This window comes from Trachurus japonicus, chromosome 11 (genome assembly GCF_045865225.1).
Source record: "Trachurus japonicus isolate A0001 chromosome 11, Traja_1.0".
NCBI classification, from domain to species: Eukaryota; Metazoa; Chordata; class Actinopteri; order Carangiformes; family Carangidae; genus Trachurus; species Trachurus japonicus.
Window position 1 is genome coordinate 24656443 of NC_140917.1, and position 71089 is coordinate 24727531.

Below are 71089 nucleotides of genomic sequence, written 5' to 3' on the forward strand. Positions count from 1 at the left end.
AGACAACAAGATGAGTAGCACTTGTGTGTCGAAGCTCATAAGAATCAATCATGGAGAAAATGTGCTCGTCCGTGTCTTGGTTTCCGAAAAATCTTGCCTAGATTCTGTCCATCCAGAGTAAAATGAAACTATAATGAGTTTTTAAACAAAAACAGCGTTTCCTAAAGTCTCCCCTTTTAAGTGCTTGACAGCTCTCGAGACAAACAAACCAATACATGTAATATATCATGGTCCTGTAATAAAATGTATATAATTCCCCCATTTGGCCAGATATCAAGGCGGTGTATCGTCCTATGATAACTCCAATATGCTGCTACTGAACAAGTGAACCACAGGCTGGGTGGAGGGAGGTCTTCTGATTTCCATTCCCTAACAAGTATCCTACAACCCAGCATGATGGCTGTATGGATCCATTTTGTGTGTGGTTCAGGGGTTTCCCATATCGGCCTTTTTACAACAAATACAGCTCAGCCAATTAGCCAGATTCACAGCGTCGTCATCTTTGCTTACGTCGTCACTCGGGGTGGGAAGATTCAACGCCGTCACATAACGTTACCGTTAACGTTAGCAGTTGCAGCTAATGCCGGCTAACTTAATTCAAATCAATTTAACCCAAATGTTGTTTTACTTTGAAATATGGCCCGATGTCGCTCCGGACGTTAACAACTCGGATGCCTTCCTTAAATCTGTATCCAGGAAGTGATAAAAGGAAAACATCAAACTAGCTTGCAGCCACTGCCAGGGACACAGCAGTTATACAGTTTGTTGTCCCACCCCAGGAAAGATGGCGACGCTGTGAATATGGTCAATGGTGGCACGGTGGCGGCACTGTGGTTAGCGAGAAGGTTCTGGGTTTGACTCCCGAGCCTGTGGACTTTCTGGGTGGAGTTTTGCATGTTCTCTTTTCCTCCCGCTAGTCCAAGCAGTCCTCCAAAGACATGCACAACTGATTGATTGGTGACTCTAAATCGTTGCGTGAATGTGAGCATATGTGCATATTTTTGTGTGACTGGTGACTTGTGTAGGTTGTACTCTAGCCTGCCTTCACCCCATGTCAGCTGGGATTGGCTCCAGCCCCCTCAGATAAGCGACGGATGGGTGGAAATATGGACTGTTTTATACCTTTTATAACGCTGAAGAGTTACAAGAGATGAAAATATGAAATGAAAACAGGATGGCTGAGCTCCTAAAGCACAGGAACACACGTTACCCATAGTGCAACTGTATTGAATCATCCAATATGAAGATTAAATCATCAGGGTTATCTTGGCAAACTTTGGAAAGCTTCTCTGACTGAATAGCACTCTGTGTGATGGGTGTAAACCGAACTTTGTGAATAAAGTGAATGGCAGGTCTTAACAATATAAAACATATTGAGATGCGATACGGTCTCCACAGTCTCCAAAATATTCCACAAGCACAGTCTCTCTTTTTTTTATTCTGTGGTTCCTGGAAGCCGCCTGCTCTCCATACATCAGGAGATAAGCACAAAAAGTCAAACCGAGCCTAAGATTCTCATATTTTCAGTCAAAACACTGTGCAGAAACCTGATTTTCTCTCTTCCCCTGGTCTTCCCATCCCCCTCACCCCCCCTCCACCCTCCACCCCCCATCCTGCTCCTTCCTTTGACATTCTCTCTCTTCGTCTCGGGATGGAAGGAGGAGGAAAGCGAAGGAGAGAAGAGGAGGCAGGAGAGGAAGAGGAGGGGGTGGATGTGTTGTTCAGTTCTGCTGAATGTGCTCACATGTATGAAAGGAGAAGGATTTATTTTAGGACTCTCGCGTGGGTGTACACAGATTTGAAACAAATACACACACACGTGCACACACACACACACACACACACACTGGGGAAGTGAGAGCTCACAAGCCCAGAGATAGGCCTGACCTACCTTTATATCAATCTTGTTTTGAAAGCTAGTGGAAGGGTGCTTTTCTCCCTAGCTTCAAGACTTTTACATAGGTCTACCTGAATTCTCCAAATGCATTGCACCTTACCCAACAAACACACATACACACAGGCTGGCATATACACAAACAGAAACACACAAAATAGGCCAAATAAAGAAGAGAAAGGCACAGGAAATAGAAAAGTGAGTGGTTGATGTCTCAGCTACACATCGAACAGTGAGTGTCTGCGCTGTTGTGTCATATTGTGTCAGCATTGCCACAGCGTGATTATCCTGTAGAAACTGTTGTCATGGTAATAAGGTCACTGGCATGTTCATATGTCAAAAGGGATTTATACTGGGCTGACACCATTTCCAGTGCTACATGTGCCAGGCGTGTGTGTGTTCCTGTGTGTGTGTGTGTGTGTGTGTGTGTGTGTGTGTGTGTGTGAGTGTGTGTACAGTAGACAAAGACTGACTGGGAGGCTGAGTCTGGTAGTTCCTTCACTGGTGAGTAACAGTGAGGCTGAACTTCCACATTTAGGACAATCTAAGCTTTATTTCTTGAACATAAAAGACCCTTTCAGAGTAAAAGCGTACAATAATAGTCCATAGAAAATATTAGAAATTTCCCCACTGCTTAGAAAATACCTTTAACACCATTCAAAAAAACTCCTGGCCTATCTTGCTTTGAATATAATATTTACACCCAGTTACATCTGAAACACCTACACCAGGGGAATTCCCTGTGGGATTCCCCATCTGAGCATAGATCAAAAAAAGGTTCAGAGGAGATAGTGAAAGTAAAAAAAAAAAAAAAAGAAACACAAGGATGATTAGCATGATGAACCACTGGTCTAAATGGTTCAATTGTAATATTTGAATTGTACTCATGGAAAGTCCCAGACATTCTCAGAGACTGCCTACTGTTTTCACTTTGTCACAGTAAAACTTCTTGTACTACCAAGTCATGCTACGTCTTTGTCACTTCAAACAACATGTTAATGTGACCTACTTAGGGGGTATTTAACAGGACTGGTGTACCACAACACTCCGCCTCCCTACTTCCTTGCCCCATTGTCATTTGCCCCCTAACTCTGACCCCCTTGACCCTAGGCCACGGAGGCAGCCTCAAAGCTAAAGTCATGATTATTTTTTTCTCTGCTCTCTATTTGTTCAGCATGGACATCTGTCAGCTCAAACGCTAAGCCATATGCTATCTATTGTCCCTCTGTGAGGTCCGGGAATCAGTGCTTATACGATTGAGCAAGCACTTAAGAGATATTGACCACAGCTAGGCTGCTTTTGATTAAAATGGCTGATTATAATCCAGGGCAGCAATTGTATGCTTTTCAAAAAAAAATTGACTCAATCATCTAAAAATGTTTATGATGGCAAAAAAAAAGTCAGGGTAAAGAGCCATTGATGAACTTTGAGTGCACTCTCTTCAGTGATCAGCTCAGTTTCTGCTCGTTTAATACCTATAATCCTCCGTCCCCTCAGTCTCTCTGCTGCTTTCCTTCACCCTCTTCACCCACCCACTGCTACTACCTCTTCTCCAACCCTCCAGCTGGACTTGTGATGCTCATCCATAGGATGATGAGGCACAGAACAATGGCGCCTTTGGGAGACAGAGCGCACCCACAGCCCAACGTCGAGGAATACACACACAAAGCTTCATTGACTGCAGCCTGAGAGAGAGAGCGAGAGCGAGAGTAGGGGGTTGGGGGTGGGGTCGGGACCGTACATTACTTAAAAGACATAGCTGACGTGAAAATAAATTATGAGTGCCACAGGATAAAAGGCATGGGGCAGGTAACAGTAACCCAGAGATGAAGTCAGCATTCCTGGGAGCAAAGTGTTTTGGTTGAGGGGTCTGCTGTAGACCAGCCTCAGGCCATGACCCCCCATCATGGGATCAAAGTGTGGTGGTAGGCCAGGTCAAGAGACAGAGACAAATTGGAGTTGTCCCCGAGGCAGAGCTTGGCGTGACAAAGTGACGGCAAGCAGTAGAGAAAATGAAAGGGTATGATTGGTTCAATTAGACTTCCAATGAGGTAACACGGTCCTAATAGTCATTCTGTGGCTCATTCAGGCTGAAAAACTAATCTGACATCTGCCCTTTGAAGCTTTTAGTGGAGTTATTGCCAAGGCCTTTTATTCGTAGGGCAAGATTTGTCTGTTGTTTAAGTGTGGAAGTCATTCTGTGCTGTTTTAAACCAATAAAAATGTCAACTTGGGTCTTTAAAGTCTTAAATGATCCATTTCATATCGGTGCTGGTGTTGACATTTTGAATATGACACAGTACTTTCAGTTCGGTTGGGTTCATTCAGTTTACTTCCACTTTCATATTTACTTTAATTCTGTAATTGGAAAGCACCTTTCTCACACTGACACAATAGTCTAAATCACAGACGAGTTTGTTAGGTGATTCCCTGAAGGTTACACCTCTTACCTGCCAGGACACTGAAAATGCAGGGTGATTGTTGTGTACTTGAAAAAGCAAAGATCAGAAGATCATGCAGTGAAATGTGTGTTTCACATCAGTCCCCTTTCTGATTTCAGTGGCATCCTCATGTTGCTGTATTTTAATCATTAAATGTTCCTTTCTTCTGGTTCCATTAACCTTGGAGCCAGGGACAGAATGATATATTGACTTGAAGATATTACTTGGTTGATTGGACAGTCATCTCATCCAACTTTAAGATGATGGATAATTATGCCAGCACATATTGAAGCAACAATCTATCAATGCTACATCTGTTGTTTATAGGAAGCCACCAATGTGAATTGAACTCAAGATGAATAAATTTGATATCATGTGGCCTAAATATGAGGATGATTAGAAATATGATAATTATTCTTGTAGCTTAGCCTAGCCTGGCTTTAATATGTAAACTTATATGCTACTCTAGATCTTGATGTGTCACCACTAAATATCTAGCCTACACCTCCTATGTTTGCTAACTAACGGAAGCAACTGACAAAGCTAATATTAGCTTGATATGATTTGGAGTCAAGAAAAAGTAGTGGCATGCCAGAAATACTGTCTATTAATGATAGAAACTAGGGCATTTCTCAATTACATTTCAGGGAAATAACACAAATACCAAAACGTTAGGCTAATAACATTAGCCTAACTTGAATGGTCGAATTATATCTGTGACGTCAGCACAATCATAAATTTCCCACTCATTCTCAATTGAATGAATAATACATGTTTTAGCACACAGCACACCTGCACTTTGATAGGATTAACTGCTCTGTTTAAGATCTGGCTTTCCAAGAAAAAAATATTTCAGGAAGTTATGTTATGGCTCTTGAGTGGACAGTAACTTCTTGTTCACAATGGTTTTGCTAGTTCAAGCCAGTCCTGAGGTTTTTCCAGTCACAGTGGCTCTCTTATGGAGGTCTGTGTATGTTGTGCTGGTGGGGTGTTAACTGTTGTTGGACGACTCTTATCACAGCCCCCTGGCTTCACCTAACGGCCGCTATCACTCCTACTATCAACACGTCACTCCTTTCCCCCCATCTGTCTTCCTTTGTCTCTGACCATCCCTTTCGCTCCATCTTAGGCCTCAGCTATCAAAGAAGAGATCAGAAACCCCCCTCCTCCACTTTCTCCTCCACTCTGCATTCCAACGCTCACATCTATATGGACTCTGTCACAGCTGATGCCCTCCTTGCATTCGATGTGTATGTGTGTGTGCGTCTGTGTGTGTGTGTGTTTGTGCATAATGTGTGAAGGATTGCTTCTCTGTGCCTTTCTCCCCCTGACGCTCACTGGTCCCATGACAATGCTTCCCTTATATGCACATAACACACAGACGCACATGTGCAAACACACAGACAGACACGCATTACACAGAGCAAAGTGTCAAGTGTGGTGATGAGGATGAAGGGATGATGAGCCTGCGCCTTGTCATTACCCTCCACACTGTCGTCATTACCGCCACACAGGGACGGGGTTTACATAAAAGAAGAAGAAAGGGGCACTTGATTTAGTCCCATCTGCAAAACTTAACCAAGACGAGGTCTCTCCCCCCGCGGGGCCGAGTTACCTCAGGCAGGCTGAAGAAGTCCATTCACAGGAGAGGATGGCTTGAGGAGACGGGAGGGCCTGCGTGCCAGGCATTCCACAGTACACAGTGGACACATTATTATGACATTTACATGGCCAGGCTAGATAGATACAGCGTGATACATGTGTGAGAAAAGGTTGTCCTCTCATTGTGAGCACAGCGAGGGCAAAAAACCACAGAGGAACACAGACTGAAGGAAACTAAAGCCTCTGTTGAATAGTTTAAGATCGAAACCACTGCAGTTCTTAAACCAAGTCGTTGATGTTTTATCACTAACTCCACAAAAATCCAGACAGGCAAATACAGCAATAAAACCACTCTCCATAATAATCCTGTCTACATTTATGGTACTCATTAAGATCTTACAGTAAAGAGACCCCGAGAAGTTTGCTTTTGGTTATAAAAGAGTATATTAATGTGGATGAATCTACATTACCCACTTGTTAATGGGTCCATTTTCAATAAATATATTGTTTTGTCTTTATAGTTATTTTGATATTATTATTTAGTGGTCGACTCGCCCAGCATTTCCTGGTTTCCCGGACGCTGCTCGGCGGGTCATGGGAATAACGCCGCCGAATCGCAGTTTATGGTCGGAACTACGACGGTGTCAGATCATCTTCGAACCCCGCCTTTCGTTTTTAATTAATGAAAACATTCTTGGCAAATGCGCCTGTCCAAGAATTTCACCATGCGTGCGGAGACTCATGGGAAATGTAGTGTGAAAACACTTTGCTTTCCGAAACTCCTCGTTGTCCCTTTAAGAGAAGATTTTAGATGGGATTTGCTAATATTTTGGAATAATACATTTGTGTTTTGTGTCCTATCACTTTAAGATTTAGATCAGCATTTCAACTATAACATAATCATCCCTATGATTGTGCTATTAACGCGTCCACATCTTCCAAACTCTTTGCTTTGAATCCTGCTGCCATTTTAAACTCAACTTAAATGTGCACAACTTTGCCACAGGTCAAACAAAGTATGTGGACACCTACGTCTGTACTTTGCTCTCTGTAGTTTGTGTTTGTGTGACAATGTCATTGCTTGAGCATAAAATGATATTTCAAGACAACGGTGCTCTTCCAGCTTTGTGGCAATACTTTGGGATTGGCCCTTTCCTGTTTCAAAATGAAGTGTCCCCGTGGACCAAGTGTGGCCCAAAAGGAAATTGTTTTCTGCGTTTTCTGTGGAAAGACCTCCCAGAGGAATGGGTTGTTGCAGCATAGTGAAGTAATAGTTTGATATTTTAAGAGATGTGTTTTTTTTTTTTTCAGATAGATGCAAATCATGGTGGCGGTGGCTGCTGCCTGTGACCTCTAGTTCAATATTGAGAGCAGCATCAGTTACCACTTTCAGCTAGAAAACAAATGGAAAAACATTTAAACAATTCAAATCAAAATGGTTTGTTATGAGAAGTTAATAACAGTGTGACACATGGTTGATATATACCTGCTGTTCCCATGTTCATACAATGGCCTGTTGATGTGAAACAGAGTGAAATCGAAAGAAAGAGCTCTTTGTTGTGAATCACTTCAACTAATACTACATCTGATAACTGATAAGAACTGTAGTCATCTTTAGCCTATTTGGTGGTTATATTGGCTGTAATATGATATAAAGGTTTGCATTTTCTAAATGATATAACATTGTGACTGTTGTTCAGTCACACTGATTTAGATACCAAAGTGTGATTTAAGTTGACATGCAAACCAGAGAGCCGGAGGATTTAGCATAAAGACAGGCTGCTGACACGCATTCCAATGTTCCCAAGTCTTGCAAAATCAATTAGGCTGATTGGCTGCAGTAAAGATTAATTTGTGACATTGAACAGTGAAGTCTTTTCCTCCCATAACTGAAATGTTTAGCTTCAACAGCTGATATAAGGAGGAATGTGTGTGGGAGAAAATGATCAGGTGGAATGTGCATGATCATCACACTGACATATTTTGCTCTTGGTATGTTGTTGACAAGCGGAAGTGAACAACAAATCTAGTCATGGGGCCATGAGGAGACAGCGTGACAGACCATTAGTCCCAACGCTGGTCCTGCTCCCCAGTCGGATCGCCCAAAAAATGTGTCCCAATATCCACAATGAGAGCACAGCATTGAACAACAGATTAAACCCTCATTCACCATTGTATGACGAAAAGTGCACTTACCATTCAGCTGCTTCCCATGGTCGAGACAAACAGACTGGATGCACCTGGAGAACCAGACACAAGAAAACCCTCATGTAACAAACTTTAAAATCGAAATTCTCTATTTCCTCTTCTGCTGAACTTTTCACCTGTGTCGTGTCGCCTTTCATAATACACCGATCATCCATAACAGTAAAGCAGGTAACTGATTGTGTTGGTGTGGATGACTGATGATCAATACAGTACGTGGCCTGCTTTAAGAGTTCTTTCTGATGCATCAATAATTTGACATGAAACCTAATTTGTAGTTTCAATTTCCACATCTTTATGGTTTGACTCGAGAAAAACACACAGGTCAGGCACAGCATCAAAAGTCACCTGTTTCAATGCTATGCTGGATTGGTGTGTTTACACTCTCTTCTGAGAGACCATGGCTGTGAACTCATGACTATCATAATTCATGGCTGTGCGATCATGGCCGTGCAAACTGGACATCTATGCCTCACGAAAAACACCAAGGTGTTCTGTTTGTAAAGAGCTCTGTGTTTCAGTAAAGCAGAAAAAATCAGCATGTTGATCTTTTCAACATCATATGAAAGAGATGAAGATACATGGCGCTCAGATTATTCACTACAAACCGTCTTGTCGTGTCATGACATGACCCTGAATCACAGCTGTACAGATGTCTGACAGGGAAGAAAAAGCTTAAGGCAGCACCTGCTGTGTTATATTTTTCCCGAAAGCGTGACTAAGTGCTGAATCAGACTGTAATCTAAGATGTGCATCTGAGAGCATCTTTTAGACAGACTGAAACCAAAAGAGACACACTCAGAAACTTCCCTGCTTGCTTAAGTAATCCTCACGAGTGAAACTGTTGCATTACTTCATTTCATGAGCTTCCGTCGGTGCAAAACAGAACTGAAAGGATTAGTCAGTCAAGTAGATTAAAATGAATCTGGAACCAGTTTGGCTAATTGATCCATCATTTATAACATTTTCAAGATAAAATATTTAAAATGGCCTGGTTCCAGCTCCTCTTCAACAAACAGTAAACCAAGACAATGATATAGGGTAGATGCATGAATAGTGTTGATAAATTTAGATTTAAAATGAACTCATTCACTCATCTGTAATTACAGATTTGTCTACACCAACTTCTATGTAGCCTAATAATCAGGTTGTGGGCAACAGGTCTTCATGTCACTTGGACACACACATACACACATGCAAAATTGCTGTAACAAACAACTATTAGGCGAGGTAGCCTACTCTTCAACTTATCTTTACTGAACATGTAAATGCTGTAATAATAGAGTAAAGACACACATACAGTAGCATACACACTGACATAAGGTGAGGACACGATTTCATGGTGGAAAAAAAAGTTCATAATTTATCTTGAAGCCATGTCAATATTGTTTTTCTTCACCTCCATGCCTATGAAACACTGGATTCAGAGGGACTGAATTGATTTCAGTGCTGAGGGTCCTCTGGAGGGGGGCGGGGACAATTAGGAAGTCAGAGGTGATTGGCCACAGATGGCTGGACGTGCCCTTATACGCGACGCTGATTGGTCGGAGGCGGGCAGGTCCCGCCCACGGGTGGCGCCTTGAACCTGCTCTATGTTGAAGCGTTGCGTTCAACCAGTGTTGAGTGTAGAGGGTCTCTGTCTGCCGGGGTGTCAAGTCCGAGCACAGGAGCAGCCGCCGGGACGTGAAGAAGCAGAAGAAAAAAGCCTCACTTTTCCTCACTTCACCGCTGGATACGTTACTCGGCCCTGGGGTTGGATTAACTTAAACACACGCTTTTTTTAGTTTTTCTTTTTTGCTTTACATTTGCTTTAGAAGACACCACAACTCACCGAAGACAATGGGATCCCAGTCATCCAAAGGAGAGGTGGCCGCCGAGGCTAACGCCGCCGCCGCTGATGCTGCAGCTGTCAAAACCAACGGACAGGTAATTACACTCAATTGAGCCGCCATTACTGCCCGCGAGTGTTTTTTTTTTTTAATTTTTTTTTAAAATCAGCGCTGGAGATAAGTTTACATTGGTAAAAGTTGATTTTCTCACATGAAAACAGCAGTTTGTGAAACACACTCGACGCTGAATCGATTAAAACATGAATGTGGGGGTAAGTCAGGTGGGGCTGTGAGCATCACTGTCTCCTGCTGAGGGGGCTGTGAGCACAAAGACCCCGTCACTTAAAAGATATTTCTTTGAGTGTTGTTGTCATGTTGTGTGAGTTTAAAGTCGGTATGTGTTTATGTGTGGCGGAGGTCTAACCCAAAATCCGCACAACGTGTTTGATAGTGGCAGGCTGTAAAGGGGGAGGGGGGCGGCTTGAGCGCACGTAGGCAGTCTACTACTCCTCCCTTGTTAAAATACAAGGCTGGCTGTCGTCTGGACGCCTCGTTTACTGACTGCTGGGAATTTACTAAATTCTCATAAGAAGATGTTTTTGACGGGTGATGAGTCACATTTAATCAGTACTTTGATACTTCATGACATTATTGAACCATTATGAGTATAAATTGCCGCCCACACTTAATTAGTGACATAAAGTATGACTCAATTTAAGAATTAATTAATAATTTATATTTTTGGAAACATTTGTGATTCATTTTGGAGGGAAAAAACCATCAGTTAAAGTGTTTTCATTCTTCCATCGATGAGCTCCAGCCTGGTCTTTGTTGAGCCGATGTCTGTCTGGTTCCTCTGGCGGTGTGTGAGCAGCTACCGCCGCCTGTCGCCTGATTAGGGTACTGCAAGGCGTCGCCTCAGAGCAGGCGACACAGTGGTTAATTGATGAGCACGACGATGCACGGAAAAGAAACGACAAATCCTCAAAATAAATCGATCCTCGTCGTGTTTTATGCATGAGAATTGATGTTTCTTTCAAAAAAAACAAAAAAAAACATGATTTATTTTTCTAACATCTCCATTTTTCAACCTCTTTCCAGGAGAATGGACATGTGAAAACCAATGGCGATGTCTCCACAAAGCCTGATGGGGATGCTGCCGCCACCAACGGCTCAGCCGAGGCAGCCAAGGAGACCGAGGCCGGTGCGGGAGGCGACGCCATCGAGCCGGCTCCTGCTGCAGATGGAGAGGCTGCCAAACCTGAGGGCGAGGCTGCAGCCAAGGAGACCCCCAAGAAGAAGAAGAAGAAGTTCTCCCTGAAGAAATCCTTCAACTTCAAACTGAATCTGAAGAAGAGCAAGAAGAGCGAGGCCGTCAAAGAGGAAGCGGCGGCCGCCGCCGCCCCCTCTGAGGAGAAGCCCGCCGAGAACGGAGATGCCGCTCCAGCAGAGGAGAAGAAGGAGGAGGTGAAAGAGGAGGCTGCTGCCCCTGCCCCTGCTGCTGCTGCTGCTGCGGCCACTACTCCTGCTGCGGCTGAGGCCCCAAAGGCAGAGGAGGCTCCGGCTAAAGAGGAGGCCCCCAAGGAGGAGGCCAAGGAGGCAGCTGCTCCGGCCCCCGAGGCCACAAAACCAACAGAGGAGAGCAGCTCGACCCCCGCCCCCTCTGAAAAGAAAGAGTGATTGTACCTTTAGCTCACAATGAACTGGGTGAACTGTTTTTCAAGAGAGAGAGAGAAAATTTAAGAGTATATATATATATATATTTATATATATATGTGTATATGTATACATATGTATATGGATATATGTATATGTAAATATATACACATGTATGTGAGAGACTCCTTCGACGTGCCACTTTTCGTCATGATAACAAGACGACAGACTAGATTCACTAGATCACTTCCCTGGTTACTGCTCGACATCTGGACCTGGACTGAGTTTGAGGCTGTGGGTTGGTCGCTATGTGGAAAAAAAAAAAGGATTTTGGTGGCTAGAGGGCGAGCTAATGATACCATGAAGTATAGATGGATGAAGGATGGATGGATGGATGGATGGATGGAGAATCTTTTCCCTAAAAATCTACAAGTGAAGATGCCTCCTTGGCGAAGGAATGAAGCTAGATGACATACTAGGACACCACCACCACTTGAAATGACTGTTAAATAGAGAAAAAAAAAGAAATCAGAAAATTAAGAGACTTGCCAACTTTTTACATTCCTATATTTTAACCCAAATTTGAAGTATTTTGTGGTGTATTATAGAGAACCATCTTAAAAATTCAGAGAAGCTATGTCTTGTTTGTTTAAAGAAAAAAAATAGACAATTTTGATTTTTACCTTACTATGAAAAAAAGAACACTTAAGCTTGCTATGTTCACTGTTGCGGTTTGATATGAAGCAGAGTTGTTTATCTGTCGTGTGTGAGCCTGAATCTGCTTTGTCTCTGTAAATACATTGGATTGATTTCTGTTCTTTATTTTGCTAATGTTGACAGATGTTCCTGGTTTTATTGTAAAGTTGATAATGGTAAATAAATGTTGGTTACCTGCCAGCTTATGTGTCTTTAACGCTTTTTTGAATCATGCATCACATTTTGTTACCACAAAGTAGTGTATCTTGATCCTGCCTGGCATATTAAAAAGTTTTATGGGACTGTAGTATCAACTAAAAGCCTCTTCCAGTGGTCTAACAGCAGCACGGTGAGCATAAAGAGAGTTTACATTCATCCAATTACTCTCAAAGTGTTGAAACTGAAGAGACTGTTAAAGGCTAATGCTCCATTGACTTTGACATCTTACATTGTTTTGGTATCTACATATTAGATTAATGAAAGTACAAAGGACAAATTCAGTTGGAGCAGCTACACTATTGACCCTAAAGCCTGTTCAGAAGCTACACTATCTAATTATTGAACGATTAAACAACACATGCAGCCTTCTAGAAATCAAAAGTGAAACTCACAGGCTATAAAACTCACCCTCAGTTTAATATTACGACTCTGCTCTGGTGTGACCTTTACAGCTGACTGGCCCTGTCAGTATTTGTCCTAAATTGACTACTATACGTGCCACAGCCATACTGGTTGTTATTCAGCACAGGTGACGTGGTTTTGTTATATGCCAGTCATTTTCATAAGTAAAGGCCCTTTTTTTTCAGGAACTGGGATTAATAAATGTCGTTGTAACCGCAGGCAGTTACAGACCAGAATTATAGTGCATTACAGTAGGGGTGATAATGTTTATTAGCCCTATATTTATATCAGTTGCAAGCCAGAAAAGGGCAAAATGACAAAGTTTTATTCTCCTCATTCATATAATTATGAGTCATTATTGAACTGGCACTCCAGCTTTAAACAAACACAAAAAGTGTAATGATAAAAACAACGAAAAAACAATCCAGCATTTACTATAGATTAAAAGCCCAGTATTTCAATTTATATAGGATTGGTAATGAAATTCATGACACGTGGCAGTCCCTCTACATGTCACATTGGCCATAATCTGTAATTTTCTGTGAAACAGGAAACACCCACATGCTTCCAGGTGATTGGTCTGGAGATAATTGAACACACCAACACTACAACGTTAGCTCCACTGACCCCCCCGGCCCTCTATTAGACTTACGGCCCTGAGATCAGCACCATTACGCCCTCCCCCCACCCCCTCCACATGTACAGTATATTCCTTCCATTGGAAGGCGAGCAGCCTCCTGAACATGGCTAAGTGAACACAGCAGTCGTGCTCTGAGGGAACTGACCTAGTTCACATGGTGATATGATGAATTGAGATCTGAGCTACATTTGGACCCGGCCTTCAAACAATTCTGAATTATTTAAACAAAGCTAGAGCTCCCAGTGCATACAGCCCTTTCCTCTTGTTGCAGATGCATTTGTTAAGCTCTAATAGATTTTTCCCCCCCTCCTGTAACAGTCTTTAAATTGAAGGAAAAATCATCACAAGGCAAACAGATTTGTGTAAATCTTTCATAAAACCTTACACCGTACCAAGAAAGTAGGAGCAGGAAGCTGTAAATTATTCAGGGCTGCTCCACAAGGAGCGTGTCGTGTTTATTTCCTACATCACTGTTTTGTTAGCGCTGCATACTATACATGAGATTCTGTGACTGATTGCTTCAGAGGTACTGCATTTCTCATTTAGCAGCGACGAGGTCTGCAGAGATTTGGAAGTTGCATCAAACACAACTGATCTTACACCGTCACCTAGTGGATGTTACAAGCAGTGCCGCAGAGCTGATCACCTATTGTCTGATTTTCTAATCTGCTCTCAGTCTGCGTTAATCTGCATAATCAGTCTAACCGTACACCACCGCTTAAAAGAGAACAATGTGGGAAAACATATGTCATATACTTTTCAGATTATGTTTATAGATGTGTTTTTAAAAACGTGGACAAACTGGCAATAACATGAATTAGTCTATTTGCAGAATTGGAATGAATGACCATGGTTGTGCCTTTTCAATCTAAAAAAGAAAAACAAAAAGGGGGAGATTAATGTAAGGGTCATTATGTTGTTTTCTATCAAAATTACATTCATTACAAACACTGTGGTAAAGTAGACCTACTTGTTAGTTGTTGTTCTTTAAGATTCACACCTAAACAATGAATGCAACAGTAGAGGTATATGATTTTTTTTTTTGTTATAGATTTCAGGTACCATATGAAGAGGAACTCCATTTTATCAGCCTTTGTAGAATTATGTGTAGGGTTATGACATGAAATGTGTATAAGGTATGAGAGGCTGCAGTGAGTTGAGGTTGGATAAACAATCTATTAATTATTAAATTAAATACAATGAAATCAAATGTGACAAACATAACAATAAAACTGCAACCAAATAAAATAGGCTGCTGTGTGTCTCTGGTGGAGTATCCCCCCATTGAGTGATTTTCAGAGACTGATGAGGAGATTGAGACAAAAGATGCTCCTTATGCATGTCATTAACTAATTGATATAATTAACTATTATTTAATTACCTGTTTATTTGTTATAATGCACCTTAAACTGTTTTATTTACGTCTAAACCGGTGAATGAATCAGAAAACACTAGTGATCTGTGGACAATAAGTTACAGTCTAGACAGTGTCTGGTGGAAGCTGCATTCTCGGCGGTCCTCGGTTTGTAAAACCAGCGCCTCCCAGTCGGGCGGGTGAACAGCTGTGATTGGCTGACAGCAGCTCAGCGCCAGCTCCCCAGAGCAGTCAGGAGCCGGTGGGCACGAATCAGTGGGGTAATTGGTGTAAAATGGCGCTGTCTCAAGGAACAAAGAAAAAAGTTTGCTATTACTATGACGGTAAATATCAGGCTTTTGCATCTTGGGTTGTCTGATGATTGAAGCGGCCTCGGCGGCGCGGAAATGTTCAGGAAATTTGACTCGTATCCGTGTTTTAAAAAGTGTGCCGCACCAGCTAGCTAGCTAGCCGGCATAGCGAGCTAACGCTAGCTTCCTCCATTGAAGCAGCCCGTTGTAGCTACATGTTAGCTAAACTAGCTGTTAGCTCAGTGCACGCAGCATATCAGCCGGTGGTATCTCACTTCCTCGTTAAGGAGCGAAAAGACCAGTTTCCTCAATTTATTGCAGCGTTATATCGGATTGTGAAGCGTGCATGTGAAGGAATTGAATCCTTCTGTTATCATAGCTGAACCATCCAGCTGTCCGGCTCTGAGCACATCAGTCCCCATCCTCAACTTGCTAACAACTTCCAAGAAGTGGGGGGCGATGCTCGGGTTGCCTGTTTGGTTTTTTAATGAAAAGTTTCCTTGCAAATAATAATGAAATGCAGTAGCTCTGCATTTAACTTCATTGTTATGCGTTATTATTTTCATTTCTAAATGCCATGTGGATATTATATAGGATGAACTAGCTCCGCCATCGCTCAGTTCCTACCTTTTTGTATTTCCATAGAACAGGTTGTATGAGAGATTAAAGGAAAAGTCCTGACATAGTGCGCTTATCTTTTAGTATTTATTCTTACATTTTTGTTATCTGGTCATATCTGCGCTCAGAGTGCATTGTGCAGAGTAAGGCTGTGGGTATAACAGGTGAACTGCTCAGGGAAGTGTTAGGTGGACTGGATGTGAGCAAATATTAACACTGATTAGTTTTGATTTGTAGAATTCCGCTCAAGTCAATTTTATAATGTAACAATCAATGTTTAATAATTCTCTCCAAGGTGATGTGGGTAACTACTACTATGGCCAGGGCCATCCCATGAAACCCCACAGGATCCGCATGACACACAACCTCCTACTCAACTATGGCCTGTACAGGAAAATGGAGATCTATGTGAGTTGGTCCACCCCACACAAACCTCAGACAGATTTAGATAGATGCATACATTAAGCTTCTCATGCATGAATTACACCAAACTGCATCATGTTGAGGGATAAACTGGTCTATGGGACTATGATGAGTTTGCTTAACCACTGAATTGAAACAAGCAAGTGTTAACAGAGCTTTCCAATGTAGTACTCCTTATCACACAAACCTCAATTCTCTGTCTCTTGTTACATGGCAGGTCAGGGTTTGATACTGCATATTACTCCATATCCAAGATTAATTTTAGACCCTGATTTTTGCATAATAAATAATGTATAATATCTGAAGAAATCTTAGCATGCAGGTTTAATAGATTTTTCACTATTTTGCTGTAATGCATCACTGACTTCTATAAAAATAATGCAACTGACCCTGTTTTTAAAGCACTACTCGGTCATAAATGGGAATAAAAATGATCAGCATTTCAGATCAGTGCATCACTTCCCATATTTGATACATAGCTTCCAGTTTCCTAAACCTGAATAACCACATATGAAACTTTAGGAGGAGACAAAGTCAGTCATATTTTTTTTTGGAGACTGGAAGCTGCTTTAACAACAGGGAAGGACCTTAAAGCAAACCGTAATGAGGCTTGTTAGAGGAACATAAATTTAAAGTGTGAATGTCGCCCTGATATTTTTGACACTTATCGACAGAGATAGCTTGTGGGTGTGTTCAGTTCATTGGCAACCGCAGATATTAAAAAAACTAACACAAAAAAACGTCTTCTTTGCCTCTCTGTCCCTCCAGAGACCACACAAAGCCAGTGGTGAAGAGATGACAAAATACCACAGTGACGACTACATCAAGTTCCTGAGGTCCATCCGACCAGACAACATGTCTGAGTACAGCAAACAGATGCAGAGATGTGAGTGTCTGTTTTTTCCTTCAAAAAACCCTCAGATGTCCCCTCAGTGTCCAAGAGTGATAAACCTGTCTGTCCTCTTCTTTGTCTCACAGTCAATGTCGGAGAGGACTGTCCAGTGTTTGATGGTCTGTTTGAGTTTTGCCAGCTATCAACAGGGGGCTCTGTCGGTACGTAAACACGACTACTACTACTTTTCTGATAGTCATTCTGACTGGTATATTTGCGTGTATGTTCACACAGCAATGTCAAGAGAGCGCTCAGAAAAGCTGTAACTGACTCCTGTTTTTATTTTAATTTTTCCAGCTGGAGCCGTGAAGCTGAACAAGCAGCAGACAGATATCGCCATCAACTGGGCCGGCGGACTCCACCACGCCAAGAAGTCTGAGGCCTCTGGTTTCTGCTACGTCAATGACATCGTCCTGGCCATCCTCGAGTTGCTCAAGTAAGCTGAGCCTCACTGCTGCACATAACCGTCCTGTTTTATCCTGTCTTGACTGTTTTTGTTCTTCATCTGCACCACAAAAGAAATCAGGCATTTACATTTGTAATCATGTAATTATGTACCTGTACCTGCCTATGGAGTTTAGTGTGTGGCACACACAGTCAAACAATTGGTCTTTCCATACTAAATACCAGATTGCTGCCCTGGTTTCTTTCTTTAAGTGCCCTGTTGGCTGATTCTCCATTCATCAACAGAATTTTTGCAGTGTGTCTGAACTTTGGACTTGTTTCATTCACATACGAATTAATATGGTTATAGTTAAACCACACAACATCTTCACTTTACTGTCGAGGTGCCTGAATGGCATGAATGAGATGTTTGCAATAGCAGAATAACCTGGACTCCTCCTGCAGATCAGATCAGATGTTTTACACTGAAGATACAAACTATGTTAACATTTACCGTAAATTCTCCAATCGAAGTCCAGGCTTTTATTTGCCTCACCTTCCTAACTGACCTGGCTTACCGTATATATGAGACAGGTGTCAAATTGTTCTATTCTTACTGTTTAAAAGTGTATAGATAAAGATAAGAATAGAAGGAAAGAGTCGGATTTTAATCGGCTTAATTGTTTAATCGGCAACAATTAAACTTATAAATAAATGCGTGCTCCAGCTACAGTCTATAGCAGGGGTACTCAAATACATTTTTCAGACAGAAAAACAGACACCTTGGGGGCCGCACATTCAAATAGGCCTAGATTGAAATTAAATTCACCTTTTTCGTCTAATAATTTAAATATTTTTTATTTTACTTGTAAGCACATCATTTTTATTTATACACTTCATGGTGTTTTGTATGATATAAATTGAAAAATCTTGACATTATCATATCATCATTTACATATCATGCTGGAGCTTTACACTGCTGACTTGTATCCTCAGACATGCCCTGTGATTTTCAACTTAAATATGAAAGGAGGCTGACCATCACAGGACATGTCTGACTCTGTTCTGAGGATACAAGTCATTGGTCCTGAAATGTGTGTTTCTCTTCTATAATACACATTCTACATCTCGGAGGCGACACACGGGCTTCCTTCACCTTTCAAACGAGGCAGAGCTCAGTGGGAAACAGTAGGAGAGACACAGGCCGAGGGCACCGGGACACAACACCGGGGGGGGGGCTGGGGGGAGCAGGTCGTGCAGCTGTGCGCCGCTGACGTGCACGAAAAAACAATTGCGTCTCATCAAATGCACGCGGCTACGGCTCTTGAGTTGTGAGCGTGCATGACGCGCGGCTACATTGAATGGGTTTGAGCGCGCGCAAAAGACGCCTCATCTGAACGGCCCCCATGCATGATGCACACACAGTTGAACCAAGACGGCGGTGAAAATCACCCACGGTCTCTGCAGACAGACAGGGAAAACCCTGCAGTCCAGCCCGCTCCCCAAACACTCGCGCATGGTGATTTGGGTTCGTCTGCGTTTCTGTATCCCAGTGCAGGGCCTCACAGGCACACACAAACGCTCCACACATGTTTCCATGTCCCAGCGCTTTGACTTGTAGGCGCACGGAGCCCGAGAAATACAGTATACAGTAATATGTAAACTAGTAGAACTCAGTCGCGGGCCTGATTGGAAGGTTCGGCGGGCCGGATGCGGCCCGCGGGCCGCCTATTGAGTACCGCTGGTCTATAGCCTATAGTCTCTGGCTCTTTCATTGGGTCAGTCGAAGTTCTCAATGGGCCAAAAACAGGATCAGACATGCCGGGTTCGGGTTGAGAACATATCTTGGGTTGGCTAGGGCCTTGGGCTTCCATTTTTTTTTGCTGTGTTTGGTTCGAGAGTTAATGCTTGTGAGTCTGGCCGCATCGTGTCCGAGCTTTAACACAAACCTGTAGTCAGAACTAGCCAGTATAGGAGACCGGTGTCTATTTGAGACTCACAGGGATGCAAACAGCGCGCCGAAAAGCGAAATTCGCTTTTTTCATGACCAATTAGGTGACTCGTGTGAATCGTTCAGATCCGAAGAGTTTTTGTTTTGGGGGGGGGTCTCAGCGTCTCAGCTCAGGTCAGTAAAATTCTAACAGGCTGACAGTGAAACTGAGGCGAACTCATTCATGGTTGCCTCTGATTATACTGATAACAGCCGACCTCCAATGTAGACGTGCGACATGCGCGCTCGTTACCTAAAGCGGCGCGTACCCGCGTGCATTCGATGCGACGGCGATGGCGTTTTTTCCCCCGTGCATGTCCGTGGAGCCGTGCGCCGCGCACAAGCACGGTTCCCTACATTGCTGTGTCAGGCAGGTGTTTCCCACGGAGCTCTGCCCCGTTTCAGAGGTGAAGGAAGCCCTGAGTGGAAAGACATCGCCTCTGCGATGTAGAATGTGTTCAATTGAAAAAGTGAAACTAACACATTATATACAGTATATGTCCATTACACACTGAATGAAACATCCCATGTCTTTATTTATTGAGTTTATTTTAATAGTAATAATTATGACTAACATTCAGTGAAGACCTAAAATTCAGTATCTCCAAAATTGAAATATTGCAAAGGAATTTTTTTTTAAGCATTTTTAAAATGTCTATCTATCTATATACACTCAATACTTGGTTGGGGTTGAACTACTGGAAATTGACTTTTCCATGATATTGTAATGTAATCATTTGTTAATGGTGAGCACCCCCCACACACACACACACACACACACACACGCCAGACAATTCCTCTCTTTTTTGGTCCTGACCCGTTTGCATCCCTGGACTCAGCTTTTATTTGAGAATTTACAGTATGTATCACCGTGTGGCTTGTGTGTTTTACTTTGTCACTCTTACTCTATTGAACTTAAATCCATGTTTAGACGTCATTAACTGAGGACTCTGCCCTGTCTAGGTACCACCAGAGAGTGTTATACATAGACATTGACATCCACCACGGTGACGGCGTGGAGGAGGCCTTCTACACCACAGACAGGGTCATGACCGTCTCTTTTCACAAGTATGGGGAGTACTTCCCTGGCACCGGAGACCTGAGGGTAAGTTGAGCTTGAACTTATTTTGTTTTTATTTTTTCATCACTTGTACACATGTGGGCCGTAATTCAGTGATGTGTTCAATGTGCGCAGGACATTGGAGCTGGAAAGGGCAAGTACTATGCAGTGAACTACCCACTCAGAGACGGCATCGATGACGAGTCCTATGAAGCCATCTTCAAGCCAGTGCGTCTATTTTCTTTATGTATTATGTAATCACCATGATCAGACTGTTTGTCTGAGCACAAGTTTTAATTAGTGTGTGTGTTTGTTTTAGATCATGGCTAAAGTCATGGAGATGTACCAGCCAAGTGCTGTGGTGCTGCAGTGTGGAGCTGATTCTCTCTCAGGAGACAGACTGGGCTGCTTCAACCTCACCATCAAAGGTACAAACAGGGTTTACATGTTTTGAAAAAAACTGGGAAAGTCATGGAATTTGAAAATGTCATGTCTGGGAAAAGTCTTGGAAACTTAAGTACACTCCAAAAGTTTAGGAAAAGTCCTGGAATTGTTCTCTTGCAGCCTCTGTGGTTGATTTAAAATTGATAAATAAAAATTTCGTATGGACAAATCAAGGCATTGATCTGATCAGTCAGCCACCGTTCTCGCCAGGTCAAGTGCGATGTGCATTGCAAAGTGCAGTAGACTATAAAGACTTTAAGGTCGGATCGAAAGCTAAATGTGTGTTATGCAGTGAAATCTTTTACATATCTAATATTTGGGAGGCAGCGGGCACAAACTCATTACTGTCGATGTAGACGCACGTCATGCACGCTCACAACCCAAAGTGACGCCGTAGCGTGGCGTATTCAGTACCTGACAGGCTCAGCTGTCAGGCATTATCCCACCCCCTGCTGTAAATGGTAGGCGAAATATAATAGACAGAAGGCTGAAAATCAGAGCACATGTCTGTTCTGATGATACAAGTCAGGGGTGTAAAACTCGAGCCTGTGGAAGCCTCCTTTTTTATTTAATAGAGGGTGGGACAATATGTGAAATTACAGGTATCAAGATGATGTTTTTTTTTTTTTTTTTACATTATTTTATTCCTATATTTCATGCATACATTGACAGTTTAGGTGTCATGCATAGTCATGGAAACTTGCTGCCAAGTCATGGAAATTTACAAAACAACAGCTCTGTACCTTTAGTGTTGAGAGTTTAACACGTGTTGACTCTTCTAGGCCACGCCAAGTGTGTGGAGTACATCAAAAGTTTCAACCTGCCTCTGCTGATGCTGGGCGGCGGCGGCTACACCATCCGTAACGTGGCGCGCTGCTGGACCTACGAGACGGCCGTGGCCCTGGACTCCTCCATCCCCAACGAGCTGCCCTACAATGACTACTTCGAGTACTTCGGGCCCGACTTCAAGCTGCACATCAGCCCGTCCAACATGACCAACCAGAACACCAACGAGTACCTGGAGAAGATCAAGCAGCGCCTGTTCGAGAACCTCCGCATGCTGCCTCACGCCCCCGGCGTCCAGATGCAGGCGATCCCAGAGGACGCCCCCCACCCGGACAGCGGAGACGAGGACGAGGAGGACCCCGACAAGCGCGTCTCCAGTAAGAGAAACAAACTCACAAAGAGAGTGAAAGGATGGTTCACTGTTGTCTAGTTCTGTTCTGTTAACGGCGCCTGTTGTGTTGTTTTTCAGTCCGGGCCCACGACAAGAGGATAGCCTGTGAGGAGGAGTTCTCCGACTCAGAGGACGAGGCGGAGGGGCAGGGAGGGGGCCGCAGGAACGCAGCCAACCACAAGAAGGCAAAACGAGTCAAGAAGGAGGAAGAGAAGGAAGGCGAGGAAAAGAAGGGTAAGACTGATTCATAAGATAACTGTGTATTTGTAGATGAATTCACATATTAATGATGTATTAATTTGTCCTGTTTTGTTTTCTAGAAGTGAAAGAGGAGGAGAAGGAGGAAGAGAAGATGGATACAACAGGGTGAGAGAAATGTTCAGTCTCTCTGAATTATGTTGTGTTCAGCTAGAGTGGTCTGTGCACCATCACTATAGATGTGCACAACAAACCTCATATTTATTTACATCATGTCTACAACCAGTGCCACCTGTAATAAATACGGTATTAGTTTTGGATGAGGTTTGTGTCGTAACAGTCTGGCACAGGAAATGTCAAAGTGAGCAGAAAGCACCTCCTCCAAGATGTATTTTCATTTCAGGTGGACTTCCATATGAGTTGAGGATAATGACAATATGTCAAACCATCATGTCCTTCAAGCTTAAAGGGATAGTTCAACATTTTGGCAAATTGGCCCATTGACATAATCCCTATAGTTTTAGGAGTAGGTTCCTTACCTTTAATTGTCGGTGCAAGATATTTTCGCTACGCTACGGAGGCTCATGGATTTTCTTGGTTTCCCTCATCAAATACACAATCCAACCACTCCAAAACACTTTCATGGACAAGTTGTGACCTGCACATTCACCAGGCTATGAGATAATAACGGAATGTTATGAGACAGAGTGGTTTTAGAGGTAAATGCAGAGACTGCTTGATGAAAAACCGCCCACGACGGGAACGCGCATTAACATCGAAAACAACTGTCTCACTTTCAGCAGTGAGTGCCGCTGTGCAAGTGCAACTCCTGTGACCTGTCCCTGACCCGTCAATGCAGTGCACCACGTTTTTTTTTCCCACATTAGAATATTAATTTTCACAATTGAATCTCTGTTCTTTTAAAATATTCGAATATACATTAAAATTTAGAATATTCGTTGACAGCCCTAATTGAAACCCTCTTTGCTGTTGATGTCTTCTGTGTTGATAGTCCAGGCAAAATAGCGTTTTCCGACAGACTAATTGTCACAGAAGGTTTTTCACCATCCATCATTTCTATGAGGTGTCTAGAACAACATACTAAAAGTCCTAAGAAATCCTAGTTGGGGAAATATGTTTAATTCTTATCATTATTTACTGTATAAAGTCTATGGTGCCGACAACAATACCCCCCAATGGGGCTATTTTTTCCCTTTACTCCTATCACAATGAAACTTTACACAATGAAAGTATCCATGAAATGTAACATTTTTTGTATTACAAGTTTCTTTGAAAATTAATTTGAATATGCAAATGAGCCTTACACTAATCAAATATGCCCAAAATACACCTGAATAGGCTTCTTTTTTTCCTTTACTCCTACCACAATGAAACTTTACACAATGAAAGTAGACATTAAAAGTAACATTTTTTGTATTACAAGTTTCTTGGAAAATGAATTTGAATATGCAAATGAGCAATACACTAATGGAATATGCCCAAAATACACCCGAATAGGCTTATTTTCTTCCTTTACTCCTACCACAATCACACTTCACACAATAAAAGTATACATGAAAAGTAACATTTCTGTATTTCAAGTTTCTTGGAAAATTAATTTAAATATGTAAATGAGCTCAACACTAATTGACTTATGGTCAAGAAGCCATAAAGCCACAAGCAGCAACAGGGGCCAAATAACTAACACATTCATGTCCATTCAATAAGTTAACCTATGCACTGAGTGCTGTCACTTGCCACACTTGACTTATGCATACACACATGTCACTTGCCACACTTAAAAGACCTATATTGACCTTAAGAATTAATTGCACAGTCTTGTCTCCAGTTGCTTTCTAAATTATTTCTTTTAAATTAGGCTCATTTGCATATTCAAATTAATTTTCAAAGAAACTTGTACAAAAAACGTTACATTTCATGGATACTTTCATTGTGTAAAGTTTCATTGTGATAGGAGTAAAGGGAAAAAATAGCCCCATTGGGGTGTATTTTTGTTGGCACCATAGACTTTATACAGTAAATAATGATGTGAATTAAACATATTTCCCCAACTAGGATTTCTTAGGACTTTTAGTATGTTGTTCTAGACACCTCATAGAAATGATGTATGGTGAAAAACATTCTGTGACAATTAGTTCTATTTTTGGGTCCAAAATGAGCTAAATTGCCTGGACTATGAACCAACTATAGACCTTAGCCTCTCACCTCATCAGAGGCTGTACATTGTATAAATGAAGAATTGTGATGAGATGAATCCACTCAACAGAGATGGTACTATATTTGAACTTTAGGAGAGGTATCAAAGTATCAGTGTGGTGTGTGTAAAGCTGTTACCCTACTGACTGGTTTAAATTCTTGTCCGTTTCAGACCAAAAGAAGAAGTGAAGACGACTTGAAGTCCAGCGCAGGGAGAAAGTCATGGTTGTACTGTTGTTCTCAAGCCCCACTGATTCCTATACTCTCCTCCTACGATGATAGGAGCTTCTTGTATTCCTGTTTTATTATGTATTATGGGCAAGCCTGGTTTACACTGTATGATGTGCATTTGTCTCCGAGCTCAGTGAAGCACCAGTTGTGTGGGTGGTGACCACAAACGTTTACACGGCCTCATCAGAGTTTGATGATACAACACAAATTTCTGATTGAAAAATCGGCCCCCTCTCTGCTCTGTGTGCAGAGCATAAACCCCACCCAGCCGGTGCCACATGGAGTTCAAAACAAACGCCATAACTCCTCCCCAGCTGTGGTGTGAACCAGGTTGTGCTTTAATGTGAAGAAAACCACCTAGAGCGTTACTGTTCCTATCATGTTTGTGGGGCCCAAGCTAAAATTCCTGCAGAGACGTAGATCATGTTAAAGTCTAGTGCTCACATGCAAAGAGGCTTTTGTTAGTTTTGAAACATCTATTTATGATACTGTTAGAATAACCAGCACTTGGCCAGCTGACGTTTGGCTTGCTGTGTTAATTTATCAGTGAATGCATGTTTAGAGTGATCCTGCCTTTAGCATGTACATAATTATTACCCTCCCTGTGCCCAGGCGGTCACCACTTTTCAGACGGTCCGTGGTCTTTTTGCTCAGTAAGTTATTTTAAATCCATGAATATACAGTCTGTCCCTTTAGCCCATCTCCCTACAAATATCTGGTCAGTGTTTTTCCTTTTATTCTTCCTGAATTGTATGTATGTTCATGTGTGAATGGGTGTGAACCTCTTCAGAGGCTGATGTTGCTAAGTGAGTGACATGTTTTAGATATTTTGTACCATTATACATAAAGGTGGAGCGAGCTGGTAAACAGCCCCGCTACACGGTGTTGTTTGGAGTTCTATCCTTGTGAATTGTGCATTATCATAACTTTGTTATAAAAAAAATAAAGAAAACTGAAATAACATTTGTCCTCAAGTCATTGTTTACAATCACTGAGCAGAGAAACACATGACTTTATTCCAGTTGTATCATTATACTTTATGCCACTTTACGGTTCAAATCATGTCAGCCGGTGTTAGCAATAAAGCTCTGTATAATACAGACACCACTACCCCAATGCGTAAATCACACAACAGCTGTTTTTTTTCTTGTTGCATTAGGTTGTAACTTATCACTGAATTTTCACGTTGAATGACTAACAAAGATCACACAGACATGACTTGAATAAGTAATTTTATATGGGTTTTATGGTTCATGGTGGAATGGCTTACAACAGTGTTAATAACTGCAGCTGTAGAATCAGATTAAATAAACTTCAGGAATCAGGGAGTGTGGCTCAAAGTCCTGTCGTGATACCTTTGTAGATCCAGGGTACAAAAATTGAACTCTTATGCTTCTGATCCCATCAAATGTTTCCAGGCAATATTACAAAAATTACTTTAAAAAAACACCACACTGTCACTGAGATGCAGTCGTAACCCTTGTGGGAAACCACTTCTGCTTTATTAGAAGTAATGTGTAACTCTAGTCCAAGACTCCCTCCTCCTGACTGGGCTGAGTGTGATTGTTGTTGGGGTCCAGGAGCCTGGCTCTTTACGCCTCCAGCTCAAAGTCAAAGTACTGTGGGTCGAAGTAATGAATCCTTGTGTATCCGTCCTCTCCTCCACTGCTGTAACTGTAGACAATGAGCACAGCAGGAGAAACACATGAGCACATTGACAACACACAGCTGTTTGGTCCAGACATCAGTATGCTCTAAGCAAAACCAGCCCACCAGAGGGTCAAATCCAGCCCACAGGATGAATTTGTCAAGACAGAAGAGGTATAATATTGATGAAATTGCACATACAGCTCTGGAAAAAATAAAGAGACCACTCCAAAATGTTCTTGCAGCCATCAATTCCAGTGTCTATTGAACTCCAACACAAGCACACCTCACTCTACTTAGCTGATCGCCTGAACCAAATAATATTTAATGAGGAAGAAAGATTATAAATAAATAAAACACTGCAAATTGGTATTATTCCACCAAATTTGATTTCTAAACTCTTCCTAAGTTTAAAAAGTAGTGTTGTGGTGTTTTAAAATGAATATAAACGTGTTTTCTTTGCATTATACAAGGTCTGAAAACACCAGAATTTTTTGTTATTATGACCTGTTGCCATTTTCTGCAAATAAATGTTCTAAATGTCTTTAAATTTGGGAGAAATTTTGTCAGTAGGTTATAGAATGAAACAAAAGTGTTAATTTGACTCAAACGCATACCTATGAATAGTAAAACCAGAGGAACTGATCATTTTGAAGTGGTCTCTAAATTTTTTCCAGAGCTGTATTTATCAAGAAGTTTCCAGTTGTTCATAATGTCCTGTAACTGTAAACGTCTTAAAAATGTACTTAACAACAATAACTTTGTTTCTTAGCATTTATGGAAATTAAAATTACAAAGTATTTTACATATAAAACACAGGATTATAAAATAAAGCGAACAATAACAAGACTTCTTCTGTACTATAACAAGGAGAAACATTGAGAGTTCTAGTTATTTATAGGTTATCATGTTATTTTACTGGTCTGGCCCACTTTAGATCAAACTGCGCCGTATGTGGCCGCTGAACTAAAATGAGTTTGCCACCCCCGCTCTAAAGGATGTTATTTCTAAGTCTATTGGTCTCTTACCTCTTGCCATCGGGGTGGAATGCCACACAGTTGATAGGGCCGAAATGACCCTTGACCCTGCCAAACTCCTCTTCATAGGCAGCATGGAAGAACCTGAGGAAAGAAAAATGATGGGCTCATTTCACTACTTCAGCACAGTCATGTTATCTCATATGGTTTTCCCATGTGATCTGTCAAAACACGTGTTCCTGCAGCTGAAGGTTAAAGTTAAAGTTTTGTTTATCTTTCTTGACCTGTAACCAATCTCTTCCACATTTGACCTCACCTGGCCTCAAACTTGCCGATCCTGGTGGAGGTGGTGGTGACCTCCATGGCTTCCTGTCCACCTCCCATCACCACCTGAATCACACACCAGACATGAGACGATGATTTTTGTTGAAAGACTCTATAAAAGCACCTATTTAAGTGTATGAGTATGACAAAGTAGGATACATATGGTGCTGTGAAAGTTTTCTCTTACATGGTCCATGATGGGGGAGATGGCAGCAGAGTTGACGGGTCTCTCTGTCTTGAAAGTCTTGATGTGATCCAGAGAGGTGCAGTCAAACAGCTGAGGGGACACAGGAGACCACCGACCATTAGTGACAGTACGACTAACAGCAAATACAAAAAAACAAAACAAAACAACACCACCACCATGACAGGACAACTTTTACTTTAGGTTTCACCCACGTATTGCAAAACAGTGTGTTTGAGAGTAGACGGGGGTCTCACCTTGGCGGTGTTGTCCTTTGACGCGCTGATGAACATGGTGAGATCCACTGATGTCTGGATGTCATTGATCTGCTTGGTGTGCTCCTTGGCCTTCTTCAGGATCTCTCCAGACTGTCCACAGAGGACACACACATCCACACAGTCAAGTAAAAGCTAACACCTCCAACCTACAGATACATTTCCCCGTGTACAGTTGATGCTTCATATCCTTAATCAATTGAAATCACATTCCTATACGTTCTTAGTAGGCAATCTGCTAATCGGTTACAAATTATTACCCGGTTAATCTAGGATGTAAAAAATAGCATGTTAGAGTTTACAGTCTTGCGTCGGATCAAATTACATGGTTTGAGTTTTTCGTAGTGTTAAACAGTTTCAGATCAAACAACATGTTTTTTGCTGTGTAAAAGCATTTTTGGATCGAGCCTCGAACTTTAAAACCTTTTACAAGAATCTGTGGTGGTTCCCTTGGGGTAAGCCGTAGGGAGGGAGACGATAGGTCTCATCAAGTCTGTCAGGCCGAGTTATTTCCTGAGACGATGCGATGCAGAGAGGAGCGTAGTCGTCAAAATGTAGCGTGGACTAATAAATAAGCACCGCTAATGACTGGAAAAAAAGAAAAAGGTTTTCCCCACCGAGGCAGCCAGGGCAAACAGATGCACATGTGGCCCATATGTGCATCATAAACTCCAAACTCTACTCTTATTAACCACCTGATATTTTGTCCAACGGCGCTGTGTGTCAGTAATTTACGAGTCATTCTATTTTTATTTAAGTAATCGGTTATTCAAGTAAGAACAGGTTAGGTTACTCGAAACGACCATGCCTAGTTCTTAGTACCTTAGCACTGAACTGGTTGAATTCTCCGTTCTCGTGGCCGGCGATGACAAACTCTCCCAGAGGCCCCCACACGGCACTGGTGATCTTGTGATCAGCGCAGGGTATTGACAGGTAGGGCTGGTTGTCCTCTGCAGAGACAGACAGAGAGAGATTCACACGCTATATCACTGAGAAAGGTCATATTCATACTGATTCAAATGTTCTCCATCAGTCCAACTGTCAACAGGGAAACACATAGGATTATTTGTACAATGACTTCTTTAAACAAAAAACATTTTCATAATCATATCATGCTCTTTTTCTAAAAACAACCACATTATGAGCCAACATGCAATAGCACTCAAAAGCTGAGTGGGAAATGTTTAGTCATGACTCCACGGTGAGTGATATGACTAGTTTAACAAAGGTGTTGGACAAAGTTGTGCAAATCACGTTTAATAAACAAACAAATCCACAATAAATGCTGAGGAAAGCTGTATGTGTCAGGTCTAGAAGGTAACTTTAGAGTCAGAGTCAATAATTAAGATGAAAAAAGCATCAGTGTGTGACATTTACCGATCTGCTGTGGATCCCTCAGGTCGAAGAAGTTCAGGTAGCACTGGTAACCCATCTGCTTGTCTGTGGAGAACATGATGATGTTGCCGCTGAAGTCGAAGCCGCACGTCCTGACGGCAGAGTTGGTGTGGAGCAGGGCCAGCTGTTTACCTATGGAGCAGGGGGGGGGGGATACAGGTTCACGTTCTGACATTGAAATCCAGCTGATCGGGGAAACTGTTTCTACTTACCGGTCTCACAGTCCCACAGTCGACAGCTGTTGTCGGCTGATCCTGTTAATACATTTTTAGTGTCCCCTGAGGGAGAACATGTTAAGGAACCAAACATACAGCAGCTAGCACAGATGGCGAGAACAACATATATTCAGTGGGGTTTTTATTCAACATATGACCATGCACTTCTTTAAAGGGATACAGTCACAGTCAACACACCACACAGCTCCTGTGTGTCCGTTGTAGGTGCCCAGCCTCTCACCGTTGACAGAGTACCACACATTGGCTACCTGTGGTAGGGAAACATGGTGCAGATATACCAGATTAGAAACTGAACAAACTCTCATGGTGAATAATAAAACATCAGCAGCACTCAGTAAGTGCATGTTCTAATAAATAAGAGCTCACCGTGTCTTTAGCTACAGAGAACAGCAGGTCTCCTTCTCTGTTGTACTTGATCTGAGTGATGGACCTCTCATGGCCCTGGAGCAGGATGGGTTTCTGTGGGGGAGAAACAGACATCAACATCTGGACAGTTTTATCCGTTTACAAGAAACGCCAGCGGCTGTCAGCTAACGTTAGATGCCTGCGTACTGTCTGCATAACAGTACGCGGGTGTTATAACGTTAAAGTTTTTACCACAGAGAACATTGTGTCGGTTGTCAAACAAAGCTTTATGTAATATATATTTATTTATTACTACAGACGATATACATGTCCGACTGTGGCAGCTGATACGAGCCGATGAATCATCGTGCATCACCTGCAACACTCCGCTAACACTAGCCGGCTAACATTGATGTTAACGCTGGCTCGTTGGGAAGCTAAGCTAACGGTTAGCCAGGGCTGATGTGCTAGCTAGCTAGTAACAGGCTCAGCGTGACAAAGAGCGGAGTTCAGGACGAAATGTAACTCGCAGGAAATATTTCACCGAAGAATACACTAACCATTTTCGTCAGCTATGTGATGCCGCTCTGTCCAGTCTGTTCACTGCGTCTCCCGTAAAAAGAGAAAAGATGAACACTCGTGCTTGAAGCGCCGGAGCCGCGGCGGAAAAGGAAGATGACGTACTTCCGGTGTCAAACTGCAGGATGGCGGTAGTTCGCCCTCTAGCGGTTATAGTAATAAAAAACAGTCGCAGCAAAATGTCTCTTTTTACATACCCTAATTAGACAAGTTCTAGTTGTGCCTTTGTCCCGTTTTAGGGATTTTTAAAAATGGTTAATTAGTTCCTATAATACATGGTGGTAGGTGGATAGAATACCCGTATGTTTTCTCCATTCATACTATTCTCCATCATCCATTCATAATAAATGGAAATCAATTTTAAAACAAAATGTTGTTGAATTCCTCTGGTCAGAGGGTAAATTCTAGGGGTTGTATGTTGTCTTAATTTATGGATCATTTGGGTTAAGGTACATTCTTTTGTTTGGAAAAGGTGGGATTTTGGAGGTTATAAAACGTATAAGGACAGTACTTCGGGCTGAGAGAGAGAGAAAGGTCTCACATTGGCACCAAAGACACTCCAGGATTCGGCATTTTTGTGTAATAAACCCTTCTTTGAATGCAAGAAAAGACGTGTCAGCAGTGATCACTTCTTCTCATCAACACATCAATATACCACAATAACCTGAAATTTACCTGAAGCATCATTATACAGCCCAGTGCAAGATGTTGCTAAACCCTGCTTTCATGTGTAATAAGCTCAACTTTTTATAGTGGCCAGTTGTTCTAACTCTAGAAAGATGCACTGATGATGTTATTCTTAAATAAATATGCAAACAAGTCAAACACTGTTACATCTTTTATTTAACAAGAAACAAAATATACACAGCCAGATAAAAGTACTGCAAAAGACAAAAAAGGAAACATCTTTGGTTCCTTCTCATGGTCAATGAACCTCCATATCTGACACAGGAGGTGATATAATGAGCGTGTCCTGTGGGACAATGAAAGAAATTAGGTTTGCCATTGATATTCAAGTTGAATTGACTGCTTCTATGAGTTGTCCTTCTTATCGATGCTACATATTGAGTAAAAAATAAAAATGTCAGAGGAGAAATGCATGTTTCTGGAGAAAAACTACAATTCAGCATCCCAATACGGTTTTCCCTCAATTTTTTTCCTTCTTATTCCCACTCAGCTCATCTTTTAAAAGCATCAGAGAGATGAATGATATTACACTCAATGTCAAACAACTGAGACTAGCTGAACAAACCAGGTTCAAACTTACGGTAAGCAAAACAAAATAAAAATAGAATAGAGTTCTGCTGTGAGATATGTTGTCTATTTATACAGTACATCCATGCAGGACAGTGGATATAATGAGTTTACATTCTCAGCTAAGTGCTTGTCAGTTTGGACTGCCACAGAATAAAACCAAGAGGAAAGCATTGCATAGAGGTCCTTTGACATTCTCTTGATAAAACCTGATTACATACTACTGCAAATGACCAGGGCCGGAGGGACACAATCTTTGCCGTGGAACCCCACCCCACCCACCTACACACACATACATACACACACACACACACACACAAAGCAGCCACACCAGAACATAAAGATGGGAGCAAAGTGGTTGATGTTGTTGGCATGGTTACAGCAGTGAAAAAAAAAACACAAAACAAAACTAAGGGCAACTGAACTCAGACAAGTTAGGAATGAAGTTTGTTGTAAAAGTGCCACTTTTATAAAAAAACGTCTAAATCAACAAAAACTAAAATGATTTAGTTTAACAATGGTGCTTTGTATGCTGGATATATTTCAGAGATTATGCTTGAATAAGATAATACAGACCAAAAGAAACATCAAACACCACAAATGAAGCAGTTTGACACAAACAGGAAAACAGAAGTCCTTTTTCAAAAAATGGTCTACGAGTGAAAAAACTGGAAACACCGATGGAAAGATATTAATTGTTTGAGATCTCTTAAGACTTCATCGGAAAGGAAAAGTAGCCTTTAGAGTACGGCAAGCTATTGATCAGTCCCCTTTCAAACACATAGTAGCTCATGATGCAAATGAGACAGACATACACACATACACACTCACACACACACACTCTGAGGACTCCTCCTGCCATTCTCCTGTTAGGCTGGTATCAACCTAAGCAGCAATGTTATTTATCTTGTCGAGCAGTTCTACGGTTGGATGTGAGTCAGAAAGGGAATGTGTATTCAAACAGCACAACACAGAGTCGGTCAGTACATTTACATACACACTAGTGATCTATCGTGTAAACAGTGTTGTATTACTTAGGCAAGATATTAAGTTTAACACAGCTTGTACATCTAAAATTACTCCGATATGTCTACACACCTCTAGAATGATAACTAGGAATGGATGTCTAGGACTTTTGGGGCTTTTATTTTGAAATAATTTATCATTTTGAAGAGGAAACACCAAAATTCCTTGGTTTTTCCTCTTTATTTCCTGTGGGCTGCCACGCATGCTTGTGAAAATTAATAAATGAATCATGGAATCTTAATTAGAGTGGGGAAATTGGCTTATCGCAAAGCATGTTAATGGTTTAATCAAACTGTTATCTTAATCAAATTATTCACATTTAGTGATTTATAATGTGCATGTAAATGTGCTGACAGAAGAGGCACAGTCTTCTCATCACCTTATAAAGCCTGCACAGGATAGTGGGAGGAGATAAAGTGAATCCTTCCAGATATTCTGCTCTAAGAATATAAAGGTGTGACTTTCTGATCTGCTCCTGGACCAGTGTTTAACATCAGCTTCTCCCAGCGGAGCAGTAGCGGCTTGCAGGCTGGTGGCTTATCTTTTGGTGGCTTGATGCTGGAGAAGGGAAGGGGGAGAAGAGAGAGAAGGAGACGTGTTAGCAGCGTAGCCTCATTCCTGCACGCTGACAGGCTGAGCGGTTGCCTCTCCTAGTAGGGGGTCTGCGTCCAGTTCAGGGTCACAGTGGCAGGAGTGGGAGCAGGGGGCGTTGTCGGGGACGGGGCAGGAGCTGGAGGGCTCCAGCACAGAGTCTGTAGGTGGTGGAGAGGGGGAGTCGGTCCCTGGGTCGGAGGCTGCTGCCGTGCCGCCAGGCTGACCGCTGAGGTTCTGGACCTTCTTGTTGAGCTCGTTCCGCTCCACTTTGAGCGCCCGACGCAGCTTCTCCAGCCGCTGGACTTTACCCTGAAGAGCCTCAAACTCCCGGTCCCGCACGGCTTTCTGTGAACAAACGGACAAAGATCATCTAAGTATGTGAACAAACACATATCCTCATATTTATAAAGCTAGCTGAAGGTTTTGCATCTTCTGCAGCAGGTAATTCACTGGAATTACTGGAGGTATTTTAACTACAGATGGAAAAGTTCACAGACCACTACTTATAGAAAATGTATGGTCCTTTATCACACACACGCAGCCAGAAGGGGTGTAAGAAAATATTGATACTAGGGCTGTCAGAGAAAACTTCACCATTCGAACAGAATTCAAAATGAGAACTTTCGAAGGTGGAAATTGATGTTTGAACACGTGCCTTCCGCAATGGCGCAAATTAACTGCAGCTTCAAATTTAGTTTGAGTTTTTTTAATTGCCCATTTATTCGACTGGGGCGATGCGCCTACTTGTTCCCACACTACATTTCCCTTCTTGAAGTTTCATATTGAGTTGGTAAACCGTGTGTATTGCAAATGTTACATAACAGATTTGGTTGGACTGCCCTTTAGTGGACACGGGACATTATAATAAGCTGGTAGGTGTATATAATGAGCAAAAAAACATTAAACATTTGAATATAACTTGAATATTTAACATTAGAAATTCCAATCTGATTTGGGGGAAGATTGACAGCCCTAACTGATACACTGAAATATCGGGATATTTCGTTTCGAGTACTGTACTGATTTTGCAATTGCAATTTTCTGTTTTTCGGGCTTTACCTCCTCTGCCATCTCCAGAAGAGCCTTGTTGCTGCTCTCCCACCTGGATCGATACATGGCCGTCTCCTTCTCCAGCTTTTTGATCTTTTTGGTCATCTGTCACAAAAGAATACAAGACTGTCACATCATGCAAAAGGTAAAAAAAAAAAGACAGCTTCACTCTCCCTCTGGAAGCCTCACAGTCACACTGACACTTCACCTTCTCCATCTCCTGCTTGAAAGTGGTGAAGACTTCGTTGCTCTTGGACAAAGTCGTCTGGAACTCCTCAAACTTCTCTGTGTACAGGGACAGCTGGAAAACAACGCAGCACACTTTTCACCATTTGAGACACCATGGCAAAGTTTTTTTCAGTGTAAGGTCAAACACAGCTGAGTTATAAAGAGGTAAGAATGGGGAGTCATGGTAACCTGCTGTTTGAGGTGAACCTCCTGCTGCTTCATCAGCTCACACATCCTCTGAGACTCCACTGCTTCTTTCAGCAGCTGGGGAAGGAAAACCACACACATAATCATTACATTTGTATAGAACTACAGGATATATTTTGGTTGTGTGTGTGTGTGTGTGTGTGTTGGTCATTACAAAGTCTTTCTCTCTGTCGTGGCGATCCTCTGACTCCTTCAACAGCTCTTGGGCCTGGTGCAGCTTGGCGTCCACCAGCTGTTGCTGCAGGTCCTTGTGCTTCACCACTTTGTCTATGTGCTGGTGAAGGTCACACAAGGTCAGACAGATCAAATGCTCACTGAAATCCCAGTTATGAAACATTCAACTAGCGGTTTGGAATCAAAAGGGATTCTCACACACACACACACACACACACACACACACACACACACACACACACACACACCTACACACACACACACACATACACACACACACACACACACTCCTCACCTCCTCCCGTAGTTTGTACTGCTCATACAGCTTCTTCAGTTTCTCAGCCAGCTCCGTGTTCTCCTGCCTCAGGCTGGCGTTTCTTTCGTTGTGCTGCTCCATCTGAGTCTGAATGTCGTTTAGCGTCACCTGGAAATGAGAGGTGACCTCCTTCCTCTTCTCCTCCTCCAGACGAGTTCTCTGCATCCCTTCTTCCTGCATGGGGGGAAAGAGGAGGAATATGACAAACTCATAATCACTGTCAGAGGAGAGAAACTCCACTCATAGACTTCTATGACTACAGTCTGACTAACATCTGTCTGACAAGTCAATTCTTTTCAAAACTTTAGGAAGAGACCAAAGAGCACATTTAAATAATCTGATGAATATACAGAAGCTGGCCTATAGCCATTAATCAAGTCCATGCATAAATTAAAAATCTATATTCTAGGGATTAGGGAAAAATCGATTCATGTAAGAATCACGATTCTTATCCTCTACGATTCTGAATCGATTCATAAACTTCAAAAATCAAATATCCGTGCGCCCTCACAGTCTTCCGTACCCAGTGTTGCAGCAAGCTAAAATAACCGACACTTGTTAACCAATTAATAACCGTTAATTTATAAGATTAAAATCCTGTATTGAATGTCTGTGACTAGGCTTGTGCCCATCAGCAACCTGACGCTCTATCCAGGAGAGAGGATCGCTGTTTTTTTTCGTTATAAAACACACGCTGCTACAGCTGAGCAGCCACATCCACTGAGCTCTGAATCAGCTGATCAGCCTCAGATGGAGGTTAGATCTTCACATTTGGACTCTTTTCATACAAAGTGCAGCCAAACCCCAGGCTGAAGAGAGAGGAACTCTGACAGCTCATCTGTGGAGCTGCAGGTGAACCGGCTGGAGAGTGGAGCGCCGTCCTTTTTTCTTTAGCAGCACCGGTTGTTACATCTATGTGCATATGAGAATTGATTTTGAATCGAATCGAGACACCCAAAGATTCACATCCCTACATTCCAGACTTTTGAAAAGACAGTGTAAGTTCAGCTAAATGTGGCAGTTTAAATGGTTCAAATATACTGCTGCTGAATCTTAAAAACTGACTCACATGTGATGTGCATTTTCTAGGGGAAATATGGCTCCTGATATAGTCTGTAGACATCATCATCATTCAACTTTTTCACATGTTTTGGAGTTAAAAGCGAACTAAAAATAGCAAAAATCGGCAATATCGAGTTTTGTTATTGTAATATTGTGTACCTTGAGAGTGCGGTTGTGTCTCTGCAGCTCCCTGCACAGACTCTCCAGCTTGCTGCGAGCCAGGATGGCCTTGCTGTGCTCGTTCCTCAGGTTGTCCTTCTCCTGCACCAGCTGGTTCTGCTTCTTCTGCAGCACTTTCATCTGCTTCTGGGTGTTGCGGTGTTCTTCCAGCTGTCACAAACACATTGGCTTTTGTTAAATAAAGATACTAAATGTTGTGTTTTGAGGGTAAAATTAATTGATCAGTTTTCACACTCATCAATCCAGATCATTTTTTTGCTACTGTCTGATTGTCCCCGCACATTCAAAGACATGGTCTGTTGTCCTCTAAACCTACATGCACAAACATGGTTATTATAAAAATATCACACAGAAGGAGGACTACAGCAGAAGAGAGGAGGGTGTTGGGGGGATATTACTGGCTATCAGTGAGTAAAAAAGGGAAAACATAATTGACACTAGGTGCCAGTCTGGGGAGCACAATGCCCTGTGTTCCTTGTCTCCCATGTCCCTCTCCAGCCTCAGCATCTACGTGGGAGTATTGTCCCTGCAAGACTGTCTCTCTGTCTTGGGACACCAGATTAATGACCTGCAAAGCTGCAGCACAGCACCGAGCAGAACTGGGTGATGAGGACACGGCCATGAATTCAACCTGTTCTACAACAGGTTTGACAAACTATGAGCACATACATACCAAAACTACATGTCTTTGAATGACTCACTTCAGCAGTTAAAATGTTATGTAATGTCTAAATGACTTACTGTACAGCAGAGATGTTTACTTTACTAACTTTTTTTTTTTTTTTTTACACATTACTCACTAAATTAAAAATGCCTGAGGCTCAAACCTGCAAAAACATCCTGGCACAGATTGAGGTGAAGACTCTACATACTGTAGCATCACTCTGTGTCTGTTTGACATCACTTTGACATACACTCTGTTTGCCCACACTACGTGTCCTGCCTCATGTGATAACATTTTTCTTTTTCTATCTTAAGTCAAGACAAATATGAGTTTCTAGTTGTATAAACAGAGAGTGTTCCCTAGAAATATGTGTGAAATCCTATGAGAGCAGCTGCACCACTATGTTATTTCTCTTTTTCTTTTTACTTTAACATGGAATGTACAGAAATACAATAAATGAGCCAGGCTTGAGTCTGTCATCATGTGGTTTACTGGACTGACACATCAACGGCTGAAATCAGAAAACCAAAGTAATGTCTGGAGAGGGTGTTTTATTTAAAATAAATGATCTAAAATACTAATAAAGATAAAATAAAAACACATTCCCCTAAAGTCATTGTATGGACAACTTTTAAATGTTACACAGTGTGCAGAAACCACTCACCAGTTCAGCATACTTCTTACAAAGACCTGCAAGCTTTTCTTCTGGTGTGCTCAGTGTGTTGAGAGTCTGCATGAGGAGGGTGATCTCCTTCCCTACACGGAGGAGGAACAGATATGACAGAATCAGTTTGAAAGACAACAGAATAGGCCTCATCATGTTTAGTTTCTTAAGCAAACTAACCTGTTTAATAGATATGATAGTCTGATAATATCATCAATCAATAAAAAATATAGTCTCCCTCGATAGAGAACAATAGATATACCGGTAAGTCTCTCCTTACCCAGACCCTTCACTTTCTTCTTCTCCTGAGTCTTCTTCTGCTCCTTCTCCACCCCGCTGTCACCTCCATTGACTTTGCCCTTCTCCGACTTCTCGTCTTCCTTCTCATTAGTCAGACCGTTGAGCTCGGGGCTGTGTGACTGGCCGTTGGGGAGGGCGCTGGCGTCGTCTGAAATGCTTTCCCGGCAGTAGGTGCTGAGGATGTCCTCCAACTGCCGGCTCAGCTCCTCGGCCATGTCACACTGAGACAGTGCTGGTGTTGCAACTAGACACAAAGGAAGGAGAAATACAATATATATATATATATATATATATATATATATATATATATATATATATATATATATATATATAAAAAGAGGCAAGGCAAGTGTATTTGTATAGCCTGTTTTTTTTTTTTACAGTTTGTCTCAAATGCCTTTACACAGCATCATAACAACATCCTCTGCCCTTAGACCCTCAGACTTGCAATAGATGTTGTTGTGTACAGACCAAAAAAACAAAAAAAAACAGCTTACAACATATAATGTGTAAATATAAGAGGCCAAGCTTTTGGGAACAATAAAGTCCTCTCCCTTCTGACCATGCTGGTCATTGTACCTGAATGCTTGTGACATGTGACTGGGTGTATATGCGCTTGTGTATGGATGTTTGCTTTGTTATATAAGTTGACAATTTTTATCTTTTTATTGTTCTTACCTGCCCAGGGACTACGGGTGGAAAGTAGCTAGCAAGCTAAATCCGGTGCAAAGCATCTCTTCTCATTTTGAGACAAATGTTATTTTGTACATTGCCCCTGATACAAATAAATTACTAATCTAAACTAAACATAGTTCTCCTGTTAAAAAAAAAGGCACAGTCACGTCAACATTGTATAATTTACCTTCACTTGCCGCCTCCTCTGCCTGTGGAGGGGTGTCTGTCTGTGGGGTCTGTGGCTCAGACTCTTTGGGGCTGTTGCTATCTGAACTGTCCTTAGCAACAGCGGGAGACTCGGTCCCTCCTGCTGCAGGTGGACAGTCCTCGCTGCCCTGGGTGGCGCACTCATCTGTGTCTTGCTTTTTCATCTCTGAGAATTAAACAGTCACGTTTGTGGTCGTCAGCAAGGAGGAGCGACCACATTTCTAACACAAGCAGTGAGACCGCTTGACATTTAAGCCGTCTGTTCAAGTGCTTTTGGCGATTCCTACAAATGACGCAGTGAAAATTGAAACATGTTTTTTTTTCTTCCCCGGGTCCGATACAGGCTGTACAGAGAAAGACAGCCTCGGGTATAACAGCGACTGAAGCATCTAATGGATATTGAGTTCAAACTTAGAGAAATGAGGTCCTCATGGTTTTAACCGACGTCCTCCGCAGTATTGACACGTTTAGCGTCACCGTGAGCCACACTAATGCTGAAATGTTGAGGATAAACACAGGTCTGTGTGGTCGGTAAACACTGAACTGAAGCCTCGAAGATATGTTTCGTATATAAACTGTGTACTGGGTTATTTGTACATAATTGAAGCCAGCAGCAGTCACCTCTAAACTGGGCTGGTTGTGTGTTTGTGTGACCTACTCGTTTCCACGGCACAGCGTGTTCATGCCTCTAAAATTAAAGCTTAATCTCGGCCTGAGCATTTGCACATTTAACAGAAAACCTCACAAGGATTCATGAACCAGCCCGTCTGGTCCTCTCTAGCTTTCGTTTCTCCACTTGCTTTATGTTAGCTAACACACGCTAGCTAAGGCTAACCCGCCGCCAGTTGCAGCTGAAACAGCTGAAACATCCCGAGCTGTAAACTAGTGATACTGGACATGGACATCTACAGACACAGGTGGACTACACATGCACCTGTCTCTGGATTCTATCCCGCCGTCCCTGGTGTAGGAGAAGTGTTTACCTTCAGAGTCCAGGAGGAAATAGCTGGTGTGTCTGTGAACTGCGGTTTCCTCAGCAGCGTGAGCCAGAAAAAAAACTGACTTCCGGTCATAACTTTGGATACTTCTTCTTCATCACTGTTTGATTGCAGGTAACAACCAGGCTCGGTGCTGTGCTGCCACCTGCAGGATCAATACATTATTGCCTATGTGCTTTTTGATGGGGGTAAATGATAATACATTTTAATATCAACAATGGTTTTAAATTTACAGGGTTATTTCCTGGCTACACAAATCCTCGCAATAATGAAATGGACAAGAGAAACCAAATGGATTAATATAGAAAAAGAAATGGCAAGAATATCTATTGGGACATTGCCATTCATCGGAAGAACGCAATGGAAAAATTATACAGGGCAGAACTAGGCTACTGTATTGACAACACATTAGCCAATTAGAAACTTGTTTGTAATTTTTTTAAAATGGATAATGAATTTGTATTAGTTAGAGAAAGGACCCAGACTTTATCCCTAATAGAAAAGATAAAATCCTGGAAGGTTGGGCTAAAAAGGGACTGACAAAATATTCACAATTAATTTCAAATCACACAATGAACTCCTATGATGTTATATCTAGCAAATACAAATTACAATCGAAACATTTCTTTAAGTACCTGCAGGTCAGAAGCTACATGAGTAGATTTTTAGATGAGTAGACATCAGAGCATGAACTGATTAAATACGTGTATGATACAAAATAGAAATAACAACAAAGGAAATCTGTCAAGAATTTATAAGATTGACTTGGTTTTTCGACCCCCTCAAATTCATGGTCTTGAGAACACTACATTTACATTACACACAAGTCACTGAAACACAAGAAACATAAACATTAAAGAGTTGCAACATAACTTTATTTGTTTTGTACAGTATTTCCACTGAACAATTTTAAATTCAATATATTTTCTTTACATTTTTTTAATATTGTTGCCATTTCCTGTATGTATTTTTTTTTCATGTTCATGTTTGTGTGTCATGTTCAGCTGAAGTGTATTAGTTTCTCGTCACTCATTCATACCGTCGGTAAAGTCAGGTCAAGTCACAGTTTAAGATGGGTAATTTTGAGCAAATAAAAAAAATCACCAACAAGAAAAGAGAAAATAAATACATGTAAAAGAAATGAGAGGACCAGAGCCAAGAATATGTCAGGACTGGTCAGTGATGGCATATGAAAAGTACTTTACAAACATGTAGCATTGTAAACATTTGTAGCGTAGACAACATTACTTGACCAAGCCAAGCATGGCTTTAGATTTACATGAACAGCTTCTAGGACGGAAGACAAGTCAGATTTGAGATATTTAGTGATGTCTGTTCAATCCCCCATAGACAACAAGGTTCCTGATCATGCAGCCTGACTAAGACAAACTTGTACTCTAAAGACAATTATCCAAAAATATAGCCCAGAATATCCTGATCAAGAAAAAGATCAAGAAAAGCAGAAAAGGCTTGTATCCTCACCTCCTATTTTATTTTTTTTCCTGTGACATATTCTAATGAGACTTTTTCTCCACTTCTCAGAAGTGATTAGAATTGCATCTGAATCCCTGTGAATGTATCAGAACATACATATAGTTTAACTTATAATACTTTTTAATGTAAATCACTGCACAATTTCTGAATCCCAGATTTTTTTTTATCTTATAAAAGTGTCAAGTAGTTGCCTCTTTTAGCTCCACCCAGTGGAAGGAGTGTCACCTTTGAGAGCAGTTTGTAGGTGGATCTTTGCCTCCGGGTGCCTGATTTTTGGACAGTATTTATTGCAGTCTTCTGGATTATTTTTTGCAGATCTACGTCCCTAAACACTACACAAACTCGAGAGAAAAGAAAACCGAGATAAGAGGGACTGAGCTCGTGCAGCTTCTAATGAAAAGAAGCAACTTTTAAATGGCCTGAAGCAATCTCTCAGTCATACCGACTGGGTCAACACAAGCCAATTACTATTGAAAACAAAACAAAGAAAAAATAATTTAAACCAGCCTCCAGGATGACATAACTTTGGTAAACTAAGTGTAGGGTTAGTACCTGCAATTGTCCGCAATGATAGTCGCTTCAGTTTCCACAATTTGCATCATGTGCCACATTTAAGTACTACAATATTTCTGTCAGCGCAGAGTTTCTTTTTGAACAAAGAGGGACTGGCTGTAGGCCGCGATCTCCGGGAAATGCTAAATATTATACTCCACTGTATCCACCACATGAAATCAATTCGGTGATTCATTCAAAAACATTGCAGCTTAGCTATGCACAGTGAAAACCATTAGAAGACTGTAACAGTGGGGACCATCACACCAACGGACAACACGTCGCTGGAAAGACCAGTTCTTAACGTTGGTAAACCGAGTCCTTTCCCGCCCCAGACTATTACACTTCCTTATTTCCTTTTAGGTGCCCACAGTAAAGAATGCCACTTTTCCAAAGAAATGATGGCCAAAAATGTAACTTTAAAGATAAGGAAAAGAGAGCAGCAATGTTTGCACAAAATGTGTGCACATTCAAGTAAATAAAAGATATAAAGGAAAAAAAAAATCTAAGTCAAAGACAGATACATAAGAACCTCCAGTCTTTGTTGGTCGGGTTGGCACTTTTGTGAATAGGAGTGCATTTTCATTTTTCAGAAATATAATATATATATAATTTTTTTTTCTTTCCTGGTTGATGCACTGATTTTTTTTTTTTTTTTTTTTTAACATTGCGATTCTGGCATTATTTGTAGGCCAAGCACAGAATTGGCCGTGAAATCGAAGACTTCAGTTATAAATGCTGCTCTACACATCTGTCATTTAGAGATAAGTTCTTGATGCTCAATTATACATGATCTGACCTCTTATGTCTACTGGGAGCATGCATGTTCTGTGGACTACATTTGAACCCATGGAGCGAAAACAGACAGCTTCTGAAACACATGTCCCTCTGTCGACAGAATGCATGAACCGTTGTGTGCAACAGTGGCATCTTACACTATGACATCCTGCACTGACATGGGAAATTGAAGGCTAAATTGAAAAAATGCAATACTGGAACAACGTATTTAAATGCAAAAGATATGTTCTGGATTGTGCACGGTTATTCAACATTGCAGCATTTCTATTTTTGGTTAATGGAACCATCGTTTTTCCACACAGCTCCATGATAAAATATTAGATAGTTTCCTGTGATCCACAGAACAGGGGCTCCCAGACTCTGATGGGTTACATAGTCATAGAGTCAATCAACCTCTTCCTCACACAGTGCCCGTCAGTCAAACATCACACGACCACAGTTCTGCTCCATCCACAAAGCCTGAAACCCTGATCTAAGAGCAGCTCCTGTCAGAGGCAGCGCTGCTCTGAGGTCAGGGTATACAGGGCTAATTTAAGCCATTGTTAAAGTCATGTGGCTAGAAACAGCAAAAAAGTTTCCAATAGTGTACACCAAATCACTTCTGAATTCAAGCCAAGAAACCTCTCTTTCATTGTCTCGATTAAAACTGAAAAACGTAAAATAAAAAAGAAGCCAACATCTTTTTTTTTTAAATAAAGAAACGGTATTTAAGTGCTTTGAAACAAAAAAAACAGCCAAAAATGGCATTTTTCACACTTTCTAAGGTTTAACTTCAAAATAAAATGACTATGGAAACAATTTTACTTGCTACTAGCCACTCATCTGTGTGAGGTGTGTGTACAGTGTCTGCTGGTGTTGTATGCAAGTGTACATGAAGTGTGCGCAAATATATATAGATATATATAATGCTAATACATCAAAATTCAAATATATATTTATACTTGAATTTTTGGTTGCAGTTAGGCTTGTCACTTTTTCTCAGATATATCCCTAGCCAAACTCTGGTTGTTGTTACGCCCTCGACGGGGGTCGGAGAAGCGGCATGGACTTTCCTAGCCGGTCAGAGGATAGGCTATTTACATCAATACCTGTACATATCACAATGGACCCATGCAAATTTGTTATCAGTCGTCATTCCCATTCCTCATAAATATAGTGATATAGAATGCCATTAGGTTATATCAACTCTACCGCTATACAAAACACCACCACCGTCACTACACTATCACTGTTAACACCACCAAACCAATTAGTCATGGCCTAGTTCCTGCTCTTCAACTCCAGCAACGTCTCACAGTGTTTGTTCACACTGTGTGTGTGTTTGTGTTTGGCCAGGGATACTCAGTGACTATAGGCAGGGTAATATAACACCATGCAAAAACCCTACCACATACCACTGGGGAGTGGGGGGGCACAAAGCGGCAAGCGAACGAGCAGCAACCCATTTACATTGGGCATCAGTGGAATCGGAAAATCAAAACTAAAAACCGTTATCGTCGCATGACGTGTCCGCCACTAAGCCTTAATCTGTCATTTATTTATATTTATTTAAATACAAAAAAAAGTTTGATTAGCTGCTGCTGTTGGCTCTCCCCCCAACACCCCAGCTACGCCTTGTTTAATAGTTAAATCACTTCGTAATTCAAATGTATTGTTATTAATAACACAGCACACGACGAACATCGGATCTCTAACTATACCACCCTCCAAACCTGGATTTTTTTTCTCTTTTTTTTAAACACATCTAAAAAAAAACAAAAAAACAAAACCCAATCCCATATCCAATATCCCATTCAGAGCCCATCCTAAGGTTAAATTATTCTCTTCTAAGTTTTACACTTTTCCCCAACTCAGCCCTCCCCCCTTAACTCATCCCACTTAAAAAAGAAAGAAATCAACATGTTGATAAGATGTGGGGGTGGGAAAACAAAAACCAAACCAAAAAGAAAAACGCGTTTCTAAGCTTGGCCATCAGACTTAGGGCACTACTAGACAGCCCTTGACTTCGGGTGGACGTTTGTGTCTCTGAACCCCAAAGTAAAGATAGAATTCTTTTCTCTATGAGCAATATGCAGAGAGCAGCCCTAAGCCTAATGATCACACAGCTTCTTGGCAGCAAACCATGTGCTTTCCACTGAAGAAAACAGAAAGGGAAAGAAAAATATCATAAGAAGATAAATAAGGGTTGGGGAAAAATAACTAATGGTGTAACTAAGAAGGGATAATGGTACAAGTACTTTTTTTTGAATTGCACTAAGTCATACTGACATCAATAGCTGGGCATATGTAACCTCATGCACCCCCAGTCTGCAGACTTAGCATGAGGATGCATGGGTAGTCCTGATAATAGGAATGTCCCATTGGAGAGAGAAAAAAAAAGTGTATATAAAGATTAATAACCAAACAAGCCACCGTTACTGCCAATGAGAGAATGTAAGAGCTATCACATGGCAGGAAGATGTCTGTGTGCGTTTTTAGCCAGGGGAGACTCATACTTTGGGTTATGAGGCGATCGCTTCCTCTTCTATGTGTAATGGAGTTTGTGTGCTGCGCCTCCACTGATGGTCAGGAGACACATGAGTCTACCCTGCAACAAGTCAGTCCACTGCTTGAGGAGAATGGAGAGAAGGGGGCGCGTTTAGGCAGGGGAGCAAAGTTGCGTGTGCGTTTGTGGTAACGGGAGAGGCGGGGCGGTAGGGCGGGGCTTGTAGGGTAACTCAGGTGACTATGGGTCCTCCATGAGATAGAGAGGTATGATGGGGTGGGGGGGAAACAAGGGTGCTGATTTATAGCTGGAAGCCCTCCATGGGGGCCTCCTGCTGGGGGAAAAGGAACTGCTGGTTGGCCTGGTCCACCTGAGGGGCTAGACTGTTGTCTTCATCCTCCACCCCAAAATAGTGCTCGATGAGGTCAAAGGCCTTCTGGTAGATCTCCTGGTTGTCGTGGCTCTGAAGGAACTCGATCTTGTCCAAACCTGGGGAGAAAAAAATAAAATAAATCAACTCAAGACCAATCAGATTATATTATTTTATACAGTATGCACTTTAATGTTGTATAGTATAACTTGGTGCATCTGCTGTACTTTGCTGCTCACATCCTGTATGTTTTATGTCCTTTCAAATGCGACTGTTGGATGTGTTTGTCTGCTGTAAACCAAATCGCCCTCCAAGGGACAAATCAATAAAAATGAAGTTGAAGACTAATCACTGCTGCCTGGGTAACTGATAAAAAAAGGAATAGATGTTTCCCCGACTCCACATAACACTGTTTTGGTGTTTATGACAGAGCTCATTTTAAAAATGAACAGCAGTGAATCCAGCATCTGAATGAGTCACTGCTTATGCTAATTCAAATAAATAGATTCACTGCATCGGCGATCCTGTGCATCGTGTTCCTAAAGAGCAGAGTCATACTGACACTGAACAAGTAGACAATGTTTCAGCCTCACAGCAGCCAAGAAAAATACCTACAACTATGGATACACAATACACAGCTGCAACAGCTGTTCAGTATAGATCATAAAATTAAAAAAAATCACAGTAAAATGATGGAAATAAAACATGAACAAATTTTTGTTTTTGTTGACTTAACTGAAAGATTGAATCTATAATTAGATGAAAACTAACAACTTCTCATCACATCTCTTCATAATGAAAGAAAAGTCTAATTGTAACACATTCCCACTGGGATTCTACTTTCCAATAAGGGTTTAAGGTTTTAATAATTATATTGTCTAAAAAAACCTATTACCCTTACCTATTAAATCTATAGTCACTCGCTTAATTTCCAACAACATTGTATTATTACAAAATACCGAAGCCCTTTGAGTTTTCAGTATGCATGCACTTCCTGTACAGTACCATAGGCCTCCTCGATGAGGCTGCAGTAAGGGTTGACCCCAGCGCCGTTGTTCTCCTGCTTGGCCTCCTGCTCCCCGAGCCTCAGGATGTTCTCAAGCCCATTCAGAGCAACCTGAACGATCTTCGAGTCCATCACCGTCAGCAGATCACACAGCGGCTTAATGCAGCCCAGGTTCACCAGATATCTACATGCAAACAGACAAACACATTTTTTAACAACTCCATCTAAAACATAGTGTTCTTAGTAATGAGATGATTATAATACAGACTGTTACTTCAGGCACCAATTTGTTTAAAATACCGCAACTAAACTGATTCATTTAATCTATGTTCATAATTCTTCATGGTTCATGCCTGTTATCACCTACATGTGGTCTTTAAAGCTTCTTCAAACTAAAAGATAATCATCTCAGTGGCAGATATTTAATGGTAATGCCTCTATGAAGTTAACTTCAGGCAGGAAAGATTTTTTTTCATTTATTTATTTAAAAAGGACAGTGTGCAGTGACATTAGTTATTGAAACAATAAAAAGATGGCTGCACCTGATTTAGCGGAGCCGCTAATTTCCATCTGTAGTCCTGTGACATTAAATCAGAGGCTATCTCATCCAAATAAATCTTGTAATTAGCTGCTGGGATCCCAGTAGTCTGTCTACCATTAAGTCTGACCTGATCTGCTCTGGTGTTCCTCCAGAGGTGGCATTGGTGATGGCCCAGGCCGCCTCTTTCCTGGTCCTGAACTCAGCTTTCTGTAGAATGTCGATCAGCACTGGGAAGATGTTGGCATCAATAACGGTCTGTGGGACAGAACAAGACATGACGTTGTGAAATCCTGATTTACTGTGGTTGAGCTTTTCAGAGGCAAACTTGAGGGACCTGCTGGGGCCATGATAGATGGTCTGATCAGCCTTTATTTACTGTGTCTCAATAAAACATGATCTATAAGGTCTTCACATTTTGGAATATCGTTATTGACTGGAACCATGTTGTTTAATCTTGTCTATTATTCATAAGTGTATCCACATGTTTGACCTGTCGACAACTGGAATTACTGCCTCGCTGTGTCTCTCTCAGCTCTCAGACTAGTTTCAAGTTACATCCCAGTTAATCCAGATTCATGTACACTATTAACCATTTGTTTGACATATTTTTATAATTGCTGTGTGAAGTCTTGAGTTGCAGCCAAAAAGTGGAGCTCACTGTGACATTTGACCAAAGTAATTAAACTTTACTTGAGCCCAAGAAGACAATTATGTAAAATCTGAAGGGATTACCATGAGGAGTTCTGGAAGGTCAAAATTACATTTTCTGATGTGTCTGTGACCTTGAGTCAAAATCTAATCAGTGCATCTTTGAGTCCTGGTGAACGTTTGTGCCAAATTTGATTTATACATCGGAGTGGATGGACGACCAGAGAACAATACATCTCTGGCTCTGGCCACAGCAACATGTTTGGTGGGTACATTTAGGTTTTCTACAGGTTGTGAGTGCCTCACCTGTATCTGTGCTCTGTTTCCTGCTGTGATGTTCGAAATGGTCCAGCAAGCCTCTTTGCGAATGGACTCCTTACCGCTGCTGAGAAGATGCAGCAGACAGGGCAAGGCTGAGCAGTTCAACACCACCTATACAGAGGGAAAATTGTTTTTGTTTTAGTAATTTATGAGCAGTTAGCAGGAGGAAAAGTTAAGTTTTACATACTCTCACCCACCTGTGTCTGAATATCATCTCCAGTGACAATGTTTCCTACAGCTCTCAGGGCGGGAGAGGCCACCTTATAGTCAGTGTGCCTAGAGAACAGGGCCGTGAATAGAGACAGAATCTTAAGAATTTACAGAGCACATTTACAGTGACAAAGATACCAGAGAGCTTCGCTGGACTTACATGAGTAGTTCTACGAGGCGCCTGCAGACGCCAGAGTCAATGACAGCCTGGATCTTGTCATTGGGGCCGTCTGAGAGGTAGGACAGAGCCCAGCAGGCATCTGCCAGCAAGTCTGGGTCGCTGCTAAATAAAAGTCTGGACAGCACTGGCAGACAGGGTGACACCTAGACGCATCAAAACATAATGCTTATTTATTTTCAGAGACAACATGAACCCAACGACACCTACGAATCACACTGAAAAAAATCAATGCTAGGCTTTTCAGCTGACTGGCAGTTGAAGGGAAAAGCAGTGTGGCCTGGTAACATCTGATTTCTGCAGGGTTGTCAAAATATGAACCCGGGGAAAGAAGTTTGTTCAACATCACACAGATCCACTGTTGTAGACAACCATGCTCACAAACGCCACCATTCTTATTCATTGTGTTTCAACACTAGTTTCAAGAGGTGTCGACTGGAATGCAGGCAAAGGAGTGTTGCAATCTACACACTTCTGGATATGAGAGTATAGATACTTTCAAAAATATGAGATGGATCAGTATAAGCAATTCAAAAAGTGTCAGAGAAGATTTTATGTTTTTGATATGTCTGAAATACTGAAGAAGAATTGAAGAAGAAAGGCATTCCCCCAATTAATATGCATAAAAATACTCTTCCTGCACTGCCTGTACATTTACTCCCCAGTGTTGATGCTGTTAGAATAGCTAAGCAGAAAATTGAAAATATATGAAGTGATTTCATTCTTCTTACGTTTACCAACGATAACTATCTATCCCACACGTGCCATCTCCGGTCTGACTGCTGTAAATCGTTTTATCCAGTTAAAAGTTCTTTGTAGTTGCTCCAAGTCCTGATATATTGTTACATTGTTTTGGTTTTCATAGTATGAGGAAATACCTTTTCAAAAGCAGGTGGAGGGTTTTTTCCTCTGCAGAGATTAGACAGAGCCCAGACTGCATTCCTAGTCATGGTCAATCTAGTGGATTTGGTCAGAAGCCTGAAATGAAAAAGAGCAAAAATCCGTTATAGTTTAAGAAGCAGGAGGCTTAAATAAATAACGGCTCTAAATAGAAAAAAAGTAAGAACTCACGTCAACAGTGGTGGAAGGATGTTGCAGTTTAGCACATAGTCCCTGCAAACTGCACTATCCCCTGCAATATTACCCAAAGCCCACACAGCCTGTGGGGGGGAAACAGTGGTTAAACAAGTGTGGAACAATGCAAGCCAAATTATATTTGTACTTGTATGCGTTCTCTGTTGTGTTGTGTTATTGCTCAGTTGTTGCTGTCCTCATTCTGTATGTCTTTTTATATCTATGTGTGTACAATCGACGATAAACCGCACACACTTGGCAAATAAATGTGATTCCGATTTTTATTCTGAAAATCACAATGACACTGCTTTATACATAAAATATCATGCAGATCATATTGTATGTTACCTGTTCTTGGACATCCTCAAAGTCAGAGTTCAGTAATTCTATGAAGATTGGTACTGCTCCGGCCTCGATCACCGTCTTTGTCTGTATGGATGTGCCTGATGCTATGTTGGTCAGTGCCCAAGCTGCTTCAAACTGCAATGACACAAAACATCTTTCTCAATGGTGTTTAAAACTTTTAACCACAGAGCTTTCAAGTTTTTACATGATGAAAACAAACTTTAAAATTATTAGAATACTGAGGTAGCTAAACAAAAGATCATGCAAATATCAATTTATTTTACATTGGTGAGTCATGGTTTATCAGTCAGACACAAACTGCCCCACCATCTATTCAGTTTGGTATGAGTGCATTCCACACACAGACGGAGAGTGTTTTAACAAACAGACCTGTAGTGTGCAGTTGACACTCTTCTTCAGGAACTCCACAAACCTCTCCACGACTCCAGGTGTGTTTATAACTTCATCAATAGGTGGATTGGGCTCTGAGGTGAATTAAAAACACAATTGAACGTGAGTATCTTGGTTTGGTCCGTGGCGTCATCATGGCTGTGATATAAGGAAAGTGTGTGTGCACTTGTCTGTTTGTACTTGTCTGTTTGTACCTTTGGAAAGTAGTTTTCTGAATTTCTGTGTTGTGGCGAGCTGCAGCTCCGGGTCCTCTGAGAAAAGCATCTCAACCATGTCTCTGGTAATGACTCCTTCCTACAACGACACCACACACATACTCAACACTTGATCTGCTCAGCAGATTCCGCCGTTCTGACAGACAACTATGAATAACAAAACTGAAATGTGATGTAAAATAAACCTCCAGTGGGATTCTGTGTGGGCCTCTCTTTGTCTGGCTTGTGGAAGTCAAGAGAATGGCATTAGGACAATAGACACTCACTGTGACTGGAGAGCTCAGGTAGGAGTCCACCAGTGGGCTCTCAAACATAGCTTCCTCTTCATTCACAATGTCCACGTTCCTCCTCTTGAAAAGCTGCCATTACAAAAACAAATTGTCAGAAGTGACAAAGTGTCAGACTCGCACCAAACTCATCCCAAGCACGACGACTGCATAGCGCATACTGATGCAATCTCAACACAGGGAGATAAAGGACGTCTGAGGGTGATACCTGTTGTTCTCGTTTCTGTTTCCTGAGTTGGATGCCCTCCTCCTCTCTCCTGCGCCTCATCTCCTCTGGGTTCAGTGCTTTGTTCTTGTAGCGGTTCATCCTGTAGTTATCCTTGGCCGGACTGGCTGACGGCTCTGATGGGCCACAGACACGGGGAAACATTGGGATTTTTTTTTTTAGACAAAAAGGAGGAAACGGTTGCTCAGAATTTGCCTCATCGAAGTTGAGGTTAACAAGGACAGCATGTGTTCAGGACGAGTAAGTGAGTCTACGAGACAGAAAAAAGTTTGTTTCCACTGACATCTCTAATTATAGGACATGGTGATGAAACTGCATGTGCAAGGGTCTAAATATATAAAAAGTCTCCTATAAACAAGCTCATAGAAACTACACAACACAGCCTAAAAATACACAGACACACACATACAGAGAGAGAGAGACAGAGACAGAGAGAGAGAGCTAAGCTATTCATCAACCAGTCAGCTGGCGGGCAGAACAAACACATTTATTCAGTCAACTTAAATCGCAGAGTTAGCATAAACTGGTGCCCACACAGGACAAACTGCCCATTCTCAGCATTTGTGCAGTCATGCCACCAGAACAGGGCACTGGGCAGATCCCTGAGTCACCCGGGGGGGGGGGGACAGGGGAGAGAAAGAGGTGGGAACGACGTTTAAAAATCTGGCAGCAGCTTAGACCGGTGCCAGACTTCTGTGCCAAAGAGCCCCGGATCGGAATAGCGGAGGTGTGTGTGTGGGGGGGGGGGGTTTCCGAGGTTAAATATCGGAACAAGTGGCTGAAATTGAGGTCATGTTATGACTTGAGGGCATTAGCACAACCAGCCTCATAACAAAGCTCATGCATGTGTGTAATGTGTCCAGATGGTAAAGCCACAGGGCGTGGACGGTGGACAACGGCACACAGGTTGCAGCTGGATGCTCTTGTTTCTGCACCGTATTAGCTAGATTAGATTTGCTGTGTGCGAGCTGCGCTGACTGTTTCGCCGTTTGCGCTGGATGGTACAGAAATAGCCCTGCTGAGAACACATGTTTACACTGGCATTTCAGTAGAGACCCTACCTATAGCAAGGGAAGAGCAGAACAGCAGGGAGATGTTTATAGGTTTGCTCACTCAAAAAAGGGAGAACAAATCCTATTTACATCTAGTTTTAGTTGTGTTTTATTCTGATTAGAAACCCTCTGCTGGAATCTCAAAAGCAGTCCAAATGAATCTGAAACTTTATGTCAGGTCTACTTGCAATACAGTCTTGTGCGTTTCAAGTTGGTGGACCTGATACATTCATTTAGTCTGATTAAGTTAAGCACAGCAACATGCTCTGGTGACAGGACAAGCAACCATGAGCGGTTTTACCCCAAGGCCACTTCCCCAGTACTAAAACATCATGGAGCCTGAGCGGCAGGACAGGAGTCCAGTTACAATAATAAAACTGGACCAGCTGGACTTTGACGTGTTATATATCCAGTATGGTGTTTAGACAGTTTGTCTACTGAAAAATGTTTTCATTTAAATGTCACGCATACAACTTGCCAGTAATGTTATTGTCATTTTATATTGTTGAGGAGGGGAAACGGGTGTAATACTGTAACGGGAATAGTCTGGAAAACACGGGCAGCCCTGGTGTCACATGTACACGCTGCTTTACGAGGCTGCTGCCAGACACACTGATGCTAGCGTGCTGTCAAAAGTCTGTCATGAGCTCCGTATGTTTAAAATCTACCAGCTCATTGGTTTCCACTTGACTGTCAAACTGCTAAAAAAAATAAGAATAATAAAGAATATAAAACCATTTAATTACTGCTTTAATTTATATGTTAAAAAAGTATGGCTAAATGACAGGGCTAACACGGCTATGCTAACATCACCACGAGCCGATGAGAGCACACACATCTGTGCTCGACAGTATAAGTGTTGAATTGGGTCATCACATAAAGTGTCCAATAAATACTTAGTCTTGTTTCTTATCAGCAATCGGCTAAAGATATTTAGAAATATCCACCAGAGCAGCATTTGAACCCCAACACCCTGCTAATGTTGCTAACGGTAACTTACGCTATCAACATCTGCGTTATGATAGCGATTGCAGTCAGAGTGACTGGCTAATATTACGCCGCAGTTGACCATAAGAAGACTTATATCCTAACATCACTGATAATAACACTATATCTAAACTGTAAAGGTGTCTTCCTCTCCTGTCTGATCAAGAGTTGATGCTAACTATAGCGCCGTGCTAACGCAGTTAGCGATTAGCCAAGTTTCCCTAACTTGGTTAACATAATGGTATTGTTTGGTTATTCGGGTTGTAATGAAGGTAGAACATCATGTGTGGCAAATAACACATATTCAACATCTTAAACGTCGCCCTGTGGTTGTAGAGTTGGGTGTCAAGTTTGATAAAGAGCGAGTGAACTTGCGAAAAAAACAGCAACTCGTGCTGCCCTACTACGTAGCAACGAGCCGCCTGGCTAATGAGTTAGCTAACGAGCTAAACAACAGTGAGGTGGTCATGATTTCATAACCGTTGTCCCCGGAGACACAGCTCAGTATTTTAACACCTCACTGTATATCTGTACTCACGAGCGGTCAACGAGCTTACCCATCGTTTCCTATGTGGTGTAAGTGGGACAAGTCGCGATGATTTAGATGATTTTTTTTAATCCTTTCCTCCTCTTGGCTCTCCAGAATTTGCTCCTGTAAGCAATATGTCTCCCGGAGACGGAAATGTCAAAATATACAGACGACTTCCTGCCACCAGAGGGCGCAGCAGCCTCACAAATCACACCGCCACCCTCACTAAAGGATATCAGCTATGCTAATGTATTCCCCATACAACATCAACTAGGCTACATGTAATTTGTTGTGTTGGGGATGTCACTTTAAAAAAGTAATTAGTTTGCTAGTTACTAGTTACTTTCCCCAAACAGTAACTGAGTTAGTAACTGAATTACAACATAGGCTATAATACATAGCCTAACTATTGCTTTACGTTTTATTAATATAATTTATTGCTTACGTTCTATCTATCTATCTATCTATCTATCTATCTATCTATCTATCTATCTATCTATCTATCTATCTATCTATCTATCTATCTATCTATCTATCTATCTATCTATCTATCTATTTATCTATCTAGGCTGCTATATAGCCTACTACATTTCGTCTGGATTTATTTAATTCCCAGGTGCACACACCCTGTTCAATTTACAATGCTCATTTATTCATTCAAGTGGCTACCAGACCTGCTACTGTAGGGAAGTGCAAAAGGACACATGATTTACATTACTGCTCCTCCAAAGTCATCATTGCTCACCTCTCCTCTCATTCTGTTCACCCTGCAGCATGGTTCATGCACCTCTATGTCTTAGATCTGCATAGCTCCCTGTGGTTTTCAAATGCTGTGTGTGTGTATGTGGAACAGCCAAGGATCCCCAGTGTTTTTCTCAAATTGAATGTGACAGAGTAATACAGGTGAGGTGCATCTGTGGTCAATTTGCCGGGAGCAGGTAGTGGAAAATTACTGCACTATATTGTGATGCAGCATTGTCCTCTGACACAGACCTCCGCGGGGGCCCAGAGAGACAGACCAGAAAAAAACTTTAGGGGGCAATGTTGTACAAATAAAATGAGAGAGTAATGGGGCATTCGCTGCTGTCATGGCTGGCTCCTTCCCCCTGTTAGAGAGAGCATGGGAGGTCAAGTCAGCTGTAGCATGGCTGAGATACTTTCCCATGATTACAATTTCTTAGCAGGCAAGAATAAATATTGTTTTGTAGATTTCATGCCCTCACAGAGTAGCCACAGAGCTTCACTCAGCCCTTACATCTTGGCTGAGAATTCACAGCCTTCAGCAGGTGCGCTGGTGCAGAGATAAATCAGAAGCCACCGCTCGCCGGATAGTTAGTTCTCCACCGGTATCAAATAACACAAACACACACAGCGCCAATCTGTGCTACAGAGGGACGCATTCAAATGCTCTCTCAGATCCAGGCCGAAGAGCTGTGGCTCGGACTCATGGTGTCTGAATTCACAGGGCCCTCCTTTGTGAGTTCTTTACCTTTCTCATTTCTAAGCCTGCTGGAGCACATCATACAGCAGCCTACACTTTGCAGAGCAGCAAAGGCTATCCATTAGTCAATGCCATACAGTAAAGACTGCCTCTGTAATGGAATCATAAGAGCAAAGCAAGGCTATAACCGAAGGGGTTTTTAAACCGATGTTCACCGGGGAAGGGTCACGTCTGCTCTGCTGTAGCCTCCCACTCACCACCGGCTATGAATGTAGATATAACAAACCCCTGCAATCAATGCCCTCTTTTTTTTCTCCCCCCGTATCCCAATTCAAACTGCAGTAAATTAAAAAAGAGAGAAAGGATCCAAATTAACAAACAGGAAGACCCCTCCTGTCGACCTCATTAGCGGCCATTGCCCATTCAGGCTGAATCAGCAATATCGAGAAACCACACTGCCTGTCTTATACAAGCACATTAACAATACAGCTGCTACAGCACAACGAGGGCAACAACGAGATGTTGATTAAGTGCAATTTCATCAAGATGAGTTTTTAGTTGAGCCTGAAAAGAAGATGCGGCGTTTGTGCTAATTGCATTTTGGCCAACAGGGGCTGTTTTTGTGACCAGACTTTGAAGCAGTTAGAGAACTCTATCCACAGATCCACACATCTCTGTATGCTGAATGCCTTTTTTTTGTGTTTTTGTTTTTTTTGACTGTTGACCATTTGCAGGGAGATTGTAGTATATCCAGCAACGAGGCTTCACAGGCAAACGTCTGCTCTGTTTTGCATCTTTTCCCTGGCAGTCTATTCATGCTGGAACATCAAGCAGCATTCGGCTCTCTGCAGGTAGATGCCACAACAAGAGAGGGGGAAAAAAAAGCCATTTGCACACTTAGATAAAAATAACACGCACCACATAAAGAGGCTAATTGCATCAAGGAGCATGTTTACAGAGTAAAAAACTCAATTATGATGCGTCAGAACCGCTTTAGTTTTGATTGCACTTATTTGATTGCACAAATATACCCGGTCCATAATTCAATTACACCCGATATGATAATAAGGCTATAGTCTGCTGAGAGTGTGGTCGGGCCGCCTTGCATGTGGGAGAGAGAACATCTGCAAGGCTCAGCGCTCAACGCTTTGTGTGAGAGTAATAAAGGGTGAGAGAGATAACGCCATGGGGAGGATAGTGTGTGGAGAGAGCAGTGTGTCAGTGCATGTGGGGCGTGAATGGAAAAGAGTAGATATGTCTTCATAATATAGTGTTGAAAATCCATTCAGCACTGTCCATTCCTTACTTTTTTATCTGACGACAGGGCCCCCCCTTCTCTCTCTCTCTTTCTCTCTCTGTCTCTCCGTCCCCCTGTCTCCCTCTCACTTTCTGATATCTACCAGGTGCTGAAGCCGATATGTAAGCCGCTGAGTAGGTGATTTTTGGAATATTCTTGTGGATCATTTGATCATTCCTCCCGTGCGAGAGAAGGAGATTTGTGGGAACCATTTGAATACTAATGTCTGATTTTACCTCGCAGGATAAAAGACTCGGAGAGACAAATCTGCAGCTGTGGATCGAAAGGAGGGGGACTTAGACAAAAAAAATGACACTGTCATTGAGCAAATATGGCAGCCACTTTTCATACAAGAGGAGCGGAGCTATGTGAGCCTGCGCTTTAACAGCAAACCGGTTTGATAATCTTTGTTAAACTATACGGCCCAGTCAGACCTCTCAGGACATCAAGAGGCAGTTTGCTGAAGTTGAATCTAAGTGCATGAAATGCACCTCACTGACACTGTGATCTGGAGAGACAGCCAAATACGGCAATTTCCAAAAGTGGCAATTTGTAAAGCAAAAAACACCTCTTTTTTTCTCTATTTTTTTTACACAACTTCTCTCATCACTTTTTGTTCCTACTGGAGTATGAAGCTTGTAAGGATAGACTGTCTAAAAATGTAAGCCTAAAACCTTTTGCCCCTGCCTTTGAGTGAGGGCATTCTGTGAGCGTTTTAAGGCTTTTGTTTGGTGCCTTTGATCAGCACTTTGTACAAACTGGTTCATTTCAAACACAGTGAACCTTTCACTGAACCAGAGTTAAGGGGTGAACTCAGACAGGATCTGGTCAGGATGCTTTTACTCATTCCTTCTCTCTTCACATCCCAAAAGTAAAACACTTGCTCGCTCTGAATTTTGTTTCATTTTATTTTTCCTCCATGTAACTTTATGCCTTTTCATATCAAATAAATGTATTTGCCTTGATTGAAATGTGTTACATAAATAATATTACCTTCTCTTAAAGCGGAGGTGGAACACAATTGTGTTCAGCTATTTTTAACTTGTGTTCCTATTTTATAAATTGAAAATATATCATATTCTTGACATGAATTTACACAAAAGATTTTTTCTGTTATAAAAAGTTAGCAACTGCAACAGTAACATGCGACTTAGAAGCATCAGCTTTAGTTTAAGCACATTTTAATGATGATACTAAGAAAACCTAAAGTGAAAAAGTGTTTCTACACTGTGGTAATGATATTCTTATTGACTGACCTGAATATGTCTTTATCTATATGACTCCATGCTCTTGGGAAAATCAGTAATGAACCCACAGACTCAAAGCAGCCGCGCACATTGAGGACACAACAGTCCGGCTTTTTCCAATACCACAACTCTGGGTTATGGAAATTGTTATAAAGCATTTCATTCACTGATATACAGTATAATTGAACAATAAAACCAGGAATTAATAAGGTAGCATAGTGGAGCAGTGGGTAACACTGTTGCCTCACACAGCAAGAGGTTTCTGGGTTGGTGCCTGTATGTTCTTGTGTCTGCGTGGGTTTTCTCCTGACGCTCCGGTTTCCTCTCATTAACTGGTTCATGAATTACAGAGAGAAGATTGGAGGCTCGGAATTTACCATATAGGTATATGAATGTGAACATCAATGGCTGGTTGTCTCTATGTCTCTATGTCCTCTGATTGACTGATTCTCTAGAGTGTACATCGACACAAATAAGACCACGGTCCCCCAATGGACAAGATTTTGAAGCAGGAAATACACACATATTTGTTTGAGACTGAAGAACACTACTTTTTTAGTCAATGTATACGTTCAAATTAGGGCCAGTGGCATGAATTTTTGGAAATATTGTAGAGAAATTCCTGGAAAAAAGGGGTACAATTCTCCAAAAACATTTAAACATTTCTGAAAAAAAAGAAAGAAAAAGTGGTAAAAATTATCAAAAAAAGAAAAAAGTTGAGGACCCCCTTGAACCCTCTCAAGGACCCCTGGGGGTCCCCGGACCCCACTTTGAGAACCAATGACCTATACCATTGCACAACTTGTGGTTTTTCTCACTATAAAACTTCTGCTGTGTCTTGTAAGTACAGTTAGTCATGTTATTCCTGTTCTTTGATAGTTTGAATCTTGAGTGAATGGTTCCTACACCGACCAAATGCATTATTTATACTCTCCAAATCTAAAGCTCACCGTGTAGCCGCAGTCATTTTTATGTAAGGTAAGACCAGGCCAAGGATGCTACAGTATAGGTCTAAACTGGGTCTGCAGTGTCTGAATAAATGTAACACAGAGCAAGAACACACAATTTCAAACTGAAACTGACAAAGAAACTATAATATCAATAGGTCAAATCATAATCCACCAAATATTACCAGCACCAATATCAATCCAGTGTGTTGGATTTGTGCATCCACTACAGATCTAAACCAGCAGAACTCTTTGGGGAGCCCAAATTCCTTTGTAAAAATCATCCCCCTGTGCTTTTTCCAGCACTTCGCACCATGTGTGCCTGCTGGATGCACTCATCAATTGAGACAAATGATCCTGTCAAATGGCACAACAATGTCACAGCATGATCTGGAGTCACAGCATGTAATGCAACTGTCACACACACCAAAGAGCGCAAGAGTCGAGAGAGAGAGAGGGGGATGGGGTGTTGCATCAGAAAACACTTAGGGATGCCAGCCGAGTAGATGAAGCAAAGAGATCAATATGGCACAATTATTGTACACTCACTGTAATTGATGAACACGTGGCTTTGGGACGACTTCCTCCTGACTCTTTTAACCTTACAAGCCAATTTCAGCCCAATCAAAGTGGCTCAATAAGCCCTATTAACTGAAAGTGCTTTTATTTACCTGGATCGCCACTGGTAATGGAGGGTGTTTGTGTCTTTATTCTCGGGCTCGGCTATTAGCAACACACAGAGCAGAACAGTGCTCTAAAGTCCACGATTATCAAGGCCGCTTCCACTGTGTCTTTTTTTTTTCCTTTTCTATTTACAACACAGCATGTTCAGCTCTTTCAGATTAACATGACTCTCTGCTGTGGTGTATAATAATCTCTGAAATACTAGCTCGCTCTCAAATCAACTTCTTATCATGGCTCCTCTGCAGAAAACGTAACACAGACATAAAGATAGGCCTTAAATTATTCAGATTCCTGCCTGGGATGCTTTAATTAAGGCTGTTTTTTTTTTTTAGTTCCACCATGGCCTGGGCTCCGGCGCAACAATAAGACAGCGAGTGACCATAAAGGTGATGTGTTTGCCTGCGGATGTGCTGGAGCACCTAACTACCTCACTACAGGGCTTTCACAGCTTCTCCACGGCGACCATAAATCCACCCTCTGATTGGAGAGAGGAGGTAATGAAGGGCCTGGTGTGCTACAGGGCCACACACACACACACACACACACACACACTTCTCCGTAAATAACACCACCACTGACCCTGACAGCAGTCTGATCATTTTGGTCTGCCACAATCACCTTCCTCCAGTAAATCTATCTAATTAACTCTGCAGCCGAAGCCGAGCAGTCTCACCTCCAGTCAATCAGAGGGTTCCGCAGAGTAATCGTTTCTGACAGGACACAAAATTAACCGAATTAAAATTAAAAAGTCTTTTCACCTGCTGTTTTTGATTTTTTTCCCTCTCTACAGCATTAATTGTTGTTTTCAAAAGTGCCGGATTTGTGGAATTGATGGCCGCTGAAAACCATTTAGTTCAAGGCGGACAAAATGGCTTTTAAGTTGACTTCAGAAAACCAGGAGTGAATGCTCTTTGACAGGCGGCACGTCACCTAAGTGGATGTACCCTCATACTGTGCGTGAAGCCGCGGCTGCCTCTGCTTGTTTTTCAAACGCTCCATTATTGATGTAGCAGGCAGATTGAGTGGAAAATGGAAAAAAAGGAAAAGAAACAGCACGGAGTGTTAAGTGGATTAGCAAATTGCCTGTGTGCCCTTTCACAGGCCTGAAAAGTGCCTTTCTTTTTTCCCATACTTTTGACTCCCCCCAACCTCTGCTGACCTTTCGCATGTAGCATCTGAGTAACTGAATGAGAACCTGGATAAAGTTAATTGGCTGTTTCCATATACTCTGAAAGCTGCTGATAATTAATCAGAGAGAACAAAAGCCACTACATCACCACCTAATTATGGGTGAGCACTTGGCAGGCTCGACACACAGGATTCTCAATGGTGTTTTTTTTTTTTCTTCCCTTTTATCTGCAGCATGCTTCTGTGTGTGTGTGTGTGTGTGTGTGTGTGTGTGTGTGTGTGTGTCTGATTGTGTGTGTATCATGTGAGCATTTGTTACCTGCAGTTCTGCCTCATTACATTCTTGACAATAGATTGTGATTACAGCAAGCACAATATTCTTGTAACATATTTCAGATATTTACAATCGTTCATCAAAACTTAATTAGCTATAATAATCTTGGAGAGGCAGAGAAGTGTGTGAGCGGATTTAAAAACCTGACTTTCATTTATAGGTTATCAGGAAATGCAGATTAGTCAAAGGTCAAGATTTATATTCATTTATGTTGTATGGTTATTATGTACAAGCTCAGCCTTTCATTTCCAGAGTTAGCAGAGCAAACAAGCCAACATGAAAGTGCCGAATCTGCAGTTACTCAAATGGCCGATAGAGGCTGGCTCCAATAGCAAGTTAAAGGGATACTTCACCCAAAATCGATAATTCACCAATTTTCTACTCACCGTCATGCCAAGGAAGGGTTTGGAGAACTTTCAGAGTCATCAAAATGCTTTTGGAGTTCCAGGGGGGGTCCGGCTGGCAACAGATTTTCATATAAGGGCGGTGGATAGAGTTCACTTCTGAATAGTCCAAAACACACACTATGAAACATCCAAATACCTCCATACTGCTTGTCCGTACTACTGACCCATCTGAAGCCACAACATGAAAAAGTGTTGTTCAGAAAAAAAATTAATCTGATCTCTGTTTTTAGCCTTGTTGTAGTAGTAGCTCCCAGGGGCTCTGTTGATGTTTGTGCACATGTGCAAAAGTTCTCCAAACCCTTCCTTGGCATGATGGTGAGTAAAAAATAGGTCAATTATCGATTTTGGGTGAAGTATCCCTTTAATCCCAATAGACTCTCATGATAAAAAGCCCAACTTTACTGCAGAAATAAACATGTTCACGGCCTTGGACAACAAATGTCTTTCTCCCTGAAGCTGTGATGAATTTACACAATGAATCCCTTTAAAGTTTATCAAGGCTTAAAATTCTGCATAGCTACCTGTGGCCATGGCCAAAAATTGGATGCATGATTGCACCAAATTTTCTTGCACCAATGTCTTGGCTCCAGACATGGGCTGCGTCCATCATTATGTGCAGTCTGTAGTTATTATGCTAATATTTTCTAGCACTAAAGAAAAAGCACATCTGAGACTGGTATCATTAGTTTTGCAGGAAGTGGAAAAATTTCAATTTAGATGTGATGACAGCGTCTCTCAGATTAAAACAACAACCTTTAACTCAACATAATAAATCAAACTAAAATGATGAATGTGTGATTGATTGATCTAAATGAATATTTATCTCCATCTTCTTGTTTGATGGCGGATGTTTTTGTGTTTGTACTCCTTGCAGACACAACGATATTCGCACGCACCGATGTAAGATGATCAAACATGCATTGATCATTTTCATTCTGGCTCTTTGCAGAAGTTTTTTTGCCCTCCCCGAGGTTCATACCGAAAATATAACTCCCTTTCAACACTTCCTGCAATTTTCCATCTTCGCTGGCTCTCTGCAAAAAGACCCGCACTGGCTTTTTTCCTTGTTGTTGAAAGAAGAACACAGATGCAAGGCATTTGATTTGAAAAACTGATCAAACCGTAACGCCAGCTATCAGCACACCGAAGTGGTTTTGCGTTCTTCTAAAAATCAAATGACTCATTCCCCCCGGAGATGATAAGGCCTTTTCCTCAGATGTTCCTCTGCCCTGGTTTGGGATAATTGTTATGTCAATGCAAAGAAAGACATCACCACTTTCAGTCCGAAGCCTACAATAAGTCAGGGGCCAGCGCTGTTTCATTTGCAAGATTATTGAATTCATTATCTCAACTTGTCAGTCGCTGTTATGATTCTGAAGATGAAAATCATCTTGTAGTTGCCCCTTGGTGGGAAATAACAGCATTTCTTTTTATTAGAAACTCTGTCTTATCTTTGCACCGGTTTGTTCCATAATCAATTAATTAATAATTTCACCATCAAAGACTCCAGTTCAATGTCTGATGTTGTCGCCAGCTCTTATTTAATTATTTTATTAGGCAGGTCTATCTTGCAGATGATAGCAGACAAAGTCATCCAAAAAATGAAGAAAATTTTCCCTCTCTTTCCATTTCTCCGGCACCCCCCCTCCTCTCGTGTGCCTGTGGAATCAGCCTTTTATTAAGGGATGTAATATCCACCATACCATAGGGCAAATATTCCTCAACCACCCCCACCCACCCACACACACACACACACACACACACACATACATTCCCACACACAGCATGGCAGGAGCTCCATCATGGAGAAATGAGGGGAGCTGGGGAGCAATTAGATTCAGCTGGAGACTTTTTAATGTGAATTCCTTCTCAACGCAGAGCCGCTTTCCTCTGGAGAAATCTCAAAGTCAAATATAGGATCTTTGATCATTTGGAGCCATATGGTATATAGCAAGGCATGGACCAAAATGGTGTGTGTTTCAGTGTGCTCTGACATTGTCTGCAAGGTCAAACAATACTCAACTGGAAAACTTCCCTTGAAGCCAAAGAAGTCCAAAACGATGTGTTTCTCCAACAGGACTTTGTCAAACATTGGTAAAATGAACTCAGCTGGAAGTTAAAGCAGAAGTAAGTGGTCCGGTCGTTTTCGCTAACGCTGCGTTCCAGGCAGGCTTTTGAAATCGTAAATTACAGCTTCAAGTCACAACTTACGACTTTGTAGCGTTCCAGGCAACCCACTCGTGTTTTTCCGACCTGTTTTACCGGTGAAAGTCACTATAACGGCCACTCGTAACTTCCGACCGGTGAACTCGTACCAGATCGAACTGGTACCACTTCACGGTCGGAAAAATACGAGTTTCCTTGAACGCACCATAACAGTCCTCGTCGCTACGTCGCCACATTCACGGCGTTCCTTGGCTGCACACACAGCCCTGCATGCCGTTCTCTCTCCTCATTGGATAAAAACTGTAGGATACGATAAATGTTTTCTCTTCGGCTCAGAGCAGAGCAGAGTGACTGACAGACCCGTGTTTCAGTCCAAACACTCTATAGAAGTGATTGCTGTCGGAAGATATAACTATTTAAGACTTATATTAACACAAATATATCACTTACTTCTGCTTTAAGAAAGTTGATGCTGAAGCAACTTTTGATACTGAAGAAGTTGGTGATTAGTGAAGTTGGGTTTGACTACACAGATTCACTCTGTTATTCTGTTGTTTTTGGCCAGGCCATGCTTGTAAAAGAGATTTTTTTTTATCTCAAGCAATTTGCCGGCAAAATAAAGGTTAAAAAAAAATTAAAAAAAATAAAAGTTACAGAGAGGGTTTGTTATGGAGGCCTGAAGTCATGACTGGAAACCTCTGACACTGGGATTAACCACACGCTGCCTGGTAGCTGATGGACCACTAGGTTATCTCCTGACACAAATGTGGATTTAGATCTGGCAGACTGGGTAAGTAAGACCGCAGGCTTTACAGTATAATTTTGAGTTTTCTGATTATTTCATAACATCAGGCATCAAATTCCTGCCTCTGTTTTAATAAATAATTGATAGAGTGTGAAAAATTGAGGACTGGGGATAGAAATGTATTCTTCCAGACAATGTTTGAGAATATTTCTCATTTTCTTATTTTGCATGTGAAGAAAGATGAAACCACAGCTGTTGTTTTTTCTCCATCCTGCGTTCTTATTTTAAGTTTTTCTCTTCTAATCAGTATTGTCAGTGTTACATAACATGAAAACACAAGACTTTCTCTGATGATGTACAGGTCGATGTTATGTAACTTCAGTTCTGATAAATTTTGTCGATTCTTTCACATGATGGAGGACAGCCCAAAATACTAGTACCCATGAGCCTCAGCAGCTGTTGCTATGAGGAGCTGCACCTTGGTTGCTGAATTTAAATTAAGAAAATCTACCCAGAATCCATTAGTAAATTGATGTGGTTTAATGTTTGTTGTTAAAATGCGCTTTGGGAGTTGTAGTAGCTACATAAGCTTGCATCCCTGACTTTTCATCAAAGAAGGAGAAGGTTTCTATTGTTCATCCTTTGTACTGATGAATCAGCTGGGAGAGTTTATATCCAACTTCAACAGCTCATGTAATACAATCTATGGGAATATGAACTCAACTTTAATGGATCCCAAAGCCCCTAAAATGCAAAAACAAGATGTTCAATATTGAGCAGTTCATAAACTACGGATTTTATTCATAATGCATTGTGGTAAACTACAGCGTTTGGCTGTGGGGACATGCAACAAAGGCTATGTTTCAGTGCTTTGAAAGCCTTTTTATAGTAATTAAAAATTATATATCTTTAATTTCTACAGTGATTCATCTGTATGGTGCTTTGTTTATTAATTAAATGCAATTTATATTATATTATTACATGTTTTTATACATTTAATATGCTGGGGACAGAAATGGCACTCTTTTGGTGGAATCGCCCATGTACTAACTGATACAACTTTGCCAAAACGTATGCGTTTATTGATTTGATACCTGTCAGAGCCACGTGATTTTACATCTCTGCATTTCCTCACGTCTGGGTAATTCTGTAACAGTTTTTCAGCCGTGTTAAAAGTCATTTACGCGCCGTTACGCACGGGGCACGTCTGTCCTGCAGTGCGCTCCTCTCCTCTCCTTTCCTCTCCTCTCATCTGGCTGCTCAGCTCCGTCTCTCAGTCCCGGTCCCGGACTGAGACGTCACCGCTGCCTTCACCCGTCTTTGATCCCTCTGGTCAGTGGTCAGAGCGTTTAGATCCGTGTGTCCCACCTGAGCTCTCTATTAATCCACTGGATCATGGGCGGCACACACACACACACACACACACACACACACACACACACACACACACACACACACACACACACACACACACACACACACACACACACACACACACATATTATTCACCTTATGTAGCCCCGCCCACTTTGCCACTTCCGGTTTGGCCGCGATTGTGTTACGACTTCCGGTCAAATGCGGAAGTAAAAACTGATGTAAACAATCGACTGAATTTGCAGTATATTGCGGGACAATTACAATACAGACAATCAAATCAACATGGACAACACTTGAGGGGTGTACTTCGAAGCGAGTTTAGTGGGTTATATTTTATAATTATATATTTTTTATTGAGTCTAAAGCCAGGCTTTCCTGTACTCTCTCTTTCAACCCAGCTAGATCGCCATGGAAACTTATGGTAACAGATGTTTAGCTCATATATTCAGAGTTTAATCCTAAAATCGGCTATAAAAGCGCCGCTGTTTCACAATTTAACTCATTTACAGCGTGACTTTTACTTTGAAATCCAAGTGGAGCTGGCAGAACCAGTACGGAGGGAGAGATCGCGCTGATCCGCTGCTGTTTACCAACTGTTGAGCTGAGCGTCAGGAGCTCATTTATATATAGGCTGTTATATTACTTGGATATAAGCTGCAGCATGGACGTCGGAACTATTTACTGAGAGAGGGAGGGGGGGTTTGTTGTGAGGGTCGACTGTCACCTGGAGCAAACTGACAACTATATGATCAGAAACTCGTTCAACTCTGGACTGTCTGTGAAGACTGACGGGAAGATGGCCTCATCCTCTGCTTCAGAGAGAGCCTTGCACTATCGGACCTGGGTCTCTGCTCCGTGTCCAGAGCCTGGTCAGGTCGGGACACGCTGTTCACGCTGTGAACCTGCTCGCTAATGTGTAAAAGAAATAAACGGAGGGATTTAGAAATAAAACCCTCCCTCAACTACTGTAACTTAAATGTGGCCATGAATAAACTTGTTTCGCCTACAGCAGTATTGCCCAAATGCAAATATTGAATACATCTCTATTTTCACAGTTAAAAATGTCTTTGTCACCTAAACTACCCCCGCCCCCTCCAAAAAAGAGAAAAGAAAAGAGAAACACTGTAGCATATTTTCATACGCACACCCAGCCTGAATTGCGATCAGTAAAATATATAAAAGTAGGCTATAAAACACAATTTAAACATGAAAGTTGTTCCTCTAGTTTATTTTGTTTAAATGGATAAAGCTTCATAATTAAAAGTATAGCGCAATGTCCAGCTGTCAGAAATTAAAAGCAGCCTCTTATGTGCATTAACAATGTTGCTTCGGGCTGTGATAGCGTTTTTTTTTATTTTTTTATTTAATTCGCTCCTACTCTCCAAACAAGCTGCTCACCTTGGCTGAAATCAGCGGGGACACGGGGATTTATTTAATTATTTTTAACCAGACTCTAGAGTAGATGGAGGTGGGTGCAGGTCGTACAGAGCTCCACACACACTGGGACAGAAGATGAGGTCGATGCTCAACTGCTATAAAAACTCACACGTTTTCTTCCAGTGATTGTAGCTTCCTCTTTATAATGCTCGTCATTTTTTTGCAATCGACAACGGGAAAAAAAAACCCGGATTTGCCAACAAGAAACATCTGAGAACGGACTCAAATAATCAAGCTACCGCTAATGTACTATACGACTTCCGGTCGTCGCCGGAAGTTCCAACACAATCTCACAGCGTTCCATTGACTCCATGGTTGCCCCGGAGAATAAGGTGAATAGGTGTGTGATTGTCGCTGCAGCTGCTGCCTGTTCGTCACTATATGACGAGTTGGGCCCTGTAGCGATTTGTGTTTATTTATCTAAACAGAGCGCGAGAGAGATGAACACACATGCTGTCATTATACATCGGATCAAATGTCATTCTGTCCCTTCGTCCATCCAGCTCTCTGTCCACACTCTCCATGGCGGAAACTCTTACCACGCGCAAAACCCTCATTTACATATTGCGGTTTGCACGTGTTTTCATTTAGCGGGTTACTCTTAGTAGATCACCTGTTTTGCGTGCACTAACCAAACTCGCAATATTATAGCGGGCGCAAACAATATAGCGCCCGCTATCTGGGATCTTAGTAAATCCGGCCTGTGTATAAGGTACTCGGTAAAAAAGTAAAGTAACAGCAGATTGTCGTCTTCCTTCTGGGTCTGATTAGAGAGAGATAAAACTAGAGATGGGACTGTACTCGCTGCAACACCAGTCAACATGTTGACATTCTGGCCCATTAATACTCAGTTATTACAAACTTATTGCATGAGGACTCAGTCCTCATGGGTCAAATGACCACACACCCATCTTCATTTTGCGATCAACTACTAATGTAAAGTACATTTTTGGGACTCTGTCTTCAGCATTGTTGTGGTGACAAAATGACACAATATGTTATAAAGTGTTTCGCTTTCCTTTTTTTCCTCCATGTTTTCAAGCTTGATTTTTATGTGTTCTATTTGATTTATTCTGATTTGAGGATTTCAGTTCTATGTATATATACAGTATATTATGTATTCTGTGTATGTATACTTCGTACGCTGTTGATGAAAATATGTCTAGTAAACAAATGTTGATGATCCCATCCTGAAATATTGTTCAATGTGTTTATTTTGGCTATATTGGTAGCCACACTGGATTTCCAAACATGATTTCTGAAAAATTCTGAAATGTTTAATTTGGCCTTAAGTAACTTGTGAGGGGTCAAACTAGGGGTTTTTAGTAGAGTTTTTCACCCAAAACACTTCTTGGTGGTAAGAAAAACAGCCTTGCCCACATTTCCCGCTCATTGGAACCCCCCACCATGTGTCCAGGACCTAATATTGCCATGGTGGCACACACACACACACACACACATTCATGGGGACCTGACATTGACTTATCCTAAACCCAAGTCTAACTGTAAATCAGATCGTAACCATATAACAGCCAATTAAACTTCTAGTTTGCAGTATCTTTGTCACCACCAAGCCTGGACCCCTCAAATACAGTGTAGAATACACACACACACATTGTCAGCTCAGAAAGAGCTTTGTATCTGTCTCGGAAATAGCAGCCCACTTGTGTATGAACATGCTCAGTAAAGAGTTTGCTTTATTTATCTCTAGAAATGCCAGAAGCTTCAAGAATTAATTAAAAAAAAGACAAAGGAGATGGGAAATGACTTCACAAAACAAAGTTCTGGAAGTGCATCTGAAAAAAGTGCAATTATATTCTGTTACGTTTCCAATTTATTCTGATAGTCTAAATTGACTCAATAGAAAAATAAATCACTTGTCATGATAAAACTACAGCCTATAAATAATGGATATATGAAAGCAGTCGTTGACAGTCAAAAACACATTTTTTGCAACAGAACCATATGAACAGCCAGTAAATAATGACAAAGATGTATTTGAAATATGCATCCTTCCCTTCAACAACATTTTCACACAATTCTAAAGAAGGACTCTCCCGTCTCCTGTCATTGTCAAAACCCTGGAGACAACTCTCTCAGCTGATGTTGTTCATGCTGTATATTTTTCATGAGGTGTTGCTGAGATGGAATTAAAATAAAGATGCATTTCATCTTTTCCAGTGAAAGCACCAGACATGTTTACATGTTTCACTGTCAGCAGAGATGAAAGTAGAAAAAACAATAAATTACTTTCATTCTAAAGCAGGATTGTTTTCTTCTCTCCATTACCTGCAGTGCGGAGACTTTCCACTCCCCCTTCTGGCAGCAAGAGTAATTACACAAATAGACATTGGTAAAACTTGTTGTTGTTGTTGCTTTTGCTTGTGCTTTCACTTCTGCTTTCCGAAAGTCCTCGTCCCTTTAACTGGAGCACATGTCATACACCCATGGGTGCTGTGGTCTGCTCTGTTTCCACCACACATGGCTGTTCTTCTGGCAAACCACTTAACATTGGAACATCGTGGGAAATTCACCAAAGCGGTTTCCAAACTCTGGTATCCTCCTGAGTAACACTCAGAGCCTTACCTGGCACTGACAGGTTTAATCAGTGTGTGAACTCGTTTGGCAAGGGCTACAATGTGACAGGCGTTCATTCAAGAATTCCGGCACTGCAGCTTTAAAAGAGTAATCCTGCAGTTTGGTACTTATTTCGATGAGACTTAAAAGACCTTACAATATATATTTTTAAAGAATGGACTAAATTGAAGCAACAGAGGCATGTGATTAACTGAATTTTAATCCCAAGTATACGAACCATGCTTGAGAAAAACACCAGGGCCTACGTTGCCCATGATGCAACCAACACTATTTTCCTTAGACCTTTCTCGCCTGGTAATTCCTCATGTTTTTCATGCCCAGATGAGCATGATGCCATCGTCAAGGTTATTTTCTCAGACTTGAAAAAGGTCTCCCAGATCCACAGACACATTATGAAGCTGTTTTTCTCCTTCTTCCAGTATTTATGTTAAGCTACGGTGTTTTCACTGCTGCTGCCTCCAGCTTTTTATTGAACAGAGAGGGTTTGAATGATGAAAGATAAAAGATGATTGCTAACTGTTCTGATCCAGACTTCTCATCTGAGTCTGAGGGTCAAACATGTGGCTGATGTTTCCTCCTCTAGCCATCCTGAGGCTCTTAACTCTGTCACAGGCCAACTTGTGCTGTGTTCAGTTTTTCCCTCTGAATTTGGAATATAGAGCTGGGAATGACGCCACATCTGAGGTGAGCAAATACCGGCTGATAACAACACACTATGTGATAATTTGCGTGTGAAAGCGACATAATAACATGTATACAGGTACAAGTTGCACAATACTCTCAGCGAGACCAATTTAATGACACAAAAACAAGACAACAGCTTCTGCATGAAGCAGCCATCTCAGGCTGGAAACTCAGGGTTACTTAAATTCCTCCGAGTTTCTGAGTTAGACTTTTTTTTCCTGAATATGACGTCTTACAAATATATGACTCATAATCTCCGGGGAAGAGCTTTAAATGAAGCTGCAACATAACAGAAAAAAAGTTTGATGAAGTGTATGAGTAGGAATGCAGGGCGTCAGAAATTAAGGAAAGCTTTCATTAATGAAGGAGAAAAGTAGGAACATCGATGTGGAGACATGACTGAGGTGGGAACAAAAGACTGTAT

General features: G+C 41.7%; 5 protein-coding genes across 6 annotated transcripts; 2 read left to right on the forward strand and 3 right to left on the reverse strand.

The window, feature by feature from the left end:
• Nucleotides 1–9746: 9746 nt before the first annotated feature.
• Nucleotides 9747–12524, forward strand: marcksl1b (MARCKS-like 1b). The gene is made up of 2 exons (XM_085791974.1): nt 9747–10068; nt 11073–12524. Exons 1-2 carry the CDS (start codon nt 9982–9984, stop codon nt 11649–11651), a joined length of 666 nt encoding a protein of 221 aa, XP_085648100.1. The 5' UTR covers nt 9747–9981; the 3' UTR covers nt 11652–12524.
• Nucleotides 12525–15192: 2668 nt separating this feature from the next.
• Nucleotides 15193–25844, forward strand: hdac1 (histone deacetylase 1). The gene is made up of 12 exons (XM_085791978.1): nt 15193–15282; nt 16163–16275; nt 17059–17176; nt 17269–17343; nt 17480–17618; nt 20520–20661; nt 20752–20844; nt 20936–21044; nt 21843–22223; nt 22316–22471; nt 22558–22603; nt 24825–25844. The coding sequence occupies exons 1-12, from the start codon at nt 15234–15236 to the stop codon at nt 24850–24852; spliced, it is 1449 nt and encodes a 482-aa protein (XP_085648104.1). The 5' UTR covers nt 15193–15233; the 3' UTR covers nt 24853–25844.
• A 258-nt stretch (nt 25845–26102) lies between these two features.
• Nucleotides 26103–30937, reverse strand: eif3i (eukaryotic translation initiation factor 3, subunit I). Its single transcript, XM_085791979.1, has 11 exons — nt 30827–30937; nt 30288–30380; nt 30082–30169; nt 29898–29963; nt 29668–29817; nt 29113–29240; nt 28273–28383; nt 28019–28108; nt 27824–27897; nt 27559–27651; nt 26103–26557 (listed from the first exon to the last, which is right to left on the reverse strand). Exons 1-11 carry the CDS (start codon nt 30827–30829, stop codon nt 26476–26478), a joined length of 978 nt encoding a protein of 325 aa, XP_085648105.1. The 5' UTR covers nt 30830–30937; the 3' UTR covers nt 26103–26475.
• Nucleotides 30938–31670: 733 nt separating this feature from the next.
• On the reverse strand, nt 31671–40489 carry txlna (taxilin alpha). Of its 2 annotated transcripts, none has more exons than XM_085791975.1 (11): nt 40430–40489; nt 39427–39612; nt 38545–38808; nt 38265–38356; nt 36916–37086; nt 35674–35868; nt 35359–35478; nt 35187–35261; nt 34978–35070; nt 34779–34874; nt 31671–34064 (listed from the first exon to the last, which is right to left on the reverse strand). In XM_085791975.1, exons 2-11 carry the CDS (start codon nt 39608–39610, stop codon nt 33738–33740), a joined length of 1617 nt encoding a protein of 538 aa, XP_085648101.1. In that variant the 5' UTR covers nt 39611–39612; nt 40430–40489; the 3' UTR covers nt 31671–33737. The 2 variants fall into 2 exon arrangements, with proteins under 2 accessions (XP_085648101.1, XP_085648102.1); XM_085791976.1 differs by having other exon boundaries at nt 40381–40489.
• An 808-nt stretch (nt 40490–41297) lies between these two features.
• Nucleotides 41298–54322, reverse strand: kpna6 (karyopherin alpha 6 (importin alpha 7)). The gene is made up of 14 exons (XM_085791977.1): nt 54202–54322; nt 51588–51721; nt 51359–51451; nt 51072–51171; nt 50857–50951; nt 50470–50601; nt 50119–50207; nt 49926–50025; nt 49030–49193; nt 48857–48935; nt 48645–48770; nt 47818–47945; nt 47149–47333; nt 41298–46262 (listed from the first exon to the last, which is right to left on the reverse strand). Exons 1-14 carry the CDS (start codon nt 54203–54205, stop codon nt 46075–46077), a joined length of 1617 nt encoding a protein of 538 aa, XP_085648103.1. The 5' UTR covers nt 54206–54322; the 3' UTR covers nt 41298–46074.
• Between the last annotated feature and the right edge of the window lie 16767 nt (nt 54323–71089).

What these genes read in the sequence shown, in the direction of transcription:
- hdac1 (XM_085791978.1), top strand. Translation starts at nt 15,234, where the DNA reads ATGGCGCTGTCTCAAGGAACAAAGAAAAAAGTTTGCTATTACTATGAC. An exon ending in CAGCAAACAGATGCAGAGAT is followed by an intron (nt 17,177 to 17,268) that starts GTGAGTGTCTGT and finishes TTTGTCTCACAG; the next exon opens with TCAATGTCGGAGAGGACTGT. An exon ending in GGAAGGCGAGGAAAAGAAGG is followed by an intron (nt 22,472 to 22,557) that starts GTAAGACTGATT and finishes TTTGTTTTCTAG; the next exon opens with AAGTGAAAGAGGAGGAGAAG.
- marcksl1b (XM_085791974.1), top strand. Translation starts at nt 9,982, where the DNA reads ATGGGATCCCAGTCATCCAAAGGAGAGGTGGCCGCCGAGGCTAACGCC. An exon ending in CTGTCAAAACCAACGGACAG is followed by an intron (nt 10,069 to 11,072) that starts GTAATTACACTC and finishes ACCTCTTTCCAG; the next exon opens with GAGAATGGACATGTGAAAAC.
- eif3i (XM_085791979.1), bottom strand. An exon ending in TCTCTGTAGCTAAAGACACG is followed by an intron (nt 30,170 to 30,287) that starts GTGAGCTCTTAT and finishes TCCCTACCACAG; the next exon opens with GTAGCCAATGTGTGGTACTC. An exon ending in CAAAGGACAACACCGCCAAG is followed by an intron (nt 28,109 to 28,272) that starts GTGAGACCCCCG and finishes GTGTCCCCTCAG; the next exon opens with CTGTTTGACTGCACCTCTCT.
- kpna6 (XM_085791977.1), bottom strand. An exon ending in AACAGAAACGAGAACAACAG is followed by an intron (nt 51,452 to 51,587) that starts GTATCACCCTCA and finishes TTGTAATGGCAG; the next exon opens with CTTTTCAAGAGGAGGAACGT. An exon ending in CGCCTCGTAGAACTACTCAT is followed by an intron (nt 48,936 to 49,029) that starts GTAAGTCCAGCG and finishes CCTGTTCTCTAG; the next exon opens with GCACACTGACTATAAGGTGG.
- txlna (XM_085791975.1), bottom strand. Translation starts at nt 39,610, where the DNA reads ATGAAAAAGCAAGACACAGATGAGTGCGCCACCCAGGGCAGCGAGGAC. An exon ending in AGAGGAGGCGGCAAGTGAAG is followed by an intron (nt 38,809 to 39,426) that starts GTAAATTATACA and finishes CTTTGTGTCTAG; the next exon opens with TTGCAACACCAGCACTGTCT. An exon ending in AGGTTCACCTCAAACAGCAG is followed by an intron (nt 35,071 to 35,186) that starts GTTACCATGACT and finishes GTTGTTTTCCAG; the next exon opens with CTGTCCCTGTACACAGAGAA.